Source organism: Quercus robur, chromosome 4, assembly GCF_932294415.1.
Source record: "Quercus robur chromosome 4, dhQueRobu3.1, whole genome shotgun sequence".
NCBI lineage: Eukaryota > Viridiplantae > Streptophyta > Magnoliopsida > Fagales > Fagaceae > Quercus > Quercus robur.
Window position 1 is genome coordinate 35,334,346 of NC_065537.1, and position 72,089 is coordinate 35,406,434.

General features: G+C 40.4%; 1 protein-coding gene across 1 annotated transcript; it reads right to left on the bottom strand.

Moving 5' to 3' along the window:
• Nucleotides 1-720: 720 nt before the first annotated feature.
• On the bottom strand, nt 721-13,413 carry LOC126721211 (uncharacterized). Its single transcript, XM_050424253.1, has 2 exons — nt 12,910-13,413; nt 721-1,448 (listed from the first exon to the last, which is right to left on the bottom strand). Exons 1-2 carry the CDS (start codon nt 13,233-13,235, stop codon nt 1,031-1,033), a joined length of 744 nt encoding a protein of 247 aa, XP_050280210.1. The 5' UTR covers nt 13,236-13,413; the 3' UTR covers nt 721-1,030.
• Between the last annotated feature and the right edge of the window lie 58,676 nt (nt 13,414-72,089).

The window sequence follows — 72,089 nt, forward strand, 5'->3', positions numbered from 1 at the left end:
AAAGGATGGTTTTGAAAATTACATAGTTACTAAGATTTTTGATGCACCTTCAAATGACAAAAAGGTACGGAAGAAAAAAAATATATACACAATCCAATATGCTATATTAATTCTTTTTGCTGCACTATTCCAAAATTAACAAAAATAAAAAATAAAAACATTTATAAAAAACTGTCACATTATTGAAATTTAACATAAATACAAATACTTACGGAAAAATCTTAGCGACAAAGTCCAAACTTTGTAAGATTCAATCAAGAATCTCCCAGTGCCAATTCATTAGTGATTAACACAAATGATGCAACAAAAGGAAAAAGTGATGAAAGCTCAAAAATTGAACAAATATGGACGGACTAAACTTCAAACGTTGAAAATGGAGAAATTGATGATGATAACAAGCATCACCATACCGCAATAACAAAGTATTGAAAGAACAAAAACAAGAAAGATTTCGTAATTTAGCTTTTTATTACATCACATAATAAAAATCAATAATATAGAATGAATTAAAATGCTTTTATCAGTTTTTTTTTGCTCATTATTTAAACAAAATAATTATAATAGATATATGTGTACAATTTATAATTATTACTTTTTATGATGAACTCATCACAAACAAAGTTTTAAGTTTTATAATAAATATGCTATAATATATGTATAATATTTTTCAAAAACAAATTTACATAAAACATTATAACATTATTTGTACTAGTTACTTGCTAGTTTAAAAATAAAGGAGCTTGCATTTAACCTATTCTATACTGAGTATACAACAGTTATACAATAGTTGACCAAGGCTGAAACCTCAAGTCTGAGTAATTACAACATGCATATACAATTCATATTAGCTGGTGCTAATAATTCGATCAACCAAGCACTACATAAGTCAACTGCCTGTCAACTTAAAGATCATTTTACAGACTAAACCAGGAAACCAGGTTATTACACATATACATTGGCGACATTTCGAAGCTCTAGCTCAATATTTACTTGATCATACCTCAACATAAACCAAAATTTTCAAAGCAGTTTAGTCATGATAAGTTCTCTTTGAGGATGAAGGAAAAGAAATTTCAAAATAAGTTGGTTTGGGGGTTGAGGGACAACCAAGAGTTTGGATCAATTCCTCCACAGCCAGCACACGAAACTTTGAAGGTGAATTGAAAGCGATGTTGTCAACACAGTGCTCGAATATCTTTCCTTTCTTATCAAATTTGTATACTGAGGTGGCATCAAATCGACCACAACTCTCCCACAGGACTCGTGGGATACCATGGACAGTCCATCGAACCATCATAATGTTCTCCTTAGGTTGCCACACACTAATGATGTCAACCCATAAAGCCTTAAAAAATATCCTTCCATGGAATCGTAGTGCCCAGAAGATTGATTTGTAGTTTTCAATGCCACTAAAAGTATTGAGAGGATCTTTAAATACGATGTCATCCCTGTCCAAAGTAGAAAGATAGCAATTAGCAATAATTCAACAAGCACACTTGCCACAGAATGGAAGGATTTCAACAAAATTCCATGTGAGGCGCAAAACCTTTTAAGAGACCTATTGAAAAGCCAAATTCATACAGCTCTCATCTAGGCTACAGGCATTGTCCTAAGGCAACCAAATAACAAACATTATAAAAACTCCAATATAATATAGCCTGAAATCTCCTTACATTCATTTGCATCTATGGGCTCAACACTACAAACTCATTTCTCAATAATCTGCAACAATTTTTTTTGTCATAATTTCACAAAATCAAAATACAACTAACTGCCCAACCCTTAAAATCTAATATTAAGACATAGAAATGATATTCCAATGTCTTCTTCGGTCATCCTAGGTCAAAAAACTAACAGCATTCACATATAAATATATTTTAAATGAAACCATATCTACAACAAGAAGAAAAAAGCCTCGATCCCAAAACTTGGGGTCAGTTGTGGATCTTCAAAAGATTAACCAAGGCCAGTTTTCTGTCTGTCTTATTGAGAGGGGTGGTGGATGATTTTGCTTGGGCTTGTACAGGTGTGTATGGCCCCAATGATGATGGAAAGAGGTCTGCTTTGTGGGAGGAGTTGTCAAAGGTACGTGCTAGGTAGCCATGGCATGGTGTTTGATAGGTGATTTCAACATTATCAGATACCCAAGTGAGAGGCTTGGCTGTGAGTCTTTTAGCCCAGCTATGTTTGCATTCTCAGATTTTGTAGAGAGCAATTATTTGATTGATTTACCATTAGAGGGGACTTCTTTTACCTTGTTTAGAGATTCTAGTATATCCTCTATGTCCAAAATTGATAGGGTTTTGGTATCTCTTGATTGGGAGGAACATTTTGGGAATGTATCCCAAGTCCCAACGGGCTTCCTCATGTTATTTCAGATCATTGTCTGCTTTTGTTTGAGGCTGGTGATGTTCGCAGAGGTCGATGTGCTTTTAAATTTGAAAATATGTGAGGTCTTTATTTATAGAGTTCAGCAATGGTGAAATGGGTACTGTTTTGTGGGCTCTCCAAGTTTTATTTCGGCACAAAAATTAAAGGTTCTGAAAACTGATTTAAAAAAGTGGAACAGGGAGGAGTTTGGTGATTTGACTTTTAGAAAGAAGAATTTGCTGACTGAATTAATGGGGTTAGATGCTAGAGAGGAGTTGCTGGGTCTATCGAATGACGATAAAAATCATCATATTCAGATCAAAGGTGACATAGAACATTTGGCTTCTCTCTACTTAACAAAAAAAAAAAAAAACATTCGGCCTTTATAAAGGAGATCTTCTGGAGACAAAAGTCTTGTGCCTTGTATGTGAAGGAGGGAGACAATAATACTCATTTCTTTCATAGGTTAGCAAACTCTCATAGAAGTGCAAATCAAATTAAAAGGATTGAGGTGGATGGTGTTCTTTACGAGGATGAGTCTAATGTGCATTCTTAGTTAGTTCATTTCTATCAAGGGTTGTATGAGGAAACTGAGGTGGGGCGCCCTACTATGGATTGGTTAGATTTTGCATGTATTGAGGAGGATGAGGGGTTGTCCTTAGAGAAGGGGTTTACAAAGGAGTAAGTTATCCAGGTCCTAAGGGAGATGGAGGGTGATAAAGCTCCTAGTCCTGACGGTTTCACCGTGGCTTTTCTTCACAAATGCTAGAGTGTTGTAGAAAAGGATGTCATGGATATTTTTGTTCACTTTCATCAGTACTCTTTGTTCGAACAATCTATGAATGCTTATTTTCTCACTTTAATTCCTAAGAAGTGTAATGTTGTTAATATTAAAAATTTTCGCCCTATCAATTTGGTGGGTAGTGTGTTCAAGCTGCTGTCCAAGGTGTTGGGCTAACAGATTAAGGGCAGTGTTGGATAATCTCATCTCTGAGTCTCAAAATTCCTTTGTTGGTGGAAGGCAAATTCTGGATTCAGTGCTCATTGCAAACAAATGCTTAGATAGTAGTTTGAAGAGTCGTTTACCGCGCATGGTTTGCAAGCTTGACATTAAAAAGCATACGACCATGTGAACTAGGATGCCTTCTTTCATTTGTTGGGTCGAAGGGGTTTTAGGGAGAAATGGAGGGGGTGGATTAAGGCTTGTGTCACTTTTGTCCGTTTTACAGACCTGTTAATAGATCTCCTGAAGGTATTTTTGGAAGCTCTCGTGGTTTGAGACAAGGCAACCAATTATCCCCTCTTTTGTTTCTTTTGATAATGGAGGTCTTGAGCAGAATTTTGAGGAAGACAAAGTAGAGTAATCTTATTCGGAGTTTTCCTGTGGGAGCAGTGAATTCTGTCGGTGTACATATTTCCCATTTGTTGTTTGCAGATGACGCTATCTTATTTTGTGATGCTTCTAGGGAACAATTGCTTTCCATAAGGTTGGCTTTATCTTGTTTTCAAGCTTTTACAGGGTTGAATGTCAATGTTGGGAAAAGTGAGATTGTCCCTGTTGGGGAGGTGAATAATCTAGACGTCTTGGCTAATATTCTTCGTCGTAGAGTGGTTGGGGATGCCATTGGGAACTTCGTTTAAGATAGCTTCTATTTGGAATCCTATTTTGGAAAAGATGGAAAAGATATTATTAGGGTGGAAGCGTCTCTATTTTTTTAAGGGTGGTAGGCTCACATCAATAAAGAGTACTCTTTCAAGCCTCGCAACATATGTTTTATCTCTTTTTACCATTCCTAAAGTTGTGGTTGCTAGATTGAAAAGTATTCAAAGGAATTTTCTATGGGGGTCTTCAGAGTGGTGTTTCAAATACCTGTTGATGGCTTGGGAAAGGTGTGTTTACCCATTGAATTGGGCGAATTGGTGATAAGAAATGTGGTGTTTTTTAATCAAGCTTTATTAGGAAAATTGCTGTGCAGGTATGGTCGTGAAGTTACCCATCTATGGCGGAGAGTTATTTCCACAAAATATGGTGAGGGTCAAGGGGGGTGGAGTACTAAAGTATGCAGGAGGGCTCATGGATGTGGTCTTTGGCAAAGTATCCATGAGGGGTGGGAGAACTTTTTTAAGCATTTGTCTTTCGTAGTGGGTGAAGGTACTCATATCCGTTTCTGGCATGATAGGTGGATTGGTGATAATACCCTTAAATTTTTCTATCTTGAGCTCTACGTGTGTTCAGCTGACAAGGAAGCTTGTATTTCAGAGGTTTTGTGGATTCTAAAGGGGGTACTGTTAGAGCTTGGGATTTAAGATTTTATAGAGAATTTCAAGACCAGGAGCTAGCAGCATCTTATCCTCTCCTTGAGTTTATCCAATCTCGTACTCCTCGAGGTGCAGGAAGTGATTCTCTCTATTGGCATCCCAAAGGAGATGGTAAATTTGACACCCAGTCTTTCTACCATGCGATTAAAATTCTCTATTCCCTTGGAAGGATGTTTGGAAACCGAAGGTTCCTAGCAAGTGGCTTTCTTTTTATGGACAGCTGCTCATCGTCGAATTCTTACTTTGGATAATCTCATGCTTAAGGGTCGCTCTTTGGCAAATCGGTGTTGTATGTGTCGAAGTGATGGGAGTCAGTGGACCACCTTCTCCTTCATTGTCTTGTTACACACGCCTTATGGATTTTTATGCCTCAGGCTTTATTCATTGGGTCATGCCAGGCTCGGTGGCAGGATTGTTATTTTGCTAGCGTCAATGGCTTGGGAATCATACTTCAAATATTTGGAACTTGATTCCAGGTTGTTTGATGTGGATTGTTTGGTTGGAATGAAATCACCGTTCCTTTGAGTCCATCCCCCCCACTCTTCCCCAAACTTTGAAGCTACCACCCTCTTCCACAACCGATTCTCTTCTTTCCCAAACTGCCACAGCCATTTCCCCAATAAGGCCTTATTGAAAGTAGTAAGTTTCCTCATACCCAAATCACTGTTGACTATAGGCTCACAAACTTTATCCCATCCTACCAGATGAGTCTTGCTCTCACGCCATAGAAAATCCCTTTGCAACTTTTCAATTCTATTAGCCACATAAGTAGGAATGGTGAATTGCGATAGAAAATAGGTAGGAAGACTAGACAACGTACTCTTGAGTAGCATCAATCTACCCCCCTTAGACAAACAACTTCTTCCACCCGGCCAACTTCCACTCAATTTTTTCCAAGATAGGATTCCAAATTGAAGGAGAGTTAAGCGAAACCCCCAACGGCATGCAAAGATAAGACATAGGCAAAGTTCCAACTCTACAGCCCAAAATTTCAGCCAAGACATGCACATCATCTACCTCCCCTATTGGAACCATTTCACTCTTCTACACATTGACCTTCAAACCTGTTTACTGCCTGAAAACTAAATAACAACAATCGAATATGAAGAATTTGCTCCACATCTGCATCACAAAATAGAATAATATCATCTGCAAACAATAGATGTGAAACACATTCCCCACCACCCCTCCTACCCTCAACTTTAAAACCACGGATTAAACTAGCTCCCTCCACTCTTCTCAACATCCTACTGAAAACCTCCATCATAATCAAATCCGGCATAGAAGATAGCGGATCCCCTTGTCTTAAACCCCTTGAGAGGGGTCTTTTTAGCTCGATTAATTATGGCTCTACCTCAGCAAGGCGTAGAGGTATTATTAGGGATAGGGCTCTACTTGTTTCTCAAATGAGTGTAAAGTTGTTGTCTTGGAATGTCAGAGGCTTAAATAGGTTGGAAACATAGCTTCAGATTCGTAATTTGCTTCGTACTTGGAAGGCTAATATTATGTGTTTGTAGGAGACTAAACTCGAGTGGATTACTAGAGGAATTGTTCAAAGCATTTGGAGTTGTCCTTATATTGATTGGCTGTACTTGGGTTCTAAAGGTGCTTCTAGAGGTGTTTTATTTATGTGGGATCAAAGGGAAGGTGGAAAAGGTGGAGGAAGCCGTGGGAATTTTTTCTGTTTCTTGCAAATTTAAAAATGTTGGTAATCATTTTGAGAGGGCTTTCTCAAGAGTCTATGGGCCAAATTCAAACAAAAAGCGTCATAAAATGTGGGAGGAATTGATCGGGCTGATTAGTTGGTAGGATTTGCCATGGTGTTTGGGAGGTGATTTTAATATAGTCCGTTTTCCATCAGAGAGATTAAGGGGTGTAAGTTATACCCAGGCTATGCATGGTTTTTCTGATTTCATCGCTCTTAATGGGCTGATGGATATACCTATGGAAAGGGGTCTTTACACTTGGTCTAATACATCCTCAGAATCAAGAACAGACCGGTTTCTCCTCTCCAATTCTGGCAAATCCGTACACTCTTTCCTCCTAAAAAAGGTTGTCTACAGTACTATCAAATCATTTTCCAAATTTATTGGAGGGGGAGAGTCAATGGAGAGGGAGAATTCCTTTTCGGTTTGAAAATATATGGCTAAAGGCAGAGGAGTTTGTGTATAAAGTGAAGGTTTGGTGGGCATCTTATATGTTCCAAGGTACTCCTAGCTATATATTGGCTAAGAAGTTGACAGCTTTGAAATTGGATCTAAAAATGTGGAATGAAACAGAGTTTGGCATTGTCACATTTTAAGAAGCAGCAACTTTGGAGTAAGTTCAATGTGTTGGATGCTAGAGGGGAGACGCACACTCTAACAATTGAGAAGAAGCTAGAACAAATTAATTAATCTCCACACAAAGATTGAGGAGTTCACGTTATTAGAAGAGATTAGTTGGAGACAAAAGTCTAGGGTTCTCCACTTGAGGGAAGGGGATTCCAATACAAATTTTTTTTCATAAGATGACGAATTCTAACAAAAGAAATATGGTATTGAGAGTCTGTTGGTTAATGGCAGTTTGTCCTTCGATCAAGGTATGATTGAGAATTGTATAGCACAATTTTTCATGAATTTATACTCTGAACAGCAGGTGATTTGAACTTTTCCAAATGTGCTGGAATTTCCAATGATATCTGAAGATAATGCGGTTTGGTTAGAGAGACCTTTTGAGGAGGCAAAGGTTTTTGAAGTCATTTAGAATTTCAATGGTGATAAATCTCCAAGGCCAGATGGGTTTCCAATGGCATTTTTTCAAGCATGCTAGGAGATTCTCAATCTGATCTTATGGTTGTCTTTCATCATTTTTATGCAAGAGGTCAGTTTGAGAAAAGTCTGAATGCAACCTTCATTACTCTCATTCCAAAAAAATCTGCTGCTATTGATGTCAAGGATTTTAGTCCGATCAGTCTTGTTGGGGGGGTTTGCAAAATTATTGCTAAAGTCTTGGCTACTTGACTACGCACAGTCATGACAGATATAATCTCATCTTCACAGAATGCTTTTGTGAAGAATAAGCAAATTCTTGACCCTGTCCTTATTGCTAATGAATGCTTGGACAGTAGATTGAAGACTGGTCTACCAGGCTTACTCTGCAAACTAGATGATGAGAAGGCTTTTGATCATGTAAATTGGGGTTTTCTTATGAAGTTGTTAGAACGCAATGGGTTCCCTAATAAGTGGAGGCGGTGGATTTTCATTTTCTTTTGTCTATCTACTGTTCATTTCTCAATTTTGATTAATGGTTCTCCATGTGGGTTTTTCGAGAGTTCTAGAGGGTTGAGACAAGGTGATCTTTTGTCTCCTTTGCTGTTTGTCTTAGTCATGGAAGCCCTTCGAAGAATGTTAGACAAAGCTGTCCATGAAGGTCGCCTTTTAGGCTTTCGTGTGGGTAATATAGAGGGAAAATCTTTAGTGGTGTATCATCTCCTCTTTGCTGATGACACTCTAATTTTCTGTGATGCCGATTTTGATCAGCTTCTGATTCTCCGTATGGTGCTTATTTGGTTTGAGGCAGGCACTAGTCTAAAAATAAACCTGAGCAAGTCAAAATTGGTTCCTGTTGGAGTGGTGCATAATATAGAGTTACTGCTGTCTGCTCTTGGCTGCAAGCAAGGTAGTCTTCCTATAAAATATTTCGGCCTTCCTTTGGGTGCTAAATTCAAGGATAAGACAATATAAAACCCAATTCTAGAGAAGATGGAAAGGAAATCAGCGAGATGGAAACATTTGTATTTATCCAAGGGATGTACAGTTACTTTAATTAAAAAGCACTCTATCAAACTTACCTACTTATTTTCTATCTTTGTTTCCTATCCCTATTGTTGTGGCTAATCGAATTGAAAAATTTCAGTGGAATTTCTTATGGGATGGGATAGGGGACGAACCCAAATTTCACCTAGTTAAATGGGTTGCTATTTGTACTCCTTTATCTTTAGGTGGCTTGGGGATAAGGAAAGTGAGATTTTTTAATGAAGCTTTGCTTAGGAAGTGGCTTTGGAGATTTGGGCTTGAAAAGTATGCCCTGTGGAGGCAAGTGATAAAGGTGAAATATAGTTGTAGATGGGGTGGTTGGTGTTCTAGTTCTATTTCTAGTCCTTATGGTTTTGTTTTATGGAAAAATATTAGTCGGGGATGGCCTTCCTTTTCTTGTTCCATTCTGTATGATATTGGTGATGGGTCAAGGGTAAAATTTTGGCTCAACCATTGGTGTGGGAAGACACCACTTGCTCTCAGTTATCCAGAATTGTTTCGATTTTGTAGAAATAAGGAGGCAAGTGTGGCTGAGCTTATAAAGTTCACTAATGGGGTCCTTTATTGGGATGTAAGCTTCTTCAGGGGTTTTCATGTTTGGGATTTGGATGTTGTGTCAAGCTTCATTGTTACCATATATGGCTCATCAATAAGGGGGTTTGGCCATTTGGGGAGGATAAGATGTATTGGAAAACAGTTAGAAGTAAGGGGTTTATGGTTAAAGATTATTATAGTCTTCTAGCGGGTTCTATTGATTTTTGTTTTCCATGGAAAAACATTTGGTAGCAAAAGATTTCTGCTCGAGTAGCTTTCTTTGTCTGGACTACTGCTTTGCAAAAATGCTTGACAATCGACAATTTGAGAAAAAGTAAGATTTGGATATTGGATTGGTGTTATATGTGCAAGTATAATGGTGAATCGGTTGACCATCTTTTTCTCCATTGTCCGATTGCTATGGATTTGTGGTCTATGGTTTTTGGTTTATTTGGAGTAAGTTGGGTTATGCCACAATCAGTTGTCGGGCTTCTAACTTGCTGGCTAGGCCGGTTTGGTCGTCATTGAAATGGGAATATATGGAGAACCATTCCCCATTGCTTAATGTGGTGTCTTTGGAAGGAAAGAAATAGTAGATATTTTGAAGATATTGAGAGATCCATACCCGACCTTAAACTTTTTTTTCTTTAGAACTTTATTGGATTGGTTGTCTGTCTTGCGAAACCAATCATTCTCTTCTATTTTTGTTTTTCTTGATTCTTGTAATTTTTATTCTTGATTGTTGACCCCTGTACACTCCCTATGTACTAAGGGTGTCCTTTTTTTATATCAATAAAGCGTATTACTTATCAAAAAAAAAAAAATCAGTTGAAGACCCATTAATCAAAACAGAGAACTGAACCATGGGTATACAAGTGCGAATCCACTTACATATTAAACAAACGGGCTTGAATTTGAACACTGGAATCCTATTCCAAGACTGTTACTTAGAAGTACTATTTCCATGATAAACAGTATGAATTTTTTTTAATGGAAGGTCTGCTGTTAATTTATTATGATATTATTGTTGACAGGTAACACTAATAATCTACTTAAATATGACTGAAAAATACAGGCCTAAGAAGAGAATGAACATACACCTTTTCCCCACTTTCTGTGCATGAACATCACAAAGTTTATTTTCATTTAAACTTCCATGTAGAGATGACTAAGGAAAAAAAATCTGCCTAAAAAGTGTAATAATCATAGTTTAAAAAATCATAGGAGAAAAATGTGTATTTAGTTTATAAAGTCATAGCCTAGCTTCAGTACTAGTGTATCATAAGCTTTTTGGTTTGGCCATGCCCAGATCCCTCTCAGAGGAGATCCTAGATTGATTTTTTTTTTTTTTTTTTTTTTTTTAAATGAACAGATGCAAATAGCCTCAGCAGTCAGCACAATTTTTTTGAGGTATCAAGGACTATAAATTTAACTTCTGTAATGCTTATGATTATGTGTAACTTACCCATAAATGATTAATAGATTGTACTTGTACCATAAAATTAACCCACCATGTGATTTTTAATTTAAACAACATAAAGAGAAAAAAGAAAAAGCACACCCTCAATATAACCACAAATCAAATTCCGTTACATAATTTACTCACAAATATTAAAAAATAAATAAAAATAAAAACAGTTACGTACACAATTTATTCATTGGTTGCTTTGAGGTAACCAGGGCCTCCAAGTTTAATAAAATGGACGACTTCAAGGGGGACAAACCTCCACAACATGAGTTTTCACATAATAAAAGTGCATAAAACTTTATTAATTAGTGTGTGCTACTTATGTATGCTTGACCAACATTAAAAGCTAGAAATTAGGTATCACTATATAGCACTGCAACGCTTAAGCCCTAACAAATAGGAACAGATATTGAACAAACAACCAACTATTGCCTAAAGACTAGGACTACCAGATAATCTTTCATATATCCAAAACAATTTTGACACCATCACCAAGCACATGTTTCCAACTAACTTGAACTAACTAACAGACAATCACTGACATTTTATTCAATATACATATAATGCACATTTCATTACTCCCCTTTTAAAGTCAACCCTTGTCCTCAAAGGCAAAGTTGGAAACTTGTCATTAAATATGCACCAATCTTCCCAAGTTGCTTCTCACAAACTGGACCACTTCTTGGGATTAAAAAGATCTTGCAACCATGCATCTGCAATGGTAAGTTTTTTGGTTCTGCAAAAATGTCTTCAACCCAATCTGAAAGTTGTATGTTCAGGTTGTGTAAGCTTAAATGATAGGGGGTGTTTGGTAGAGTAGTTTGAGATGAGATTTTTGTAGTTTTTTGAAATACGTGTGGGTGAAAAAGTGTGTGGAAATTTGTGTAAGTGTGTTTGAAATGTGAAAATTGTTGCTCAAACATGGATACCAAACAGGCCCCATTTTTGTAATGCTCACATGGCCTTCCTATCTTCTGGCTCACATTGCTCACCACCCTCCTTTGTTGGCTTCTCTTTTACTTAGCCATGATTAGCCAAACACAAGGATTGCATTTAACTTGCACTCCCTTGATCATTTTCATTTGATCAAATACCAATTAGCATATCTTTCTCAACTTCTCCAAGCATCCTAACCATTGTCCCTCTATGCCTGAGTTTGATATCAATTGTTACTAACAAAGTTTTTCATTGGTTGCTTTAAGGGAACCAAGGTCTCTAAGTTTGATGAAATATACAATTTTGAGGGAGTCCAAATCTTTACAACACAAGTGTTTTCAGATAATTATAAAAACTTATCGATTAGCACTTGCTTCTTGTATATGCTTGACCAAGATTCAAAGCTAGAAATTAGGTACTTTTTTTTTTATAAGTTATAAAATTATATAAATTATAAAAAACAAGTCACCCAAGTATACAGGAAGTATAGAAATTAGGTACTGTTATAGCATTACAACCTGAAGTCCTAAGAAAACAAAAACAACTAATGGAACAAACAACCAACTATTGTCTAAAAACTATGACTACCCGATTATCTTAATATTCCCAAAACAATTCTGACACTGTCACCAAGCACATGTTTCCTACAAACTCGAACTAACTAAACACCCAACCACTTCTTGGGATTGAAAAGATATTATGACCATGGATCCACAGAGGTGTTAAGTTATTAAGCTATGCAAAAATGTAAATTAGGTATCATTATAGCACAACACCATTTACGTCACAACCTAAAGAAGGTTTAACCATATCTGCAATTGCAACAAGCTCAAAATGACAAGTCAAGTTACAATTAGGGCTCCTCCTAATTACTTATATAGGCCAATTCAACCTAATAAATGCCCAATCTAGGACTAAGCACAAGCCCACACAACACACTCTAAATCCAACCACATAATCTGGGCTATCACAACTTAAGTCCTAAGAAATAGGAACATTATATACAAAAAACAACCAACTAATGCCTAAAGATTAGGGCTACCTGAGAAGCTTAATAATTTTTTTGATAAATTTGATAGTTACAATGGGGGAGGGGGGATTTGGACTCTAAACATGTCCATTAGAAACATCAAAAGGTGCCAATTTGAGCTACAAGGCTCTTACCCCAGATGCTTAATATTTCCCAAACAATTTTGACACTATCACCAAGCTTGCAATTCCTACAAACTCAAACTAAGTAATCAATAATCTTTGACTTATTTTTTTCAAAAACATAATGCACGTAACAAATTCAGAATTTTAATTTCCAATCACATCAATAAAATAAGCACAATTAACTTTTTTGGTAAATTGATTTGAAGTTTTAATTTTAGTATAAACAAAACGATTACGCAACAACAAACTCATGAATTTTCTTTCTCTTTCGTCTTTCCCTATATTTTCTCAGCAACCAAACAAATAGATTATAAAAAATCAGATTCAAACCTGTAGATATCAAAACTGAGCTCCTTATAAAAGATCCCGGGAAACTCCTCTCTGAGAGTCCGAATCGCATAGCCCATATTAACGTAGTAATTCTGCTTATCTTCCTCTTCTTTGCTGGGCTTCGAACCTCGCTTCACCGGAGCTGAGAATTGTCCGGACAAATTCAGACCCTGGTCCAGCTCCGAAACCCTAACCCTAACCCTATCCCTAGACCCAACCATCCTATTGTTCCTCAATGTAACGAAGCTTATGGGATTCCTTGGGTTAGGGTTACAGAAGAACTTCGGCAAAGTGGAAATTTCAGGCGAATGGACGAGAAGAGCCATCGGAAGATCAAAATATAGGAAGGGAGAAAGTTTAGGTGTTAGGAAAAAGTGAGATTAGAGAAAGTTCAACCGAAAAAACAAAGCCATTTTTTTCCGGGAAAGTGTTTTTTTTCAAATTGGACTTGTTTGGCTGAAGAGAAAATGAGAAATCTGTTTGGATAATTAGAATTATCGAGTAATTAAATTTAAAAGTTAGAAGAAAAATGTGATTGGCGGCTGAAATTCGTTGGTAACAAATAAAAATAATTGACATTAGTGAACTTACTCTGATCTGGGCCGTACGTTCGAGTAAAGGTGAATCAACGGTAAAGATATATTGTCACATACACTTTAAGGGACCGATTGATTGGAAGAATGGAAAAGTGGGAAAATAAAAAATGATGGGAAGATGAAAAAGTGGAAGGATAGAAAAGATTTTAATTTCTCTTCTTTTTGTTTAGTTGGGAGTGGAAAAGTGGAAAGATGAAAATGTAAGTTTGTATAAATTTATTTATATACCCTTATTAAAAAATGATATCCAATTAAAATAAAATAAAAAAGTGATAAACAACCCAAAAAAAAATCAATCACCTAAATTTATTAAAAAATAAAAATCATGTCTAAAAAAAATCACATCTAAACAAAACAAAACAAAACAAAAAAAAAAAAAAAAAAAAAAAAAGGGCATGTCCAGGAGGAGAGAAAAAGAAAAAAAAAATGAAGAAAAGAAACGTGAAGTCGTGGACAAGCCCATGTACAGTTGCACATGGGCATTTTTGTCCAAAAATAATGTTCAATTTTTCCCTTCAGTTTTCTCTCCATTTTGGGAAGAAAACTTTTTGGTGGGACTAGGAAGAAAATACTTGGGTCCTACTATTTATTTTCCTTCCTCCCTACCCAACCAAACACACTCCAAAAAGTTTTCCTTCCCATTTTCTCTCCAAAGTTTTTCATCTACTCTATTTTACCTCCAAACAAACACACCTTATCCCATCACACCTTTTTTTTTTTTTTCAAATGAAGTTTCAAGTTTAGTTTAGAAACAGCCTTGCCAGAAGCAATAAGTCTATTAGTTTGGAACGGGCTTGGAAACCTACGTACAAAATATCAGCTTGCAGAATTAGTATGGGTAAAAGATCCTTCAATTGTGTTTATAGCCAAAACATGGACAAATAAAGATAAGCTAGTTCAAGTTCAAAGACAAATAGATTTCAAAAATATGCTCTAACTTCCACGAAGAAATAAAGCGGGGATTAGTAATTTTTTGGAAGGAAGATTTTGACCTATCAATTGAAACTTTCTCTCCGAGCCATATTGATTCCACGATCAATAAGAATAAAGAGAATGAATGGAGATTTACAAATTTCTATGGGGAACTAGACACATGGTTTAGGCGTGAATCATGGACAAAGCTTCGTAACCTAAAAAATCATAATAACTCTCCCTGGATTTGTGCAAGTGATTTTAATGAAATTACACGCCAATCCAAGAAAACAGGCAAACAAGTTAGACCACATAATCAAATGCAATCCTTTAGAGATGTTCTCAATGAATGTGGATTCATGGATATGGGATTTGTAGGCTCACCTTTTACATGGCACAAATATTATGCGGATTATACAGTATGGGAGAGACTTGATAGAGCCGTAGCTACTAATGATTGGATTTCAATATTCTCGAGGACAAAAATTCAACACTTGGATGTCACTACATCGGACCATAAAGCTTTGTGGATTGTACTAGAGGGTATGGAGTGTAGTTTTCAAAAACCCTTTCGGTTTGAACAAATGTGGATGACTGATAAAGGTTGCACTGATACAATAGAAACTATTTCGAGGAAAAATGTGGATGAATCATAGGATACTAAAATTATTACCAAGATTGATCACTGTGGTAAAGCACTTACACAATGGAATAGGTAGGCTTTTGGTAATGTGAAGCGTGAGACTGAGAGGAAAAGAAAACAATTGACCAAGCCAGAAAAGATAGCTATCGGTGGAGGTGACTCAAGGCTTATGAAAGTGTTGAAAGAGGAAATAAACTTGCTGCTAGATAAGGAAGCCATTATGTGGCGGCAAAGATCCAAGATTATGTAGTTAAAAGATGGGGATAAAAATTCAAAGTCTTTTCATAGTAAAGCTTTTCAAAGACGACGAAGAAACTACATCACTAGACTCTATGATGCTGCCGGAAATTGGTGTACCCATCAATAGCAAATAAATGACACTATTGTGGATTTCTATACGGACTTGTTCACTACAAGTAGACCCGAGCACTTGGAAGAGGTAGTTGACGTTATTCCTAAGGTGGTCACAGCCGAGATGAATGCAGATCTAACTGGAGATTTTACTGCCATGGAGGTGGAGGTAGCTTTGAAACAAATGGTCCCTTTAAAGGCCCCCGGAACTGATGGTATGTCTCCCTTATTCTATCAAAATTATTGGACTTTACTTGGTAATGATGTTACACAATTTGTTTTGCACTATTTAAATTTGGGTTCTTTACCTACTGCCCTTGGTCACTTTTTTTGTTACTTTAATCCCTAAAGTGAAGAACCCAGAGTTTGTGTTGCAATTTAGACCAATCAGTCTGAGTTATGTACTATACAGGGTTTTTTCTAAAGTCTTGGCAAATAGATTGAAGAAAATAATACCTCAACTTATCTTAGAACGCTAAAGTGCATTCCTTTCTGATCGTTTGATCTCAGATAATATCATGGTAGCATTTGAAACTTTACACTACATGAGAAACTATTGTGCAGGTAAGACAGGGTACATGGCTCTAAAACTTGACATGAGTAAGGCCTACGATAGGGTTGAATGGGAATTTATGGAGAAAGTGATGAGGAAGATGGGTTTTGATAATCATTGGGTGAATCTTATGATGTAGTGTATTACTACTACCTACTATACCATTCTAATTAATGGAGAGCCTCATGGAGATATCAAGCTAAGCATGGGCCTGCGACAAGGCGATCCACTCTCCCCATACTTGTTCCTCATGTGTATAGTGGGACTTAACGGTCTCATAAAAAAGGCAACAAGCAATGGGGATATTAAGGGAGTCTCTATATGATGGAATGGGCCCAAACTAACACATCTGCTCTTTGCAAACGATAGTTTAATTTTTTGCAGGGCTAAGGAAGATGAATGCTTAAAGTTGCTAGATGTTTTGGCAAACTAAGAGAGAGCCTCAAGACAGCAAATTAATAGAGCAAAAACAACACTCTTTTTCAGCAAATCAACCACATCAGATATGCAAGAAGTGATCAAAGGGGCTTTTGGGGTGCAGGTGGTTCAACAGTATGAAAAGTATTTAGGTCTGCCTTCCCTTGTGGGTAAAAATAAAAAAGAAAATTTTGCTCATCTAAAGCAAAGGATTTGGAAGAAATAGCAGGGGTGGGAAGTTAAGCTCTTATCATAGGCAAGGCGAGAAATTTTGATCAAAGCTGTAGTACAAGCACTCCCTACCTATACGATGTCTTGTTTTAAGTTACCAATCACTCTTTGTCATGAGATTGAAGCATTGATCCGGAAATTTTTTTGGGGACAGCATGGGGATGCTTGGAAGATAAATTAGGTGAAGTGGCAGGATCTGTGTAAGCCAAAGTTACATGGTGGTATGGGATTTAAGGACCTCTCCCGGTTCAATGACGCTCTCTTGGCCAAACACATTTGGAGACACCTTCATGATCATCAATCATTATTTTATCTGGTCTTCAAATCAAAAATTTTCCCAGATTGTAGTGTTATGGAAGCAAGGGAACCAAGAAACATTTCGTATGCATGGAGGAGTATCCTACGAGGTCGTGATGTAATTAAAAGAAGGGCTGCTTGGAGGATTGGGAGTGGAAATTTAGTTCATATATGGAGCAATAAGTGGCTACCAGGGAAGTTCAATGATAAAATCATCTTACCTCCTATTGCTAGGGAGAACACTACAATGGTTAGTTCCATAATTGACCAGACAAACTGGGTGTGGAAGGATGAGCTTATTGATTCGTATTTCTTTGATTGGGAAGCTGAAATTATCAAGAACATACCTCTTTACTGATCTATACAGGATGATGTTTTAATTTGGCCTTTTAGCCCAGATGGAGAATACATAGTTCAAACCAGGTATAAATTTCTGCAAAATCTGTGCCAGGCTAGTGAACCTAGTTCCTCTGATGCCACCATCTTGCAGCCAATGTGAAAGAAGATTTGGAGCCTAAAAGTTCCTGGAAAAGTAAAAAATCTAGTCTGGCGTGTGTGGACACAAGGGGGGAGTCACCACCTAGTTTTTGAAATAGTCTAGGAACCATATATATAGTGTCCTTTCCAAAAAAGGACCTTTGATCTTACTACCAGAGTATGGGTTCAGAGTTTAGGTATGCTCTTGGGAATGTGTTAGGCACCCAAAATCACCCAACCCTAAGGTTGGCCTCTTATCATTGTGTCTTAATCTTAACCTTATTAAAAAAACGACTTCAACACTTGCATTCTAAACTCACACACAGACACTAACATGCATCTAACATACAACATGACACCTTTTATCCCAAAACAACACATAAGAAAGCCAAACACACATAAGAGAGCCAAACATTCATCTAACATATGAAAACCCTATCATACATCTAAACAAGGCAGCAGCCCCAAACATGATAGCAAGCATATCATCAATCACAAGATCATGTAAATCATATAATTGGTATTGAAAGACACAAAGCAAGACATTCAATAATACACACCATCAAATGCATGTTCATACCTATGCATGGCTTACCTTCACTTACCTTTTAGCAACACAGCACCTAAGGCATCATGAATGGGCATGTGAATGCATGTTCATGACATCAAACGTAAAACCCTAGTCTAAGCATGTTAAAGGCAAAAAAGAATACGAGGCAAAAACTTAGATACGTGTGGACATAAGAAAAGGATTTAAAAAGAGGTAAAACATGTGAAACAAACAAACCAAACAACATGAGAAATCTGGATTAAGGTTACTGGGCAAGTACCTGCGTACACAAGATTTAACCTACGTACGCATGCTCATGACATGCGTGCATGGGACTTATTCAATAACCCCAACCCAGAAACACAAAGCAGAAAACAGAGCATGAACAAAAAACCTAATTCTAACAACCAAACATTCTCAAAACATAAAAAGAACTATAAAACTAACCTAAGAAAACATGTTTGAACATAAACAAAGCAAGAAACAAGATTAAAACTAAAAGAAAGATAGAAAAGAAACATGAAGCAAGAATGAATACCTTAAAGCAAAAAGCTCCTAGGCTTGATTTTTTACCGTTCCCCTCAGTCAAATCTATAATAGTCAATAAACACGTAATTAGTAATCTTAAACTCAAAGGATTGGGGCCAGAAAAAGTCCCAATCAAATAAAAATGACTTCAGGGTGTTTTGTGAAAAACTCCATTTTAATTCACTATTTTCTATTGAATCTTAGGTTTTTCTCGTGGGATATCTGTGTGTTTTGAAAAGGTAGCATGTAAGGCTTTTTATAGTGGAAAAAATGGGGTTTGGAGTGGCTCCTAGACGATATGAGATTCATTCCAAATCTCAGTTATTATTGTAGAAAACTTCCATTTTCTATGTTTTTGAAACCCTAGCTACGTATGCAGGATTGTTCTTGCGTACGCATGCTTTGGTCCACATACGTGAGCTGAGGGCCACTTTGGTCATTTATTTCCAAAATATATTTTTGTGCTTTAAAAAATGATATTTTTCCATTTTAACACTTCTCAAGTCAATTTAATATCTGATTGGGCTCTAAACTACCTTTGAGCCTTACATTTCGAGCATCATAGGGGAATGAGGGCCTAAGTCATAAGGGGTACAAAATGCGGTGTCTATAGATTCCCCGTTTTGATTCATGAGCTTCACTAACGGAATCAAAAGAATTAGAGACAAAACATTTTGTTTCGACGTACAACTCAGGCCCAACCTACGCACACGACACACATCACACATACACGGGGCTGGGTACAACTTCGAAGAGTTGCGTGGGATTCATATGTTCAAAGTCCCACCTTTGTTGTTCAAGAAACAACCAATGACAGGTTCACTATCCCATAACTTGTTTTGTCACTTGCAAGCAAATGGTGAGTGACTCACTGTCCTAGATTCACTAAAAAAAAAAAAAAAAACAAACAAACAAGGGTGCTCTTACGAGCTAACCCAACAAACAATAAAAGGATATAGTCTCTGTGGTGTCCATCCGGGGCTATGGGCACAACGAAAAGTGTTGGAGTTGCCACCTAGTTATATGGTCTAAGAACCATGAATATAGTATTCTTTCAAGGAATGACCTTTGATCTTACTACCAGAGTTTTGGTTTAGAATTTAGGTACGCTCTTAGGAAGGTGTTAGGCACCTAAGATTGCCCAACCCTAAGGTTGACCTCCCATCGTTGTGTCCTATGTCTTAACTTTATTAACAATTATCCAAACACTTGTATTCTAGACTCACACACACACTAACATGCATCTAACAAACAACATGGCATCTTTCATCCCAAACAAAACATACTTATATGTCTATCCAAACAAAAGAGAGCCAAATACGCAAAAGAAACCCTTGCGTCCATCTAACACAAAACCCTAGCATGCATCTAAACAAGGCAACAACCCAAAACATGGCAGCAAGCATATCATCATACAAAACATATCAAAATGTGAGAGACCGCACCCCTAGCCCCATTTTTTAGGATGTTGGGCCAAACTCACATGAACGGGTGGAGTCGTATTATTGCCTCTCAAAATGAAAATTCGACTAATTATATTTTCCCCTTTAGATTAAAGTTTTTACAATGGAGTCTCCACTTATTTAATTATTGGAATAAATAAGAAAACTAAAATTAAAAAATTCCTTATTTTATTGATTTGCAATTAAATTTACATTGATCATAAGAAATTACATGACTTTGGTTCTAGATACAATTTAAGATAAAATACATGGCTTTATTTCCTAGTTACAATCTAAAAATTGAAAAATACAAAGATAAGCATTGGTCTATCAACCCTTGATCTAAACTCGGAGGCTATGTTACAAGTTGGGAAGGTATTAGGCACCCACCTTGCCCAGTGAAACCCATCTTCTAGACTATGGTGGCCAACATTTATATCATATCATCCAATATGTCAATCAATTTGCATGTTGAATTTAATGTGTGTGCATGTGATAAACCCTTATTCGATTTATTAAGCATTTTGTTTGCATTGAAAAATAAATTCTAATGAATGTGTGTAGATGATGATATCCTAGATTCAAGAATTTAAAAGAATTATTAAACAAACATTTTTTTTCATATTTTTTATGTGGATTTAAGATCAAAACTAGTGTTATGCATGAACATGTGATGAACAACCAAGAATATGTGAAGAACACATAAGAACATTTAAAAACATTCAAACATACTCAAGAGAATTTAAATAATTACTATCATGCTTTAATCCTAAATTCTTATCATGGCAATACAAAAAAACAAGTTAGGGAAAGGGATTATACCTTCATGTAAGATCTATATGGTGGAGGAGGAGACTCTTGGTAAAGGTCTTAAGGGTGGAGGAAAAGAAAAGTTGGGCGAGGAAGAGTGAGTCTCACTCAATACCTTAAGTCTCAGGAAGACCAAGATATGACAAGACTATCCAACTTCACTAGAACTCAAGAGAGGAGAAGAGAGGGGGTTTTTTGTGTCTCTTGGAATGTAGGAGAATGAGGTTTATATAGTAGTAGCGGAGAAAATATAAATGGAATGTCATTTAATGAGAGTTGACAAAAAATCATGAACCTAGACCTTATTTTAGTTTTTGGGGAAATCGGGTACATTAAATGTAGAAATTGGTGGGAGTGAGGAGCAAGCAAAATTTAGTTTTCTCGCAGCTACTGTAATAGCCTATAGAGCCAACTTCAAAAAATCATATCTTACGAAAAAAAAAAAAAAAAAAAACGTTTACATATTAGAAACCCTAATCGAACATCTAAGAAGGCTCAACACAAATGCATGATCATTGTTAATGCATGACTTACCATTCACTCACCTCTCAACAACACAACACCTATGGCGTCAATGCATAAGCATGTGAATGAATGGCACATCATCAAAATAAGGACAAAAAAACTAAACGAACCCTAATTCTAACATGTGATAACAAAAAAAACATGTTAACAAGGTGAGCAAATACTCTATGAGGCTTAAAACATGTGGAAAGGAGGCTATGCAGGCAAACATATAAAGACAGAAACAAAGCAAACAAAAATTAGGGTTTTCTAGGTAACGACATCACGCACGCTAGAACAAGTCTGCATACGCATGAGTTCAGCCTGCATATGCAGGCTAGATCACGCGTACACCGATCCTTACCCAAAAAGCCTTATCAACACAAAAACAGAGCAACAACCAAAAACATAAAATCTAACAACCTAGCATGCTTAAAAACATAAGGAAAACCTAAAACTAACCTAAACAAACATATATAAACGCAAACTAAACAAAAGAAATAGATTAAAACAAGAATTAAAGACAGAAAAGAAAAAAAAAGTTTAAAAAAGTACCTTAAAGCAAAAGATTCTAAGCTTGATTTTTTACCATTCCTCTTAGTCAAATGTATCACAATTCAATGAAAAAGTGATTAATAATCTTAAACTCAAAAGATTGGGGCCATAAAAGGTCTCAATCAAATAAAAATGACTTGAAGGTGTTTTGTAAAAAAACTTCCTTTTGATTCACTATTTTCTAGTGAATCTTTGGTTTTTCCCGTGGGATTTCTTTGTTATTTTGAAAATGTACCATGTAAGGCTTTTTATAGTTGAAAAGATAGGGTTTGGAGCGGCTCGTAGATGATGTGGGATTCATTCCAAACCTCAGCCATTATTGCAGAAAACTTGCCTTTCTTAACTTCTAAAACCCTAGCTGTGTGCGCAGGATTGTGCCTGCGTACGCATGTAATGGCTCACGTACGCAGGCCACGACCCATATACGCAGGGCAAGGGTTACTTTGGTCAATTTATTTCCAAAAATATATCTTTGCACATTAAAAAGGTTATATTTTCCATTTTAACACTCCTCAAGTCAATTTAATATTTGATTGGGCTCTAAACTGGCTTTGGGCCTTAGATTTCAAGCATCATTGGGGAACGGGGCCCTGAGTCGTAAGGGGTATAAAATGCAGTGTCTACAGATGCCCTTCTTTTGATTCATGAGCTTCCCTAACGGAATCAAAAGAAAAAGAGATAAAACATTTTGTTTTGATGTACAGCTTGAGCTTAACCTATGCACACGACACACATCACGCATACAGGACCAACTCTTCTCATCTATCAAAGCCAATTTTTCATATTTTGCCTTAGCCCAATCCTCTTCTAGAACCTTAGTCTCTACCAACACCCTCAAAGATTGTATTTCCACTTCAATAGGAAGCACCGCCTCACTACCATAGACCAAAGAGTAAGGTGTTGCCCCAGTCGATACTCGGATAGAAGTTATATAACCCCATAGGGCAAATGGAAGCTTTTCAGCCCAATTTTGGTATGTCACTACCATCTTGGCTAAGATATTCTTCACATTCTTATTGGCTGCCTCTACGACCCCATTAGCTTGTGGTCGATATGGTGAAGACTTATGGTGCTCGATGCCATATTCTTCCATGACCCTTCGGATTTCGCCTTCAAAGTGGGAACCATTATCAGAAATGATCTCTTAGGGCACTCCAAACCGACATATGATGTTGTTTACTAAAAACCAAGCCACATGCTTAGCTTTCAACACGGAATAGGAGGCTGCTTCCACCCACTTAGTGAAGTAGTCAATTGCCGTTAAAATGTACTCATGCCCATTTAAAGCCTTAGGAGCTATCCTTCCAATTACATCTACGCCCCAAATCGAGAATGGCCATAGAGAGGTCATGCTATACAACTCACTAGGCAGAACATGATTCAAGTTGGCATGTGTTTGACAATCATCACTACTTTTCACATAGTCCACACAATCAGTCTCCATCGTATTCTAGTAGTAACCTATCCTTAGAATCTTCTTGACTAACACTCTTCCATTCATATGAAGGCCACAAATTCCTTGATGAACTTCTTCCATTACCCTTTCGGCTTCTTCTCTTTTCAAGCAATGAAGGTGTACACCATCATAGGACCTTCTATAGAGTTGTCCTCCACATAGGATGTATTGGGTTGCCATCATCCTAATGGAATGACGTTCTCTCTTATTGGCACCATCTGGATATGCCCCTAGTTCCAAGAATTTCATGATGTCATAGTACCACGAGACTTGCTCTTCTTCTATGGCCATTATTGAAGCTTCAGTCTTCCTCTTGTGCACTTCCTCACAACTTTGCTTAATCTCTAAGGGTCATGTCCATACTCCCTTGGGTATCTCAACCATGGAGGCTAAAGTAGCTAAGGAATCTGCAAATTGATTTTAAGCTCTAGGGATGATTGTGTATTCAATTCTGTCAAAGGTCTTGGTCAAATCCTCTAGGTATTGCTGATAAGGCTTCAAGTGTTCTTCCTTCACTTTCCACAACTTTTACGTTTGCTCTATAACCAAAGTTAAATCCCCAAATAATTCGGCTTCTTTTACCCTCAATACACTTCATATTCCGTCAAAGTACATCTAACTCAACATAAAAAATGTTCTCGTCTGGGAAGTCTTCTTTGCCATCCCCCTCTGTAGGATTCTTAGCACAAAAATCTAACATAATGCTTCCCTTGATAGTTTTCCTAGCCCCATACTTCAAATCGAATTCTACTAATAAAATCAACCATCTTGACAACCTCCCACTCAAAGCGGGCTTCTTGAAGAGGTACTTCAATGGATCCATTCTTGCGACTACCTATATTTGGAAAGGTAAAACGATATGTCTCAATTTTTGTACGACCCAAACAAATGCAAAGCATGACTTTTCTATAGGACTGTATCTAGTCTCGTAATCATGGAATCTCTTACTTAAGTAGTATATGGCTCTTTCATTTTTCTCATCATCTTCTTGTGCAACCATACTTCTAACCGCATCCCTTATGATGGAGAGGTATAGGAGTAAGGGTTTTCCATGTTGTGGAGGCATTAGGATAGGTGGGTGGAGGAGATATTCCTTGATAAGTTCAAAGGCTTTTGACATTTATCATTTCATGTGTGTGGTTCATTCTTCCTTAGGAGTTTAAAGATGGGCTCGTAAGTGGAGGTGAGCTTGGCAATGAATCGAGTAATGTATTGTAGGCATTTCCAATATGGCTTTGATCTTGGATAGGTCAACTTCTATCCCTCTATCACTCACTAGGAATCCTAACAATTTTCTAGTGGTTACTCCAAAGGTGCACTTTTGTGGGTTCAACCTCAATTTATACTCTTTGATCCTTTCTAAGAACTTTCTCAAGTTTGGGATGTGGCTTTCTCTATCCTTAGACTTCACTATCATATCATCAACATACACCTCTACCTCGTTATGCATCATATCATGTAGCAAGGCCATAGCCATCATTTGATAAGTTGCCCCAGCATTTTTGAGGCCAAACGGCATTACCGTGTAGCAATAGATTCCCCATTCGGTAGTGAAAGTGGTTTTGGTCATATCTTTAGGAGCCATCTTGATTTGGTTGTATCCAGAAAAACCATCCAAGAAGGACATCAAGGCACTTCCCGCCGTGTTATCCACTAAGACATCAATATAGGGGAGGGGAAAGTCATCCTTAGGGCACACCTTATTCAAGTCTCTAAAATCCACACACATCCTCACATTTTCATCCTTCTTAGGTATGGGTACGACATTGGCTATCTATTCGGCTTGGCTTACAGGTTTGATGAATCCTACCTTTAGTTGCTTAGTGACTTCTTCTTTGATCTTTAAAAGCCGTTCGGTCCTCATTCTTCTCAATTTTTGCTTGACGGGCACTATGTGGTTATGGGTATCAATGTGGTGAGCTATTTCGAGGTCAATTCCAGGCATATCTTTGTAGGACCATGCAAACACCTCTTGAAATTCCACGATGAGTTCTTGAATATCTTTCTTTTCTTTTCATTTAGAGTTGTGCCAATTTTAATTAAGCGTGGACTTTCATCATTGCTCAAATTAATAGTTTCAAGAGTTGGTTCCATAGGTTCAATGAATTCATCTTATTGAAAATGTTAAAAAGTACATTGGAACTTGCATTACAAAACTTTTTCCCCATGTTCTCAGAAAACCTAACCCAAGTCCAATTATTAATGGGCCCTATAATAGGCATGATGAATTCTTAAGGCTCGCCATTCCTCCTCTTGTTCCTCTTCATCCCGTCTTTTGTCTAATAGCTTCCGTCATGTCATACAGATCCTTACCCTCATGGGGGGAAGTTTCTTCTTCCTTCATCAAGGAACCAGTCACCATTATCCCCACTCCAGCAGCTAATAATCTCATCATCTCTTTCCTCTTCTTTGTTCCTTATGAGGTATTCATCGTCGTCGGAAAAAGGGCCCATGTTGTGCTCAAGTATGAAATAAGCTGGGGCGACTTGGGTTGTCCCTACCTTTGAGGTCCATTTTGGCCAATTGTGATCCTCCCATTATCCCGCATCTCCTGATTTAGAAAAGTCATTGACATGACCCCTCTTGAAAGTTCATTGTCTCGAAGCATTCTTTAGTTACGGCTTGAAGTTGGGTAGAGGTAGGTGGACTTTCCCTTCTACCATCACGCGATCGATGCCTTCTTGAGTTGGCCCACTTAGTTCATGCTCAGCCTTGCGTTTCTCAGCTTCCTCTTTCTCAATTTTAGAAAGGTAACCTATTATCTTCTTGAGGAACTCAGCTTATGCCTCTACACATTCGAGCATCTTTTGCATGAAGACCTTCTCACTTGTAGCATCCATTCTTCCTTCTCGATAAGCATTCAACTTGGATGTCTGACCCTCTATTAGACTTGGATTGGAGCGATGTCTGAAAAGAAGCACCATTTTCATTAAGTTCAAGTCCCAATTAAAAGGTTTCTTTTAAACTTTAGATGTTCTTGGAAAATTCTTAAGTTCATTTTAATGAAGGACTCCCTTTCCTCTCATGGATCCTTGCCCCTTGTCTTATTGGGCTTTGGTCCATTTACAATAAAGCTATCATCTTCGGGATTTTCATTCTTGATTCATTATTTCCTCACTTTGAAATAGCCCTCTAGCTAGAATATTTTGTGGCCTTTCTTTCAAAGTCTATGAAATTCTCATCGTTTTGGGCCTAGGCATGCAACAAAGAGACCCAAGATTAGGGAGTTTCATTTTGGACTTTAAAGGATATTGGATGTTAAGTCCATAGCATACTTGTTACCTTAGGCCCAAAGTCCTCTTTTCCAAAAGAGCTTTCTTCACTTGGGCCTATGATAGCAATTAGGCTATGGTCTTATGAAACTTTCAAGTTAAGATATACCTTTGGATTTAGGGATAAGCCTCTTATATGTGAGAACTTCTTTTCTTTTATCCCACGACATCTTAAGGTGTACCATAACTTTAGGGCCATCCCTTCCATTTTTATATCTTTTAGTTGTCCTTTAGAATAAGGTGAGCACATGATATATGGTTGAACAAACAAGAGATATATAAAGGGTACCCTTCATGGTAGGATCTAGGATCTCTCTAGTATGGGTAGGTTTTCTAAGGCTAAAGGGATAGATAAGTAGGTCACTCATAACTACGTGGGCTATGATTCCAACCAAGGGCCTAAGTGGACCCCATAGTGGATTGGTAGCAAACCTTTAACGTACTCAAGGCACATTATAGGTAATGGCACCAATTGTGAGTTGGTGGGATGAACTTTGAAAAATTTGGGCTCGAATGGAGCCTTCCATCTTCCCACTCATCACCAACCAAGGAATGCATGAGCATGTGAATGAATGGCATGTCATCAAAATAAGGAAAAGAAAACTAAACAAACCTTAATTCTAACATGTGATAACAAACAAGCATGTTAACAAGGTGAGCAAATACTTCATGAGGCTTAAAACATGTGAAAAGGAGGTTATGCAAACAAACATATGAAGACAGAAACAAGGCAAACAAAAATTAGGGTTTTTTGGGGTAATGGCATCACACACGCTAGAACAGGCTCGATCATGCATACGTAGATTCTTACCTAGAAACCCTAATCAACATAGAAACAAAGCAACAACCAAAAACGTAAAATCTAACAACCTAGCATGCTTAAAAACATAAGGAAAACCTAAAACTAACCTAAACAAACATATATAAAAGTAAATTAAACAAAAGAAACAGATGAAAACAAGAACTAAAGACAGAAAAGAAAAAAAAAGTTTAAAAGAGTACCTTAAAGCAAAAGCTCCTAGGCTTGATTTTTGACCGTTTCCCCCAGTCAAATGTATCACAATTTAATGAAAAAGTGATTAATAATCTTAAATTCAAAAGATTGGGGCCAGAAAAGGTCTCAATCAAAAAGAAATGACTTGAAGATGTTTTGTGAAAAACTCCCTTTTGATTCACTATTTTCTAGTGAATCTTTTGTTTCTCCCGTGGGATTTCTCTATTGTTTTGAAAATGTACCATGTAAGGCTTTTTATAGTTGAAAAGATAGGGTTTAGATCGGCTCCTAAACGATGTGAGATTTGTTCCAAACCTTAGCCATTATTGCAGAAAACGTGCCTTTTTTATGCTTCTGAAACCCTAGCCGCGTGCGCAGGATCATGCCTGCGTACGCATGTAATGGCACTTTGGTCAATTTATTTCCAAAAATAGATTTTTACTCATTGAAAATGTTATATTTTCCATTTTAACACTCCTCAAGTCTATTTAATATCTGATTGGGCTCTAAACTGGCCTTGGGCCTTAGAGTTTGAGCATCATTGGGGAAGGGGGCCCCAAGTCGTAAAGGGTACAAAATACAGTATCTACAAGGGCTCTTACCTTAAACTTCTCTAGGTGACTTATTCCTCTTGTCTTCTTCACTTCATTCTCTACTGTTTCTGGTGAGACTCTTGCATCAAGTTAACCTTGGTCTCTTTCTCTATCATTATCTCTACCCTTTTCTACTATGCCTACATGTTCAACTCCTAGAGGATATGTGCACGAGTAGTCTTGATTGTTGGATCCACTTAGGATGGTGAAAACTCGCTAAGTAGATGTGCATGGGGAGGAATCTTTTGCCTCTCATGACTAAATTTATGATGAGAAACTCGCTAAGGAGTAGTAGGAATAGGCTCGTTGAGAAGTAGTGTAGATGTGTGATCCACTGGGAAAGAATCTTCTGCTTCCTTCATGGTTTACTGATGACTTTGAGGAAGAATCTTTTGCTTCCTTGCTGGGGATTTTTTTTTTTTTTTTTTTGGTGTATTGGACTCACCGAGGAAGAATCTTCTGCTTCCTCACAGGGGATACTTTACGTGTACTTGATTTACTAGGGATACTTTGGGGAAGAATCTTATGCTTCCTTATTGGGAATAGTTTAAATGTGCTTCGATCCATCAAGCTTCTGCCTCCTCCATGGGGATGATATTCACTAGGGAAGAATCTTCTACTTCCTTACGAGGATGATACTTGATGTGCTTGAACCATTGAGGGAGAATCTTTTGCTTCCTCCATGGGGATAGTGTTCTTAATTTGCTTGATTAATTGGGGAAGAATTTTCTGCTTCCTTACTGGGGATGATGCTTGATGTGCTTGAACCATTGAAGAAGAATCTTTTGCTTCCTTGGGGATAGGTTGATGTGCTTGAACCATTGAGGAAGAATAATCTACTTTCTTACTGAGGATAGTGTCCTTTAGTTGCTTGATTCATTGAGGAAGAATATTTTGCTTCCTTACTGAGGATAGTGTCCTTGATTTTGTGTGATCTGCTGGAAATGGTTTTGGGATGTACATGCTTCATTGGGGGAAGAGTCTTCTACTTACATTATTGTTCACTGAGGAGTCCTTTGATGATTTCGTACATAATTTTACAATCTTAAGATGTTCCTCCTTTTTTTGAAAGAAGGAATTTTCTTTTTTTTAACCATTCATGACTAAACTACACGTAGTTTAGTGGTGAGGCCTAAACTACACATGGTTTAGCCATCTCATTTTTCTCCAATGGTTACCAACCGTTTCTTTTTCTTCTTCATTCTCTTCATCTCCCTCATCTCTTCATATTCCCCATAACCTTTTTTTTTCCTCTAAAAACCTCCCTCTCCTCTTTCTTTCTCTCTCTTTCTGACTCTATCATTCTCTCAAACTCTCTTCTTCTCCCATTTCTCTCATTTTCTTTCTTCATCTTCCTCAATGGCACCCAACGCCAAGAAGTCCTCCTACTTACTCTCTTCTGATGCCTTCCATCTAACCCGCTGGAGTGGGACAACGAGGTTGATAGGGGTCTCCACCATTGACATACTGGTTAGAGAATCACATCCCTATGGCTGAATTTGTAAGTTTTTAAACTTTTTCTCGTTTTCAAACTTTTTCTAATTTTCAAGTTTCTCTCTGATCTTCTGCTTTAATGTGTTTTTAGCCATGTAAATGCTTGGGTTTTGTTGTAGGATGAGTTTAGATGAAAACCCGATATCTTAGGAGGGGTAAAAACATGTTTAGGATTGATTTTGGGTGATATATGCTTGAAAATATCGAATAACTGATCTTGTCTGTGTTTTTGTGTGCGTAGGCTCGAGCTTGCGTACGTGTCTTGGATTCATGCGTACGCAGCTCTGTTCTTGCGTACGTAGCTCTATTCTTAAGGTTCTGCGTACGTGGGACCTACTGTCGGTGAGCCCATTGGTCCTCCACATCTCCCTTGGACGATCTATGCTTATGGCCCTGATGGCTTTGCTCAGAAGCGTGCCATGCCCCGTAATCCTAATGTCATGGGCTATCCTTTCCCTTCCAACACTCGAGCGGTGAGTTCTTTCTCCTTTTGTCCTTCTCTTTGTGTTATTCCACTCTTTTTGTTTCAGTCACTAACTCTTCTTTCTTTGAATTTCAAACCACCATCCAAGAGCATGAGGAGTTGGTATGGCTGGCTGGGAATCTTAAGTTAGAGGTGACCAACTATTCAAGGCACCTGTATGGTCCTAGAGGGAGCGGCCCACTTGGGCGGTGGTGATGATGATGATGGAGGTGATGGGGAGGATACATAGGCGACTCCTAGCTACCAACCAAGGAAGAGGCAGCACCATTAAATACCTGCAGTCGAGACGAATATAGGCATACAACACGATTTTTTCTTTTTCTGCTTTTATGGGTTTTTTTTTTTTTTTTTATCTTTTATTTCCCTTAGCAAACATTTGGATTTAGTCTGAGACAAAGGATTGTATTTAAGAACATCTTTTACATTCATGCTTTTCATTGGGGACTTAGCACTTAAATTACAAGATATATGACTAATTGTATGCTTCCATAAAACTTTGCCTGTTAGAAATCTTGTGCTTGGAATATGTCTTGGATGATCCCTTAGGTTGTAGGAACCCTAGGAATGCCTTGAAGTGAAAACTATGCTCAAAACAGGGGAGAATGGGCTTCTACCAAGAGCCATGCGTACGTGGGATGGGCCTACATATGCAGCTTTGACTTTGCATACACAGGGTTGACCTTCTATACATAGGCCGTGAATAAGAAAAACCCTAACCGACTCACTTTAGTATAAAAGTAACCATTTGAGTCTAAAACCCTCACCAACGTATTTTCAACCCAGAGAGCCTTTTTTTAAGGTCCCCTAATGGCAGAAAACTTTCCACTTGATGTCTCAGCTTGGATTAGGAGGCTTAGCCCCAGTTTCAAGGATCCTATCGCCCCCTATGGTTTTTCTTGTGTCTTTTCATACCATCAAATTAGGGTGGATGAGCCTCTTCTTTGAGCTGCTGTCAATTATTGGGTTCCTTCTTGGCATGTTTTCCACTTCAACGGAATAGAACTATGTCCCACTATTGAAAATTTTGGTGCCATCATGAGTGAACTGGAAGTTGATGATTTCATCTTCCCTACCATGGGCAGAGATCTCCCCTCCTTGCTGTAAGTTGTGTTAGGCGTCCCTTCCACCATGGCAAATAGGTGGTGTGTCTTTAGCAAGCTCAACCTTAGGTTGGTTTTCGAGTACTTTTCTATTTCAGCCCTTCCTGTGGGTGAGAGGCACGTTCATACTTTCTTCGTGCCATTTGCTTGTGTGCTCTTGCAAGGTATTTCTTGGTCGAAAATTCATATTATGTTGACCTTCAGATGTGCATGGTAGCTTATGAGCTAAAGAGAGGTAACCCGGTGGGCTTAATCTTGACGGAAACCCTCAATGGTTTGGATGCCTTTCATAGGAAGGAAGCAAGCTTCTTTGCTGGAAGTCCTCTTCTTCTTTAGGTATAATCCCTAACTTTTGCCTAAATTCTCAACCTAGCGGGATTCCTCAAATTTTTGCATGGGTTGCCTTTCAGTTTTCAACCCATCGAGGCACCTTATATCGTCTTTCATTTATCATTTTTTTTTCACTAATGCTCTCTTTTCTTTTTACTCTCTCCTCTCTCTCTCTCTTCTTTTACGCCTTCCTCTCTCTCTTCTTTTTCTTCTTCTTCTTTTCAGATATGGCTACAAGAGAGGCTTCGATTGCTTCAACCTCCCACCATACCTCTCAACACCTACCTTAAGGACTACCGGCTTCATCAGAAGACATAAGCTTTGAGGCGTACATGAAGCTTATGGGTCACCTCAATTAGACTGACATTTAGTGGGTCATGGAGTGGTGGCACATCTTAAGCATGGTTCATAGTTGTTGCAAGGACTTTTGTATGACTTTAGTTGGACTTCATTACTGCTCATACTACTCCGCCTGTCGTATCTTAAGGCAATTTGGAGAGCATCAAAGAGCTCTTCATGATGAAGACGCCTTCCACACTACGGTGTTTACCAATAGGATCTTGGGCAGGATTAGTGAGGCTTAGACACGCCGTAGGGTGACAATAGGCATTGTTCCACCTCGATACATCTATCCCACTACGGGGTACAAGCAATGGTTGGAGGATGACATGAAATGGATTCTGAAGGATGAGAAAGCTTACATGAAGACTAGCAAGAAAGTAAGGAGGACTGAGTGATCACCTTGATATGCCTCATGTTTTCCTTTTCTGCACTTCTATGATTCTAATGTTTTTGTTTTTGAATTTTATAAAAGATTGGAATGTTCCAAATCCCCTATGAAAACAATCTTATTATCTTTTAATTTAAGCAATCTTATCATCTTTTAATTTAAGCAAAAGAATCACTATTTATTTATCTTTGCTTATTGTCATCTCATTTTTTTTTCTTTTCTTTTTCCTTTGCTGTGTAATTTTTGCCCATGACGTCCCTTTGAGAATTTTTGCCATGCTCATGGTCTTTTCTCCTAATTTTTGCCTAGACCACCCTTTTGGATTTTCAATTTAGCGGGGTTCTTTTGCCTTAATTTTTGCCTAAGATGCCCTTTCGAGTTTTCAACCTAGCAAGCTTTTCCTTTTTTTTTTTTTTTTTAAATGTTGTATTTCTAGATTCTATCCATGTTAATTGGGCGAAACATCTCTTCCCCATCCAAATCTATGATCCTTGTAGCACCTCCAGACATGATCTTCTTAATGACAAAAGGCCCAAACCACCTTGGCTTCATATCTCCTCTTGGGTCAAAAGTCTCATCTCTAAGCACCTTTAGGACCTAGTCCCCTTCTCTAAGGTTTCTTATTTTCACTTTCTTGTTGAATGCTCTAGCAATCCTTCTTTGGTACCCTTATGCATGATATTGTGCCCTAGCCCTCTTCTCATCTATCAAAGCCAATTGTTTATATCTCACCTTAGCCCAATCCTCTTCTAGGACTTTGGTTTCCACCAATACCCTCAAAAATTGTATCTCTACCTCAATAGGAAGCACCGCCTCATTATCATAAACCAAGAATAAGGTGTTGCCCTAGTCAACGCACGAATAGAAGTTCTATAACCCCATAAGGCAAGTGGAAGCTTCTCAGTCCAATCTTTGTATGTCACTACCATCTTGGCTAGGATATTCTTCACATTCTTATTAGTTGCTTCTACAGCATCATTAGCTTATGGTTGATACGGTGAAGACTTGTGATGCTCAATGTTGTACAACTCCATAATCCTTCAAACCTTTCCCTCAAAGTGGGAACCATTATTAGAAATTATCTCTTAGGACACGCCAAATTGGCATATGATGTTGTTCTCTAAGAATTGAGCCACATGCTTAGCCTTCAACACGGAGTTGGAGGTTGCCTTCACCTACTTGGTGAAATAGTTAATTGCGACCAAAATGTATTCATGCCCTTTTGAAGCGTTATGTGCTATCCTTCCAATCATATATATGCCCCAAACCAAGAATAGCCATGAAGAAATCATGCTATACAACTCATTAGGCGGTACATAGTTCAAGTTGGCATGTGTTTGACAATCATGGCAACTCTTCACATACTCCACACAATCAGTTTCCATTGTATTCCAAAACTACCCCATCCTTAGGATTTTCTTGGCTAACATTATTCCATTCATATGAGGGCCACAAATCCCTTGATGAACTTCTTCCATTACTCTCTCGGCTTCTTCCTTCTTCAAGCAACGAAGGTGTATGCCATCATAGGATCTTCTATAGAGTTGTCCTTCACATGTGTTGCCATCATCCTAATGGAACGATGTTCTTTCTTATTGGCATCGTCTAGATATGCCCCTAGTTCCAAGAACTTCATGATGTCATAGTACCATAGAACTTCCTCTTCCTTTATGGTCATTACTGAAGCTTCAGTCTTTATTTTGTGTATTTCTTCATGAATTTGCTCAATCTCCAAGGGTCGCGTCCACACACCCTCGAGTATCTGAACCATGGAGGCTAAGGTAGCTAAGGCATCTGCAAATTGATTTTGAGCTCTAGGGATGATTGTGTACTTAATCTTGTCAAAGGTCTTGGTCAAGTCCTCTAAGTATTGTTGATAAGGCTTCAAGTATTCCTTCTTTACCCTCCACAACTTTTGTGCTTGGGCTATAACCAAAGTTGAATGTCCAAAGACTTCGGCCTCTTTTACCCTTAACTTTCAAAAAGCTTCCATTTTGGCAATACAAGTCTCATATTCAGCCATGTTATTAGTTGCTTCAAAGTTTAACTTGATTCCCAAAGGTATGTGAGATCCCTCGAGAGTGATCAAGAGAACTCCTATCCCATTCCCATATTGGTTTACTGCTTCGTCGAATTACATCTTCCACAACCCTAACTCAATGTCCAAAATGTCCTCGTTTAGAAAATCTTCTTTACCATCTTCTCCCTTAATAGGATTCTCAGCATAGAAATCTGACACGACACTTCCCTTGATAGTTTTCCTAGCTACAAACTTCAAATCGAATTCTACCAATAAGATCAACCATCTTAACAATCTTCCACTCAAAGCAGGTTTCTCAAAGAGATACTTCAATGGGTCCATTCTTGCTACCACCTATATTTGGAAAGGTAAGATGATATGTCTCAATTTCTGTACGGCCCAAATAAGTGTGAAGTATGACTTTTCTATGGGAGTGTACCTAGTCTCGTAATCATGGAACCTCTTGCTTAAATAGTATATGGCCCACTCATTCTTGTCATCAACTTCTTGTGCAAGCATACTTCCAACCGCATCCCCTATGATGGAAAGGTCTAGGAGTAAGGGTTTCCCATGTTATGGAGGCACTAAGATAGGTGGGTGGAGGAGATATCCCTTGATAAGCTCAAAGGCTTTTTGGCACTCATCGTTCCATGTATGTGGTTCATTCTTCCTTAGGAGTTTGAAGATGGGCTTACAAGTAGAGGTGAGCTTAGCAATGAATTGACTAATGTATTATAATCAACCCAAGAAGCCCCTTATCTCTTTCTCACTTTTGGGCTGCAGCATCTCTAATATGGCTTTGATCTTGGATGGGTCAACTTCTATCCCTCTATCACTCACCAAGAAGCCTAGCAATTTTCCTGCAGTTACTCCGAAGGTACACTTTTATGGGTTCAATCTGAGCCTAAACTTTTTAATCCTCTCGAAGAACTTTCTCAAGTTTATGGTGTGGCTTACTCTATCCTTGGATTTCACTATCATATCATTGACATACACCTATACTTCATTATGCATCATATCATATAGCAAGGCCGTAACCATCCTTTGGTAGGTTGCCCTAGCATTCTTGAGGCCAAACAGCATCACCAAGATACACCAATGCTATCCACCTCTTTAAAGGGGCGGCTAGTAATAGTGAATCCTGATACACTAATGCTAGCCCTCTATCCTTCACATTCTCCTATAAATACCCCCTCCATTTTTGGAAAAATCATGTAGAAAAAAAATGTAGAAAATTTTATGAGAAAAATAGGGAAAAATCCTCTCTCTCTCTCTCTCTCTCTCTCTCTCTCTCTCTCTCTCTCTCTCTCTCTCTCTCTCTCTCTCTCTCTCTCTCTCTCTCTCGGAAACCCTACACAAAAAGCCACATCATTTTTGTTGTACTCTTTGTAGTTGTGGGCGCAACGCATAGTTGGGGAATACGCCTGCATCCCAATGCCAAATGTCATTTTAAAACACCAAAACCCACTTTATCTATTTTACTACAACACTTTACAATACACCCTACATCACATCTTCTGTTTTAAAATTCCATCACATTAAAATAATATAAATCATCCTTTTAAAAGCTTATTTTACTGTATCTCTCTCTTCTCTCTAGAACCCACAGCCCTTAAGCCTAATAAGAAAAAAATTTCACAACCCCAATCCATCGTAACCACAACCCAAATCCACCAAATTTGCAACAAAATCGTCAAAAAAGATTTCAAAGCCCAACTAAATTCACAAAAAAAAAAAAAAAAAAAAAAACCCAAATAATTGAAAGAGAAAGATTATACCACCGAACCACAACCCAACCCAACCCAATCAACTCAAAAGCAAAACCTAACAGCCCAACAATCAAAACCCATAAAACCCATTAAGCAAAAACCATAAAACCCAAGCTCATCCAAATGGATGACCTTGGTAGAGATGGTGGCTGCAAATTGGCGTTGGTGCCAGAATGAGAGGTTTAGGACTTTGGGAGAGATTAGTGGCTTAGGGAGACTAGCAACTAGCAAGAGGCAGCTTGGAGAGAAAGATAGAAATGTGTGAGGGAGGAGAGAGAAAAGTAGAATAAAATAAAGGAAAAAGAAATTTAGCATTCCTACCATACCGTTCTATTAATGGAACGATATTGTAGATCAATGCCAAATTTTTTAGCATTTGAAACATGTGATGTAGATGGTTTTTTGGTGTTTAGTGTGCCAAATGCTAAAAATTTAGTATTTGAAATACCTAATGCTAATGCTCTTATAAAATAATGTGCAGTAAATTTTCAAATGTACCCTTGAGTGGCTTTCCTTTCCTTCCTATATCCAAACACACTCAGTTAAGAAAAATAATTTTCATTCCCCTTGTTAGAGCATTAGCATCCAAAATTGGATAAGTAGTTTTATTTTACCATAAAAAAGCTACTTTATCTATTATACAATACAATTTTACGATTCACCCAACATCCCAACTTTTATTTTAACATACAACACATTAAAATAATATATATTATACGAAAAATAATATAAAATAATCTATCACTCCTTTCTCTAATTTTTGCCACTCTGTCACTCTCTCAACCACACCACCACCAACAATCTCTCTTAACCACACCTCTACGTAGCAATCACCATGACCCCAAACCCACCACAAACCTAGTAAATACCTAGCCACAAACCATTAATAAAACAACCAAACAACCTAGTCACCACCACACAGTAACCACTGTGACCCCAAACCCAGCAAATATGCAGCCACAAACCAACCACAAACCCATTTAAAAAATAACCAAACAACCCAGTCACCACCACGCCACCACTACCTACAAAAATCCCATCGGAATCAAAAACCCAAATTAAAAAATAAAAATAAACCCAGCAAATACCCACTAAAAATCAACCAAAACCTCAGCCACAAACCCAGAAAACCCATTAAAAAAACAACCAAACAATCCAGTCACCACCACACCATCACCATGCCCTCCACTACCCTACTACCCATCACCCACCAAAATCCCACCAGAACCAAAAACCCAAATTTAAAAAAAATAAAATAAAATAAAAAAAACAACCCACCGTTACCACTATTACCCAGCATCAAAACCCAACACCAACACCACTACCAGCATTACCCAACCACAACCACAACCACGGCTCCACGATCTCTACGCCTCCACCACAAAAGCTGATCTCCACACACCTCCACCACAGCCGTTGTCTCCATGCCTATCTTAGAGAGAGAGGAAGGAAGTGTCTGAGATGGGTTTTAGGTTTGAAGAGGAGAGAGCATAATGAAAGAGTGAAAAGGAAGAGAGAGAAAGAGAAATGAAATAATGAGACATAGAGAGAAAGGAGAGAGAAGAAGAATCAAACATAAAAAAATAATTTTTTATTATGCAATCCTGCTATTGTACCATCTCAGAGCATTAGTATCCGGGCTTCTAAAACTCATAATATGCTATATTTTAGCATCAAAGCACAAAATGAGTGCATTACCTAAGAGGCCAATTGTAAAAAATTTTACAATCTTGTTATAGTTACTTTATTGTTTTGGCATTTATTCTCTCCTTTGCTTCTCACACTCTTTGTATCTCTTCATCTCCCACTCTCCCTCTGATCTCACTTCTCTCTCTCTCTCTCTCTCTCTCTCTCTCTCTCTCTCTCTCTCGGTGATGGTATTTTTTTTATGTGGGTCGTGGGTCTGGCGTGTAGGTGGTTGCTTGAGATCAGCTGAGGTTGTTGAGATTGGCTGGGTTCGGTGTCGTGAGGCGAGGCATAGCAAGGTGAGATTGGCATTTTTTTTTTCTAGCTTTCTATTTCATCTCCACCACCGTACCATCTTCATCCTTTTCCTAGAAACCAAAAAAAAAAAATAATAATAAAATAGATGGGTAGATGGTATATGGGTGAAGTGGTGGTTTGATTGGCAATGGTGGGTTTTTGGGATGTGTGTGTGTGTGTGTGTGTGTGTGTGTGTTTTGCTTGGTGGTTTGATTGGCAATGGTGGGTTTCTAGGATGTGGGTTTGTTGTGTGTGTGTGTGTGTTTTGCTTGGTGGGTTTGGTCGTTGCAGTGGTTGTGGTTGTTGGTTGCTTAAGAGGAAGAGGGAGATAGAGAGGAAAAGGAAGAGAAAGGAGAAATAGTAAAGGGTAACTTACGTATTTGGTCCCTATCTTATACACTATATTTCAATTTGATATCTAACTTTTCAATTGTGTCAATTTGGTCCCTAACCTTTTAGTACTGTGTCAATTTAGTCCCTGCTATTATCTTTTAGATGAAAATTGATGATGTGTCTAATGGCCAAAATAAAAAATTAGCTTTCGTTGATGTGACAATAAACTTAGTTTTATTTTGACCGTTTGCTATATCAGTAATTTTCATCTAATATATAACAGTATGGACTAAATTGACACATCATTGAAAGGTTATGGACCAAATTGATAGAATTGAAAAGTTAGAGACTAAATCGAAATATGATGTAATTAGAGACCAAATATGTAGTTTACCTAATAGTAAAAAAAGAATAAAAAAGAATATTTATATAAAGTGGTAAAAAAAATAGAGTTTTGAATATTTAAATAAAGAAGAAAAACATATGTTTGTATCTACAAAGCATGTTTATTAATTATGCACAAAAATCGTTAGTGAGTTGATCGTCCACACATATGACAATGGGTGTACTTGAAGAACAAAAGAGAAGAACCAATCAAAGGGCACCGGTGGGGTATCGGCCAAAGACCCTCCAAAGGTTAAGTCAGTGATAGAAGAATCTCCAAGAACTTAAGAGTGCAAGAGCTAGGGAGAATCCACGTACCTCAAGAAGGGTAAGGTTTGTGGTTTATATAGTGGTAGAAAGCTGACTCGAATCCCTTGATGCGAGGGAGTTTCCTTGTAGAGAGAAAGGTCTTAAGATACTCGGGACCACTTTTCTATATATAAGAGATCTGATTGCGTAGTAAGGCCTTTGATCATAATGTGCAAGTAATTTCCATGTAAAGATGCTGGGTGGGCCCCACGCAGGCCCCATGGAATCCTTAGGGGATGGGTCGTCAAGATTGGGGATTGCCTGATTTGTCGACCCGTGGATTGATCATCCCTTTCAAGGGGTAATCTTCCCTTTCAGGGGTTAATCATCCCTTTTGAAGGTGGTCTTCCCTTTTGGGGTTGATCTTCCCTTTCAGGGGTTGATCATCCATTTTTAGGGTGGTCTTCCCTTATGGGGTGGATCTTCCCTTTTGGGGTTAGTCATCCCTTTCAAGGGTTAGTCATCCCTTTTAAGGGTTAGTCGAAAAATTATCCTTATCAGCTACCTCCTACTCCGTGAGTCGTCGAGATGGCCAGCAAGTCGCAGAGTTGTCATAAATGTCTTTCCTTAATGTCATGCGTCATAAATACGGGTAATTATGTCCTTTTGACATGGCTAGAGACACATGTCACTCTTTGGCTTGTGGAGCTAAACATCGCGACGCTTCGTTTTTTGTGTCAGACTATCCTATAAATAGTTCAATGCCGTTATTGTCTTCATTCCTTGAAAATTTTCCATTCCAATCCCAAAGCTCAATCATCGGCTCCTTTGCTTCGTCGGTTTACCGTTCGTCTGTTTCTTAGGTATGCTTCGTCTATTTCTCTTTTTCTTTCCCCACTTCCTTTTTGTTTATTAGTTGTACACTTAGGAGGTGGAGTAGAATCTTAGCTTTCATTCGTCACTTATAGGTGAGAGATGTCTGGAGATAGTAAAGCGACGAGTGATCATACTTCGTCGGTCTGCATAGGTTCCGACAACGACTTGTCTAGTCATTCTAGGCTTAGGTATTCGTCAAACGAATCATTGGTTTCTGATAGGGAGTCAGCGTCAGATCCCTTTTCAGAGGAAGCTAGTCCTTTGAGGTGACGACCAAGGGAGGTTATCCTTCCCGAAGACTGGTCCATCCATGATTTCCCAATTGATATGAGCGACGAGGTCTTTGCCCAGCTGAGGCCCCATTTCCAAATACCAGCCAATGTGCCCATTAGGAAAGCTAACCTAGGGGAGAAGTGTTATGATGGGAGGTCATCTAACGTAGGTTTTTACAAGGTTTCTTTCATAGCATGGCTTCGTTTGACCTTCTCTTTCTTGCATCGTTAGTTGGTTTCCTTCATGGGTGTGTCTGTCAGCCAGATAGCCCTTAATGCTTGGAGGATCTTTATTGGGGCTGAAGTGTTGTAGGGTCAACTCAGTGGCGGCCATCGCTCCTTAACTTTAGAGGAGTTCTTTCAGGTGATCTTTCGATCCAAGGGTTTTTACAACTTTGTGTGTCGTCAGTCCACCCTGAGGTTGATATTTGATATGCTTGATTCCAATCATCAGTGGAAAGCTAGGTTCTTTTTCGTGCAAGGGGTCAATTAGGTGTGTTGTTCCGCTGAGTGGAATAGCATAAGGTCCTTTTATGATCACTTTTGAGGGCTTCTGAACAAGTCTAGTGAGTCGTCGAGACTGTCTAGGTCGTCAGTTTACATCTTTCACTTAACTAATATATGCCCTTTATTTCTTTCAGCTGTAGTGTGCCTAACGATCCTTCCTAAGCAAGAAGCATTCTTGGAAAGGGTCTTCGAGATACCTCTTGAGGAGAGACCTTGGAAAAGGCTTGTTAATTTAGATACACTTCACGCCTTCTATGGTAGACCCGTCCCTTCTGAGGAAGCCTGAAGATTAGACTGCATTTCGAGAGTTCGTAAGTACTTTTGCTCGTCGCTTTCATTTTGATCTAGTTTAGACTTACACACTCTCTAACCCGTTCGCCGGTTTTAGAGATGGAATCCAAGAAGAACAAATAGGCAGTGAAGAACAGGCAAGAAGAGATCAAGATGGCCGCCACTTTGAGGGCCCAAGGTGGGGGTTCGTCGGCCTTGCCCCCTCATGTCTCCAAGAAGAGGAAATACACTTCTAACGTTTAATCGTCAGGTAAGGGCGCTAATGGCTCTTCCACTTGTCCAGAAGCACATGATATTGTTGTTAATGCTCTTCGTCATGGGGTTAGGAAAGGCCTTATGACCTCCCAAGGTTCCATCATCCCTTCTCCTCTCCTTTTGCTGGTGAAGGATAAGGAGTATGTCGTTGATACTGCTCGCTCCATTGTCTGGGACGCTGATTTGGACGAGTGCTCAGAGCACGAGACCAACCCATTGGGTGACTCCGGCCTTCACAACATGATGGGGGTATGCTTTTCATTCGTCCCTTTATATAGATTTGTCCCTATGCACTGACTTGTCCCTTTACGTAGGCCCGTCCCTTTATATAAACTTGCCCATTTATTTTATTTTTCTTTTTAACACCAATCCATCCCTTTTTTATTAGGGCTTGGAGAGGATGTGAGCTTTGCAAGTTTGTTGTGCATCTCGTGAGGCATCAATCAAACGCTTGAAGGAACGTCTGGGCCTTAAAGCAGACGCTTTGAAGAAATTCAAAGAGTCTTCTTGGACTCTTGGTCAGGAGGTGGTTGACCTAAAGGTCAAACTTGATGGGATGGCTCAATAGACCAACGATCTAACGAAGGAGAATGCTAATCTGAAATTTGAGGTGGCAACGCTACATGAGCATATGGAGAAGGTGAATGAGGAGGCCATTGAGGAGTTTCAAGGGTCCTAACCCTATTTCAATGAAATGGGGGTTATTACAGGGACGGCTTTAAGGAATTCCGTAAGAAAGTTGTCCTTTTGTTCCCAGACTTGGATTTCTCCTCGATCCAAATCAAACTCAGTGCCCCAACGACTCCTGTTGCCAAGCCCATTCCCGATGACAAGGAGACTGAGGAGGAGGTTCTGATGAACGACAGGCTTGGTGGTGTGGCTGACGACCCCGTGAACCCTCAAGAATAGACTGACAACCCTCCTATTGATCCTTAGAGATTTTCTTTCTTTTTCTTTTTGTTCGTCAGACTTTTATTTGTAATTTAAAGACAATGATGGCCCATTGTTTTAGGTTTTAACTTTATCTTTACCCCTTGTTTTGGGTTGACATTTTATACCTAAAAGCTTCACTTTATAACGTATTTTGCACAAGTGTTGATGCTCGCCAGTTTGCATCAATCATTATTGAATCATCGGTTTGACGAGTTTTATCTCATTGTTGGGTACTAAGGGTGATAACTCGTCAGTTACTTCGCCTCAACCCCTCTTTTCTTGAATCGGCAGTTTACCCTTTTTTGGGTTTTGACAAGGATTAGGTGTACTCACGTCCACCCCTTAGGTAGGACTTAGGATTTGATCAGGTGCACGAGGGCATCCTTGATCGTTTGTCCACTCCTTAGGTAGGACTTAGGATATGATCAAGTGCACGAGGGCAACCTTGATTGTCTGTCCAGCCCTTAGGTAGGACATAGGATTTGATCAGGTGCACGAGGGCATCCTTGATCATTGGTCTACCCCTTAGGTAGGACTTAGGATCTGATCAGGTGCATGAGGGCATCCTTGATTGTCTATCCACCCTTTAGGTAGGACTTAGGATTTAATCAAGTGCATAAAGGCATCCTTGATAGTCTGTCTGCCCCTTAGGTAGGACTTAGGATCTGATCAGGTGATTGAAGGCATCCTTGATAGTTTGTCCGCCCTTTAGGTAGGACTTAGGGTTCGATCAGGTACATGAGGGCATCCTTGATCATCTGTCCACCTCTTAGATAGGACTTAGGGTTCAATCAGGTGCACGAAAGCATCAGTATCGTCTGTCCACCCCTTAGGTAGGACTTAGGATTTGATTAGGTGCATGAGAGCATCCTTGATCATCTATCCATCCCTTAGGTAGGACTTCGATTTTATAAACCTTCCTTTATTGTAGATAATAATAATTCCATTTGAAAATAAACTAAATAAAATGTCAATAACTTGCTGTTTGATCAATTGAAAAACCAGTTTGTCAACTACTTAAACAAAAACTTAAAGGAAAGCGATAACATAAGCGATATCACAAGCTGCTACTGATGCACTACTGATAGTATCTTCTGAGGTGCTCAGCATTCCAAGGATGGTGCAGCCTTTGCCCGTCGAGCATTTCCAAGTAATAGGTGCCCTTCCTATTGCAATCAATGATTATGTATAGACCTTCCCAGTTGGGTCCTAATTTCCGTTGCGTGGGATCTTTGGTGGTCGTGGTCACTTTCCTCAAGACAAGGTCCTCGATGCTGAAGTGTCGAGGCTTCACCTTAGCGTTATAGTGTTTGGCCATAAAGTCTTGGTATCAGATCATTCATTGCTCAGAGGCCACCCTTACCTCATCTAGCAAATCCAAGTGCAAATGGATCCCCTCTTGATTCTTCCCTTTGTCATGGTGGGCTATCCTGTAACTTGCTATTCCCAATTCTACGAGGATGACAACCTCACTCTCGAATGCTAGACAAAATAGTGTTTCTCCTATAGGTGTCCGAGCGGTTGTCCTATATGCCCATAAGACGATTGGTAGCTCGTTCGGCCATATCCCCTTTGCCCTCTCTAGCCGAGTTTTGATTAGTTTGAGCAAGGATCAGTTTGTAACCTCAACTTGCCCATTAGCTTGTGGGTGGGTAGGTGAAGAGTAATGGTTTTTGATTCCCAATTGATTACAAAAGTCTCTGAACGCATCGTTGTCAAACTGTCTGCCATTGTTAGAGACGAGGACCCTAAGGATCCCAAATTGGCAAATGATGCTCTTCCAAACGAAGCTACGGACATTCTTCATCGTGATGGTTGCTAGTGGTTCTGCTTCTACCCATTTGGTGAAGTAGTCGATCCCCACAACTAGGAATTTGAGTTGTTGCATTGCCATTAGAAAGGGTCTCATGATGTCTAGTCCCTATTGAGCGAAAGGCCATAGGGCGTTCATCAGGGTGAGTGATTCAGACGGTTGCCTTATGACATTGCTAAAGCGTTGGCACTTGTCACATGCCTTCACATAGGATCGGGCATCCTTCTGCATTGTAGGCCAATAGTACCCTGCTCGTATAAGCTTGTGGACCAATGATCGCACCCTTGAATGGTTTCCACACACCCCTTCATGGACTTCCCTCATGACGTAGTCCGCTTCGTTGGGGATCAAACACCTTAGGTATGGTTGGTAGAAACCTCTCTTGTATAGCACATCTGCTATCAGCATGAAGCGTGCTACCCAAACTTTCAATCGCCGGGATTCATCGCAATCTTCGGGAAGTGTCCCATTCTTAAGGTAAGAGATGATTAGAGTTGTCCAATCAGTGCCCTTTGGGATCATCTGTATCTCCAATTCCTCAATGGTGGGGGACTACTGAACGAATGATAGGACCTGTCAATTAACTGTAATGTGTTTCGTAGATGCAGCTTTGGCCAATCGATCAGCGTGTTCATTTTCTTCTCTTGAGACTTATAAGAATTTTTCCACAAAGGTTTGATTCGTTTGTCTTCTAATAAGGTCGAGATACTTTTTCATTTGTTCGCCCTTGGCTTCGTAATTCCCATTGATATTCCCAATGACAACCTGGGAGTTACTATGAAGGACGACTAATGAGGCCCCAGCTGTTTTGGCCAAATCGAGCCCTGTAAGAATGGCTTCGTATTCGGCCTCATTGTTAGTCGTCAAGAATTGGAGTCAGACGGCACATTCAATGATGTCCCTTTCGGGGGATTGAAGGACCCATTTGTTTGAACCTTCCAAGGGGTTGCCCTTCAGTCGTCGGTTTTGCCCATCGTGAATTTTGCGATGAAGTTAGCTAAGGCCTGGGCTTTGATCACGATCCTTGAGCAATACCGTATGTCAAATTTGCCCAACTTTATTGCCCATAAGACCAACCATCTGGCGGCCTCTTGATTATTCATTGTTTTCCAAAGGGACTTATTCGTTTGAACCACTATGGTATGTGCTTGGAAGTATGGTCTGAGCTTGTGGGTTGCTGTAATCAAAACGAAGGCTAATTTTTCCATAGGGGGATATCTCTCTTTTACCCCCTTAATGCTCGGTTGGTGTAGTACACGGGCAATTGTACACGATCTTCTTCTCGGATCAAGGCTAAACTAACGACTGTGGGGGATACAGCCAGGTATAGAAAGAGTTCTTCATCGAGTTTGGATGGACTTAGGAGCGGTGGGGATGCCAGGTATGCCTTTAACTCCTCGAATGCGTTTTGACATTTGTCGGTCCATTCAAAAGCTTTCTTCAGAATTCAAAAAAATGGCAAGCATTTATCCGTTGCCCGTGAGACGAATTTGTTGAGCGTTGCGACTCTTCCGTTTAGGCTTTGTACCTCTTTGACGTTCTTCGGGGGGCTCATCTCTAGGATTGCTTGGATCTTATCGGGGTTGGCTTCGACACCTTGTTGGGACACCATGAAACCAAGAAACTTTCCCGATGATACCCCAAACACACATTTGCTGGGATTGAGCTTCATTCTATAAAGGCAAAGTGTTTCGAACGTCTCCCTAAGATCATTCAAGTGATGGTCCTCTTCTTTGCTCTTCACTAACATGCCATCTACGTATACCTCGACGTTCCGTTCGATCTGTCGGATGAACATCTTGTTTACGAGCCTTTGGTACGTTGCCCCCGCATTCTTCAATCTGAATGGCATGATCTTGTAGCGAAAAAGGTCTTGGCTTGTGACAAATGATGTCTTCTCTTAGTCAGACTCCTCAAGCTTGATCTGGTTGTAACCAGAGAAAGCATCTATGAAGCTTAACAACTGGTGTCCAACCGTCAAGTCTACAAGGAGGTCGATTTATGGGAAAGGGTAGCTATCCTTTGAACAGGCTTTGTTTAGGTCGGTGAAATCCACACACATCCTCCACTTCCCATTTTCCTTCTTAACCATTACTACGTTGGCCAACCATTCAGGGTAATAGACTTCTCTAATGAAGCATGCATCCAACAACTTAGAAATTTCTTTAGCTATGGCCTTGTCCCTTTCTTATGCGAAGACCCTCTTTCTTTGTCGAACAAGTGGAAAGGATGGGGAGAGGTTGAGCTGATGACCATGATATTTGGATCAATCCCGGGTATGTCCTCATGGTTCTAGGCAAAGATGTCCAGGTTGTCCCTTAGGAAAAGGATTAGCCTATTTCGGACCGAAGGACTGGCTTGCGTGCCAATGCAAGTGATCCGATCTACATGTTCGTCGTCTAAGGAGATGGTCTCTAATCCCTCCATCGGTTTTACATTCACTCGTCGCTCCTCAATTTTCATGGTGGTCATTTGTTCTTCCATCTCCAGTATGGCTACATTGCACTCCTAGGCCACCATCTGATCCCCGTGGACCTCTCCTATCCCACAATCCGTAGGGAACTTCAGTAGTAAGTGATATGTGGATGTGGCTGCCCTTCATGCGTTGAGCGTTGGTCGCCCAATGATGGCGTTGTAGGTTGACAAGCAATCCACTACCAAGAAGGTGACATCCTTGGTGATTTGTTGAGGATAGGTGCTGATGGAGACTGGTAGCGTGACAGATTTGATGGGCATGACCTTCGTTTTGCCGAAGCCTACTAGAGCGATGTCTGATGGCATGAGTCATTCCCTACCAATCCTCATCTGTTGGAAGGCTGGATAATAAAGGATGTTGGCTGAGCTTCCGTTGTCCACCAGGACCCGTCGAGTATTGAAGTCTGCAATGGTTAGATTGATCACCAAGGCATCATCATGGGGGTGGTGGACTCGTCGGGCATCCTCCTCAATGAAGCTGATCACCGGGTCATCCATTTGAGTAAGCTTAGGCAGACGACCAATGAATTGGACATTTTGCACCATTCGTAGGTAGGTCTTCCTTGCCTTCATCGAGGATTTGATCATTATGCTCCCCCCGACGATCACTCTTATCTCTCTAAATAGGGCTTTAGATCGTTCCTCGACTCATTGGTTCGGCTCTTGGTCCCTCGATAGGTTTTCTCCTACTCTTTCTCACCCTACGAACCATTGGAATTTTCCTTGTCTAATGAAGGTTTCTGTAAGGTTGAATTTAATTAACCATCTTGTTAGCTTTATTCCGTGCCAAATTTGCTTGTATTTCAGCATTTAATAACCCTGTATTTAGGTGGGTTTTGTTGTAAGGGTAGTGAGTAAAATAGAGTGATTGAATGCTCAAGTGTGTGCAAGAAAACAGAGTCTTACGGCTTGATCTCGCGGGTGACTCGCGGCTGCAAGCTGCCAAAAGCAACACACGTGCCAAGGATGCCAGAAGTTGAAGCGTCATGCTAGCTAGAGCACTACGGGACAAAATAGGACAACTGGTCGTTCTATTATCGCGCGGCTGGAACTCGCGACTTAGTCAAGCCGCGAGTCCAAGCCGTGAGCCACCCCTGTTTTGAAAAACCTAACGTTTCATATTCTTTTCTCACCCCAGTATAAATACCCTTCATACCCACAAATGAAAGAGAGTTTCCAAAGAGAATTTTGAGAGAGAAACCCTAGAGAAAAATAAGATTGATTCATATACAATCTTTACATAAGAGTCTCTTCATATTCCTCAACTTTCTTCCTATCCATTGTCAAATCCTTGAGAGGTATTTTTACCAAAACCTTTTTCTCACCATTTCCATTACTGTGAAAGGGCTGTTTGGTGTTCTGGGAAGCAGTTAGGAAGGAACCAATTTACATTGGTTGATGCTATGGTCAAGTAGCGGAATCCGGGAAGCTAGAAAAGAAATAGGTTCGGCGCAACCTCATTGGAGCAAGAAGCTTGGAGGGCTTAAGTGCACTGGGTAGATTAGGCTTGGAGGGTCTATTGCTGTCCATGTATCCCAACTACATTTTCTAGTGGATTGTTTACCGCTTGGAGGGCGGCAGAGAGGTTTTACGCCGAGGGTTTCGGTTTCCTCTTCGATAACACATCGCGTATTGTCCTTGTGTTTGCATCTTCCTTCCCTTTTATCTTTGCCTTTTATTATCTGCTGTGGGTTGTGATTTTAATTTGGCTTAGATTATTTACCAATTCTGTTTTATAGCATTTGTTCATTTTCCGCACACTAGTTGTTTGACATAAAGCTTGAATTGATTAATTTGTAAATTGGGAGTCTAAACGTTCAAGGGTGTTTTTACACTATTTGAACTTTCAATTGGTATCAGAGCGGGTACACTTCTAGTGATTTCATTACCATTGTGTGATCCTTGACTCCCTATTGAGATGGATCGGTCTCAATCCCTAAATGCACCTTCATATTTTGATGGTAGTAATTATGCTTTTTGGAAGGTTCGCATGAGAGCATTTCTGTGTTCCATTGATGAATCTGTTTGGGATGCTATTGAGATAGGTTGGACCAGACCTGAGGCAGCCAAACCCACATGGGATAAAGCAGCACTTGCTGCATCTAATGCTAACAGTAAAGCACTCAATGCTATTTTCTGTGGTGTGTCTCCAAATGAATTTCACAGGATCTCTCACATTACCGTTGCCAAAGAAGCATGGGAGATATTGGAGACCACTTACGAAGGCACGAAGGAAGTAAAAGACACCAAGCTGTAGATGCTAACCACTCGGTTTGAGGAGTTAAAAATGAGTGAGGATGAGTCCTTTGACTCTTTCTATAGCAAGCTGAATGAGGTGATTGTAAGTAAGTTCAATTTGTGAGAGAAAATGGAGGATTCTAAAATTGTAAGGAAGATCCTTCGATCATTGCCGGAAAGTTTTCGTGCCAAAGTGACAGCGATTGAAGAGAGCAAGGACCTTGATGACATCAAAGTCCAGGAGCTGATTGATTCTCTTCAGACTTATGAAATGTCACTGCCCAATCAACGGAAGAGTAAGTCTCTTGCTCTTAAGACCATTAATGAGAAGGTGGAAGACCATAACTCATCGGGAGAAGATGTGGTTGACAAAGATGTTGCATACCTTGTAAAAAATTTTCGAAAATTCTTGAAATTCAAGAATAATGGCAAATTTGGTGATAAAGGAAAATTCCAAAGTTCAGGAAGGGAGAAAAGGGAATTCAAAAAGAAAGATGGAAGAGAATCCCAATCTACACAATGTGTCACTTGTTTCGAATGTAACGGGCATGGACACTTTAAGAAAGAATGTCCGAATTATTTAAAATCGAAAGGCAAAGTGTATGCCACGACATTAAGTGACTCAGATTCATTCGACTCAGATTCTAAGAAAAGCTGTGACGGAGAAGGGAATTATTCAGCTTTTATGACTATTGCCCATATTGAGTCTTCAGACGAGTTGAATCTGCTTGTACAAGAGCTTGGAGTACATAGTGATGAAGAATCATTTGGAGCTGTTGAGGAATCTGATGCAAAAGAAGATGAAAACACAACCAATCTTCAAAACAATTATAACTCACTCCTGGAGAGGTCGGGTGAGTACACAAGGGTGGCAAAGGCAGCTGTGAGAAAGATGAAGAAGGCAGATGAGGACTATAAAAGTCTCCTAATTTGGTATAAGGAGGTCAAGTGTGAGATAGAAACACTGAATGGCGAGTTGTCAGAAACCTACACAAAAGTGAGATTTCTTGAGCAAGAGGTTGTGCAAATGAATGCCAAGATAGAGAGGGTCTCCACCAAGAAGCTAGATGATGTTATTTCATCTCAAAAGAGCTTTTCAGACAAATCCGGATTGTGATATACTGGAGGAAGTAGCTCATTGGGAAATGTCACTAAAGAAGTGAAGTTTATAAAGGCCAAAGAATCAGCTGATGTTGGCCCTACTGCTGAGAAGCCCAAGATAGAGGAGAAGAGGAATGTGGGGAACGAATGGTTGATGAATTCACGTAATCAATCTGTGGGCAGGTCTGAATCCCGAGCCAAGTCTCGTCCACGACCACAAAGAGGTCCTAGATCAAATTATGTGTGTCATCATTGTGGACTTCAAAGGCATACTCGACCAAATTGTCAAAAGTTGAGAGCAATGAATAGTGCAACTCCTCAAAGGTCACGAGGACCTAGAAATGATAGGAGAAATTGGGTTGGTGAACCATTAAGAGATCAAAACGGTGATCCCGAAATGATGAACGTGATGAAGATGATTGGTGCATTCACCAACTGCTTGGAAAGCTTCACACGAAGGTTTGAAAGCCCTAACTCCCGTACCCAATCCTATAAGGAAATCACCCCAAACGCAAGTGACGTGTAGGTAAAAAAGGGTACTCATGCATAAGCATTACAACATGTCCATGCATTAATTCTTCCTATGCTTTGTGACAGTGTTTGATTGTTTGCTTATTGATTATGTTGATGGTTGTTTGTTTGTCTATTTGTGCATACTTTTGGTCATTTTTGTTTTTGATCAATCTTTTTCTTCTTATGTGTCAAAAATCCAAAAATTCACATAAAAAATAGAAAATCAAAAAGTTTGATTGACATTGTTGAGTTTTGTCTCAAAACTTGTTTTGCCTTGTACCTTTGTGCTAATGGCTTTGTGCATTTTCGAGCGTAGCTTGTTTCTTTGCACTCTTATCACTATGGGAGAAATCATGAAATCTATGTGATTGTTGTAAATAGATCTTCAAACTTGTCATGAATGATTAGTGAATGGTTTTGTTGATCTTGAGACATGCATAGACTTGTGTCTATATATCTTCCCACTCTTTATTTTTGTTTTTGCTAAAAAGAGCTCACCAAATGTAAATCTCCAAATGAAAAGAGATATTGAGCTGCAAAAGCCTGTCGCACATACTAGTATTCGACTAAGAAAAAGGGAAAGCGACCAAAAATTAAAGTAAATATTTATTCAAAAAGCCAAAAGCTCTCTCATCAAAGTGAAATATCAAATATCAAATATCACTCTCACAATTAGAGGTGATTGTCTCAAAATGATCAAAAAGATCAAATGTTATGATTGAAAATGGAGTCAAATGTAAAGCTCCAAGTTATGATTATCAAGTTTTGTGGGAAGTCATATATGCATACTTCTATAATTGAGATGGGTCACATGATCTAGTGCTAATTGTGTATGCCTTGGTTGAATTGATCATTGAAGCTTCACATTAGACTAAGGACTATCTCATTGTTGATATCCACACATAACACACAAGTTTATGTTCAATAAATGCCATATTCATTTGTGTAATTGTACTTGATGAAATGTGTTTTCACATGCTCAATCTTTGTTGATTCAAGCACAAAAAGATTTTTGAGTGTTTTAGGTGTTTTTGGAAAGTATTTTGTTCTTAAAAAATGAAAATTTCAAAAATCATTTTTGCCCTGTTTTGGCGACTTAGTCGCGGGTAAGTCAAGTTGCATGCCACAGCCGTGAGCTCGCGAGTCAATTTTGGCGACTTGTTCGCGAGTGGAAGGTCGAGTCGCGAGGGGTACACAGAGATTTTCGCGACTCAGCTCGCGGCTCTCTCGCGAGTAAGACTTCCAGTCGCGAAAAACACTTAGAAAGTTTTTCAAAACTTTTGTCTTGAAGTGTTTTGACGGGTGGATCTAGCGACTATCTGGCGACTTACCTCAGCCGCGAAAAACGCGTGTTTTGCACAGTAAAGGCAGTTTTTAAAATCTTTTTCAGTTTTCCCTCGAACTTTTTGTGACTGTTTATCTTCTCTCTCAACTGTCTCCTTCCCAAACGCTCCGTGTAACCCATTTCAAACTCCATTGTTGCTTCCTTTCAACTCAAAATCTTCAAGTAACAGGTATGGGTTTTCTTTCTCGAACTCTGTTTTACTTGATTTTGTGTTTTTCCCTCTTGAATATTCGCATTTGTGTCTGTTTTGAGATGGGTTTTTGTTTCAGCTGTTGCTCTTTGTCCATGCTTAGCTAGTGGAGGCTATTGATTTAGTTTGAACTTGGTTAAGTTGTTGGTTTTGGTCTTCATCATGTGCTTAGCTAGGGTTTGTTATTTGTTGGTTACTCATCTTGTCTGATCTTATGTTGATGTGTTGATTCAAAATGTTCCTGTTTTGTTTGTGGGGTTTACTGTGCTGACTATATGCCTGTTCATCTAGTGTGTGCATCTGTCTTATGTTCTCTGGGTCATTTCATACTCATCAAAATGTATGTCTCATTGACATATATTTGTCTTTTGGGTGTTTTCAATCTCTGCTGCTTTAATACTCTCCTGCATTATGCTAGTTGTTCTTGTGTATCCACCTTTAGGTTCGTTCATCTGTGTGGTTGATTTAAGTTATGAGGATTGTCCTTTTATTTTTGTCTTTGTTACTAACAAAGTACTGATTTGTTCTACACATGTATTGTACTATGTTGTTGTGGCCTCTTTTGATTGTTCACAAATGGCTCCTTCATCCCCAAAGAAGAAAACTCCTGCGAAGAAAGCAGATAAGAGAATGAAAATGGACCCTAACCTGTTCAGGTCTGTTTCCCATTTTGAGAGATACAAGGATTTCTTCTTAAAGGCAGGAATTATTCAAGAAAGGTTTGTGGATTTGGAGGATTTGAGAGACACTTTTATCCCCAGCTGTTTTGAAGGCAGAGGATGGGAAAAGCTTCTGTGTGATCTCCCGGTTGTGTGTGAACCCCTGATTAGGGAGTTTTATTCCAATGCTGTGATAAGGGAGGATGAACTAAGCTACTGGGTTAGAGATAAAGAGTTCACTTTAGATGCACATGACATTGATGATGTGCTAGGTCTTGAGGGGTTAGAAGATCAAGAGTTTGTCAACTACAAAGATAGGATTCTATCTATTGAAACTGTACAACAGAGGATAGGTGGACAGAGAGAAGGGAAGTGTCTGAATACCACAGTTTTTCCAGTGGATATGAGGTGTCTCATTATAATCATGATGTTTAACCTATATCCCATAAGGAAGATGACTACAATCAACAGCGCAAGAGCAATTTTTCTGATGGACCTCAAGGAAAATACATTCATTGACATCAGTTCCCACATATTTGACACTATTGTGGATGAAACTAGAACCACTTCTAGGCCTAAATTGATCTTCCCTAGTCTGCTCATGAGGATCTTTAGAAAGAAGGGTGTTCCAATCCCTCGAGACATCAGTCCCATGTCTACACCTTCTGCAATTAACAAGCTAACCTTCAAAAGGATAAGTGTTCGGCTTCCAGGTGAAGAAGATGAAGGTGATGAAGGAGAGGGTGTCCCAATGGAGACTGAGGCAGAGGCAGCAAGCCAGGCATCAACCTCAACACCCAAGAGGAGTGGCAAGAGGACTAGAGCATCACCTTCTTCAGATACACCTCCAGATGCATTTAAGATCATTCTGGAACGACTTGATGGAATTAGAGGAGTCCAAACCGAGCACTCTGAGAGGATAGCAGCCATGTAGGACAAGATTGATATTTTGTCAGCAAAACTTGACAGCTTCACCACCCAGCATGGACAGTGACCCTTTGGCCATTCCAGTCAAAAAGGGGGAGATATATAAAGTTTTTGTTGAGAAGCAGCTCTTAAGGGGGAGTAATATGTTGAGGGGGAGCAGTCAAAAACAGACAGTGTCCATCTTGTTATATTGTTATCTTTGTTTATGTTTTTGGATATTTATTGTTACTATGAGTTTGATACACTGTGGTTTTGGTGTATTTTTGTTTCTAACTCTTAACTCATAAACTTGGATTACTCTTTATATATATATTGTTGATGTTATTCAATATATATTGTGTTTTGTACCCATGTTGCTTATGTAAGCTTTTAGGGTTATGTTTTATGCATATCTGTAGGTTTTATGGTCTGTACCATGCTTTATGGTCTGTACCATGCTTTATGCAGCCTTTTATGCTTTGTTTAAATCAGTACTTCTATCTAAATGTCTTGCATTTTCTTTTAAGTATTGTCACTCTTGTGCCCTTGTAGGATTGTTCTTAGATACATATACTTAGTGTATTATGCATTGGTTGAGTGTTGGGCATACAAGTAACTTGCATTGTTCTTGTTAGCTTGTATGTTCAACTGTTCATTCCAAGTGTGAATGAGCACTATGATCACTACCTTGTAAGTAATTACTTGTTTGATCAAGCCATGATTTGGTTTTTAACTTCATCTTTGCTTGATCACTTTATGCTTGTTTCATATGCATTTCATGCTTTTCTGCATACAATGATCATGGTGTATTGTTGTGTTTCAGGAGTTTCATGTTCATATGATTCAAGTGCTTCACAGCTTCTAGAGTTAGGTGTGAGTGAGTTTTGCTTAACTGTTCCCAACTCACATGTTAAGTCTAGAGTTTGTTTTAGGGTTTTGTCACGGAATAGCCAAAGGGGGAGATTGTAAGGTTAAATTTAATCAACCATCTTGTTGGCTTTATTCCGTGCCAAATTTGCTTGTATTTCAGCATTTAGTAACCCTGTATTTAGGTGGGTTTTGTTGTAAGAGTAGTGAGTAAGATAGAGTGATTGAATGCTTAAGTGTGTGTAAGAAAACAGAGTCTCGCGTCTTGATCTCACAGGTGATTCGCGGCTGCAAGCTGCCAGAAGCAGCACACATGCCAAGCATGCCAGAAGTTGAAGCGTCATGCTAGCTGGAGCACTACAGGACAAAATAGGACAACTGGCCATTTTGTTATCGCGCGGCTGGAACTCGCGACTCAATCAAGCTGCGAGCCACCCTTGTTTTGAAAAACCTGACGTTTCACATTCTTTTCTCACCCCAGTATAAATACCCCTCATACCCACAAATGAAAGAGAGCTTCCAGAGAGAATTTTGAGAGAGAAACCCTAGAGAAAAACAAGATTGATTCATACACAATCTTTACATAAGAGTCTCTTCATATTCCTCAACTCTCTTCCTCTCCATTGTCAAATCCTTGAGAGGCATTTTTACCAAAACCTTTTTCTCACCATTTCCATTACTGTGAGAGGGCTGTTTGGTGTTTTGGGAAGCAGTTAGGAAGGAACCAATTTACATTGGTTGATGTTATAGTCAAGTAGCGGGATCCGGGAAGTTAGAAAAGAAATAGGTTCGGCGCAACCTTGTTGGAGCAAGAAGCTTGGAGGGCTTAAGTGCACTGAGTAGATTAGGCTTGGAGGGTCTATTGCTGTCCATGTATTTCAACTACATTTTCTAGTGGATTGTTTATCACTTGGAGGGCGGCGGAGAGGTTTTACGCCAAGGGTTTCGGTTTCCTCTTCAATAACACATCGCGTGTTGTCCTTGTGTTTGCATCTTCCTTTCCTTTTATCTTTGTCTTTTATTATCTGCTGTGGGTTATGATTTTAATTTGGCTTAGATTATTTACCAATTCTGTTTTATAGCTTTTGTTCATTTTTTGCACACTAGTTGTTTGACATAAAGTTTGAATTGGTTAATTTGTAAATTGGGGGTCTAAACATTCAAGGGTGTTTTTACACTATTTGAACTTTCAGCTTCTATCTATTGCTTTAAGTCATAGCAATTTGAGGTGTCGTGCCCATAGTTGCGATAGAAGCGATAGTACTTATTCCTCGGCCTTTTATTTGGGTTGCCCTTTAGCTTACCGGGCCACGCTAAGGCAAGGTCGTCCCTAATCTGCATCAGGACCTGATTGAGTGGGGTGTTGAGTGGAGTGAAATTGGTCATTCGTCCTAGCGGGGGTCTTGACCTTCATTCGTCCCTTCTATTACCCGTTGTTGAGGTCTTAAAAAAAGAGATCATAGTAAAATAAGCCCAAGAAAGAATAAGCTAAGCCCAAAAAGAATGAGTTAAGCCCAGAAGGAAAAACCAAGCCAAGTCCAAAGGGATTATACGAAAGGTCTAGAGAATCCCGAAGCCCAGAAAAGAAAAGCATCCAAAAAAGATCACGGCAAAATATAAGAAGCAAGGATCCTCAGGCACCATCAATAGACGCGGATCCTTTCAAGCACAAAGAAGAAGGAAGATCGGGACAGCTCGATAGAAAGAAGACAGAGAAAAGAAAAAAAAGAAAAACAAGAAAAACAAAAAACGCGAGCGACTTCTCACGGCACAGACAGAAGAGTACTCGGGGAACCAAGACAGGAAAGAAGGATGACAACAAACGATCTTTAAAAAAAGGCAGGATGGGATTCCGCCCAAATAGGAAAGAAAAGGAAAAGCTGAAGGCGCCAGAAGTGGGGATGCCGAGAAGGGCATACCTCAGCACTCCCAAAGAAGATAGCCAACAAGAAGATTTCAAAAGAATCAGAACTGAGAGAAGGAAAGAATAAGAAGAAGCGGAAAAGGGACTTACCAAGACAACAGGGACAAGACGTGCTCTGTTCGCAGGAAAGCAAAACAGGGGAACCAATGGTTCCCCGGGACGCCCAGAAAACTCCATTATAAAAGGAGGGGATGGGTTGTGAAGAAAGCAGCGAGAAAAAAAAGATAGAAACATAAGAAAGAAGAGATTCTCTAGGAAAAACTATCAGAAAATTTGTGCAGAAAGAAAATACTAAGGGAAAAACAAATACTGCTTCCCGATATCCTGTAAAAGCAACTATGGTACATACTCGGATTCAACGAGAATCAAACTTCGCAAGTTTTGAAGGCTGAAATAGCCATTCAAGGCTGCAATTTTTGAGCTCGATTGGACCTTGTATCACGTCCTAGTGAGCTTTCTGTAATCAAACAGATAATGCCTTAATGAAATACTGTTTCATAATTCCCAGGATCCCCACAGTACTTTTTTTTTATCGTCTTGCTAATCCTGCTTTTCTTTCTTTCTGAACTTACGTTGTTAATTTTTGGCACTCCTCGATATCCTTGTTTGTCATTTTTTTTTGTATGTTGTCAGGAGTATTCTCTGCATTCACTTGATTCTTAAATAGCCATTTAGCTGCGGTGAGTCAAGGCCCAGTCCACCAAATCCTTTCTTTTTCATTCAGGCTCGGGATCCTTGGGCCTGAGTATCCCGAAAAAGACACTCTCACATTTTGGCGACTCCGCTGGGGATTGGGCAAAGAAGAAGGAAGAAACAATCCCTTCACAGAGAATGCCTCCAAGACAAAGAAACAGCAAAGGAACTAATGTGCCACCTACGGCCTCTGAGCCTGTAGGAGAAAACGAGGAAGTCTCCAGGCAAGGAGGTGGGATACCCTTGGTGGAACAGGAGGTTGTGTCGGAACAAAGATACGCAAGACAGGAACCAGACCTAATGGCCAAGATGACAGCAATGTTAAAGGATCTGGAGCAAGAAGTTCGTCTTCTCAAAGAAGGCAGGACACAGGAAGTTAGAGACAACATTCCCCCTACTGGCCACCAAGATGGGACACAGCCAGAAGGAGGGTCAGCAGTGGGAGGAAGAGCCAACCCTCAGTATTTGACACTGGCAGACGTCAATGCCCTCCTAGAGCAAGAAAGGGAAAAACTCTCAGGGATCCCCAAGCAATTCTCTCGGGATCCCCCGTTCCCTCCAGAACTTCTTGGCAAACCATATCCTAAGGGATACGAACCCCCAAAGTTCCATCCTTTCGATGGGAGGAATGGAAGTGCCGTGGAACATGTGAGCAGGTTTGTCCACACTATGGGCCCCTATGCAGGAGACAAAGAATTATGTCTAAGGGAATTTGCCAAATCTTTGGTGGATAGGGCATACACCTGGTACACCACGTTGAGACCCGAGTCCATCAAGACCTGGGATGAGATGATGGAAAAATTCTGCGCCAAATATTACCCTGGTGAAGACAAAATCACTTTCCAGAACCTGCAGATGGTGAGGCAGAGACCTGGAGAAGATCCTGTTCAGTTTATTAAAAGATTCGAAGATGTGTCTCTAGACTGCTATGGAGACCATGAAGAAAAGGAGCTCGTGGAAACCTGTATAGCCAACATGCTTTTTGATTACAGGCTCAACCTTGAAAATTTATGTATCACACAGTTTGCTGACCTGCTACAGAGAACCAGAAGGACAGCGCAAACCATGAGAACAAAAAGGCTGCCCGCGTCCCAAGCTATGACAGCATCAGCAGGAGAGAAAAGGAAGAGACCAGATGGGAAGGTGTTTGAGGAACCACCAGTGATCCCATGCACAGCTGAGGAGTTAAGCCATGTCCTAGAAAAATGGATTGGAGATGGGGTTGTCAGGCCATTCACTGTGTCCAGGCCACCAACTGAGGAAGAAAGGAAGAATCCTTTATTTTGCAGAATCCATAATTATGTGAAGTACTCCACTAAGGACTGCTGGACCCTTCGCAGGCTCTTCCACAAAAAGTTGAGGGAAGGAACCTTGGAACTCACTCAGAAGGAGCCAGAAGTGCAGAGGAACCCCTTGCCTAACCACAAAGGGAAAAGGGTGGTAGCAGTAGTAATACACGGGAACCCGGCAGAAGCAGGAGAATCTGAAGGATCCTTCCACCCGAGCACAGTCAGAACCCTCCAGAAGAATCCTAAGTTCAGGTCACTATTCAATCAATTAGGATTCGGACCAGAAGCAAGAAGGGTGGCCACAGAGTCTCTCATGAGCATAGCAGCAGATTCAGGGATGGAATGTTTTACAGCTGAGTCACATGCTAGTCGAGCTTTCCTGGAAACAACCAATGCAATAACCTTCACTGATGAAGACATGGAAATTGAGCACCCAGACCACCGTAGACCCCTTTATCTCATGGCCACCATAAACGGTGTTCAAGTCAGAAGAGCACTGGTGGATACGGGGGCATCACTCAACCTCATTGCCTTAAGTACCCTGGAAGCTGTTGGCTTAGTTGACAGAAGGATCCTGGGGACCCTCATGGAGATAACAGGATTTGGAGGATCGGTGGAATCGACAGAAGGATACGTGCAGCTAGCCTTAAGGGTAGGGCCAATAGTAGCTTTGACAAGGTTTCATGTGATTAATGCAGAAGTTTCTTATCACGTGCTGCTGGGACGCCCGTGGCTTCATAAACATCGCCTTATTCCATCAACGTTCCATCAATGCATTAAAGGGAGACTGAATGGGAGGCCCATAAGGATCCCTGCCAATCATAATCCTTTCAGCCAGGGAGAAGTGAACTTTGCAGAAACGATGTTTTATGATGAGTTGGAGCCAGATGATGAGAACCCCACCCCGGGGACCCCGGGGGCACCTATCCTAGAAGAAGAAGAAGGAGGAAGGGGCACCCGTGACCTGAAAAACCTCTTAGAAAGAAAAAGACAAAAGAAGGAGCCCAGCTCTTCAGGATCCCGAGAATGTGTGGTGGTGCGGGAACCTGGGGGAAGGTTAATTTATCGTTTGTGAAGGTGCGCGGGACCCGAATGCATTGTGCAGGAAGGTCCCGGACCACCAAGCTGCATGATGGCCCAAGGAGAAATCCCAGAAGAACCAGTTAAGGAGGCCCAGATTCAGCCTGAGGAAGAACTAAAGGAAGTAGACCTGGGAACAGAATCAGGATCCCGAAGACCTGTTTTCATTAGCAGTCAATTGGTGGCTCAAGAAAGAGAACAACTGGTAACCTTACTTCAAAAATACAGAGATGTGTTTGCATGGACCTATGATGAGATGCCTGGTCTAGACCCAGAGTTGGTAGTCCATTCTCTTAATGTGGAACCAGGGGTGAGGCCAGTAGTCCAACCAGCCAGGGTCTTCCACACCGAGGTAGAAGCTCAAATAGTCCAAGAGGTCAAGAAATTACTAACGGCTGGTTTTATCAAACCCATCCAACACCCAAAATGGCTTTCCAACATTGTACCTGTGAAGAAGAAAAATGGTTAAATCCGCTGCTGTGTAGACTTTCGCAACTTGAACAAGGCATGTCCTAAAGATGAGTTCCCCTTGCCCAATATCGACCTCCTTGTAGATTCAGCTGCAGGAAACTCAATGTTCTCGTTTATGGATGGGTACAGTGGATACAATCAAATTCGCATGGCAGCCAAAGATGCAGAGAAGACGGCATTCAGAACTCCGATTGGGAACTTTTACTACACTGTAATGCCCTTTGGCCTCAAAAATGCGAGGGCTACGTATCAACGGACCATGACAGCCATTTTCCATGACATGATGCATGAGGAGATGGAAGATTATGTAGACGATATTGTGGTCAAGTCAAAAACCAGAACAGGACATTTCCAAGTACTTGAGCAAGTCTTTGAAAGATGCAAGAAATACAAGTTACGTATGAACCCCATGAAGTGCGCCTTTGGAGTGTCTGCTGGAAAGTTCCTTGGGTTCCTGGTACATCACAAAGGCATAAGCGTGGACCCAGCCAAGGCCACAGCTATTGCCACGATGAGAAGACCAACTACTGTTAGGGAACTCAAAAGCTTCCTGGGAAGGGTCTCCTATATCAGGAGGTTTGTGCCTGGTTTAGCCTCAGCTACAGCAGGCCTATCCAAACTATTGAAAAAGGGAAATGAATTTACCTGGGGAACAGAGCAGCAGGAAGCTTTTCAAAGAATTCAGGGCATTATGAACCATCTGCCCACCCTCCAGGCACCAGTACGTGGGCGACTTCTGTTGCTATACTTAGCATCGAACTCTCAGGCAATACGAGCTCTGCTGGCACAAGAAGATGACCAAGGAAATGAGCAGCCCATATATTATGTAAGCAGAACACTCAAGGATACCGAGACCAGATACCCCAGGATAGAGAAAGCCTGCCTAGTAATCGTTTATGCATCCCAAAGGTTGAAGAGGTACTTCTCAGCTCACCAAATCCTCTTGGTAACCAAGTCCCACCCCATAAAAGCACTCCTGCACCAGCCCCTTCTCACGGGAAGAATAGCACAATGGCTAGTGTTGCTCTCACAATATGATATAGGTATAAGAACTCCCAAGGCTGTCAAGAGCCAGGCCATAGCAGATTTGCTAGCTCAATTCCCAGGAAAGGAAGAAGGCCCACTGAGCGAAGAAATCCCTGGTGAGGTAGCAGTGATGGAGATCCCAGGGAAGAAATGGACCATGAGGTTTGACGGGTCAGCTACAGCAACTTCAAATGGGGTAGGAATTGTACTGAGCTGCGAAAATGGGGATATCATGCCCCTGTCTTTCAAGCTTGGTTTCTCATGCTCTAATAATGCAGCTGAGTATGAGGCATACTTAACTGGGTTGGCTATAGCACTCAGCATAGGAGTGAAACATATGAGAGTGCTAGGAGATTCTAATCTTGTAGTCTCCCAAGTGAAAGGTGACTTTGCATTACGGGAGCAAAGTTTAGCAGCCTACAGGACTTGGGCACAAAGGCTGAAGATGGAATTTCAAACCTTCAGCATAGAATACACTCAAAGAAGTGAAAACAGGTTTGCAGATGCTCTCGCCACCCTGGGATCCCAAATACCATTTAATGAGAGGGATACGCTGATAAAAATAGGAAGGCAGGAACATTCTATTGTAAGGATCCTCCAAGGGATGTACCCCGGGAAATCCAAACAGTGGGACTGGAGGGACGAAGTCAAAGAAAGGATGAAAGAGGCGAGCCCTAAAGGGAACATCAAAGAACTAATGGATTACACTCAGATAGAAGGAGAATTGTATAGAAGACTGCCAGGTGGAATACTGTCCCGGTGTATCACCGAGAAGGAAGGAAAGTTGAAACTGGAAGAATTACACACCCAAGCATGTGGAGTTGCAGAAAAAGTCAGCCTATACAGAAGGATGCAATGCATGGGGTATTACTGGCCAGATATGGACAAGGAAGCAGCAATCATACAGGGGAAATGCAAGGAATGTCGTTTGGCAATTGATAAAGAAGAAAGCTACGCGGTGTTTATTGCAGAAGATTGGCGGGCTCCTTTCATAGGATACCTGGCTCAGGGGATCCTGCCAACCGACAAGGAACTGGCCCACAAGCTCAAAAAACTAGCATGCAGGTATTTCTTGCAGAATGACATTTTGTTCAAAAAAGGATACCATGGGGATCCCCTCAGGTGCCTGGGACCAAAGGAAGCTAGAGAAGTAGTCAGAGAGGTGCATTCTGGAGATTGCGGAAGTCACCCAAGGAAGAGAAGGCTGTACAAGCAGTTACTGTTGTTGGGGTATTACTGGCCAACGATGAAAAGAGACTCTGAGGAGCTGGTCAAAACATGTCATGCTTGCCAAGTCCTAGGAGATGCAATTCACACTCACCCAAATGTCCTACAGGATATGACGACGCCATGGCCTTTTCATACTTGGGGGCTCGATCTCATAGGGCCCATAAATCCTCCATCCAATGGTTATATATGGATCCTGGCAGCCACGGAGTACTTTACAAAATGGGTAGAGGCCATCCCTTTGAAAAAAGCTACTGGAGCAGCTGTAGCAAATTTCATTCGAGACCACATCATTACAAGATTCGGGATCCCCAGAAGATTGATCAGCGACAATGGAACCCCATTCATAAACAAAGATGTGAAGGGATTAATTGAAGCATACCACATCAAGCATGGAAGATCTACCCCATACTACCCACAAGGAAACGGCCAAGCTGAAGCTACTAATAGGGTAATATTAAAAATCCTTAAGAAAATGAAGCATGAGTATGGAGGAAAATGGAGTGACCATCTAGCAGATGTGCTTTGGGCATGTAGGAGCTCTGTAAAGACAGCCACAGGATTCTCCCCATTCTCCCTGGTTTATGGAACAGAGGCCATCAGCCCTGTGGAGTTAATCATTCCTACACCAAGGGTAGTTCTCGAGGAAAATCAGGGAGAAAGTGAAGACGCAAGCAATGAAAAGAGATTAGTAGATCTGGAAGGAGTAGAAGAAGAAAGAGAACTGGCTAAGAAAAGGAGCCAAAGATACCAGCAAAGAATGACCAGAGCATATGCACAAGTAGTACGCCCAAGAGTGTTCACCAAAGGGCAATTAGTGCTAAGGATGGCGGAGCATGTGAGGAGGAACCTGCCAGGGCCTTCCAAGTTCACCCCAAAATGGGAAGGACCCTACATCATCAATGCAGCTCATGAAAGTGGATATTATTACCTTGCCAAAGAAGATGGAACAGTCCTGACAGAACCCATAAACGGGAAATGGTTGAAGCAATATTATGCATAAGGACAAGGGGATCCCCAGTACCTCAGGGTCCTTTCACCAGCTTCACTATCTGCTAAGTTCCTTTTTATTTTTGTCTTTTTATTTTTCAGCCTTTATCAAGAATTCTGGTCTAAGATAATTTTGTTCAGGAACATGTGATAGATTGACACTTTGTGGTCAATGCTGCACCAAAAGACTTTTTCTTTGTTCATAAAAAAAAAATGATCATGTTTTAATGGAATTCCTGTTTCTTCAACATTTAAGTTTTTCTTTACTGCAAAGACCAAATGTGGATAAATTTAAGGAAGGATACCTGAGTAAAAAAAAAAGGGAGAATATGTAATACCCTTTTACATATGGCCCAGGATCCACCTCACAAATAATTTCAGATATCCCACAAACAGTCCCAAGTGCATAGGTCTAGGATCACAGAATAAAAGAAAAATATCTAGGATACCTAGCCTAGCACTTGGCAAAAGGGGAACCTGTCAAAGTTCATGAACTGGGACCGTATCTCAAAAAAAAAAAAAAAACATACATAGAGAAGGATACTAGTGTACCCAGTTCAGTACTTGCACAATAAATCACCAGGTACCTGGACCAGAACTTACAGTGAAGCCTGTGGGAACCATGGTCCAAGACTCAGGAAAGAAAAGAGTCACGAGAAAGTAAAGACAATATATATATCCAAGGAAAAAGGCAGATTCACATACTAAGAAATAAGAAGCAGTTTTGAAACACAAAAGAGAAAGTAAAGAGCAGAGCAATGTTCAAAAAAAAAAACTTATACAACCCCAAATTGTTCATGTAAATGAAAAAAAAAACTAAGGAATGAGGCCGGCCAACAGAGAGGCATCTGGAGAAATAGCAGGAACAGCCAAAGTAGAAAGGATCCTCTGCCGCTTGACTTTCAAATCTTGTAAAACTTTGTGAGCATGAGCCAAAGCTTCCTCAGCAACAGCTATCTCAGTGTCTATACTCTTGAATGATTGCCTTTGAAATAGCATATGAGCCAGCAGACGCAAGTGATCCAGCAGAAAAGACAAATTAAACCTGGCCTCTAGAAGGTCCTGCACCACCCCTCTCCACTCCAGAAGTTTTTCTTCAGACAACGAATCTACAGAGGAATTCCTTAGGGAAATCAACACAGCACACAGCAACTCCATCAAAATATTGCCTAGAAAAACGCCTCCCCTGAAGCCGCTGGTAAAATCCCCGTGACTCTTGAGCAGGCTCTCCAGCAGCGGCAAGCCTTCCACAGGAACAGAGAAGCGCAGGAAGCTGCCATAAGAAGACCCAAAAACATGAAGTGGCTGGCAGGAAGACTGTTGAATTCCAAAAGATCAAAGCGAGCCAGGAAAGAGGAAAGCTTTGAATCAAGATCTGAGGCAGCCATCTTCGAGGCATCCCCCATCGCCGTGTCACCACTTGCAGAGACCGGAGGACTTGCAGCCTTTTGCTCTGGATGAAGGTCAGCAACTTCAACAGGTCTCACAATTCCTTCAGGGATAACAGGCTCAGAACCTGCAAAGCCTGTATCAGTATTCAAAAAAAAAAGGAAGAAAGAAGAAAAAGAAAAGGAAGAACAGATTTAGAAGAACAAACCGGTTCCAGTTTCTTGAGGCAGAACCTCTTCTTCCTGATCTCCTGACTTCCCCGAAGATTCTGGGAAGGAACATAAAGCAAGTTGAAGAAAAGGTGAAGGACCAATGGCAAAGTGGCTAAAGGAAGGGATAGATGCAGGGGGCTTCGCCATATAAAAAAAAAGAAGGGGGGGAAAGAAAAAGGAAACACGATGGGAGCAGCTTGCACTCACCTTCTGAGCTCTCTGATTCTAAAGAAGAGGCAACACTGGGAGCAGATTTCTCACTGGTTTGACCTAAAAAAAAAAAAAGGAATTCAAGAAAAACTGGAAAAGAAAGTAAAAAATATAAGGCTATTTCAAGGAAACAAGGTTTACCTGTTTGTTTGGATAGAGGAGTGTCTCCCAAAGCACCTTTATCTGACAAGGATTGAGGAAACACAGTCCTGATAGGACTAGGAGTGCGTTCAAGATGGGGACTTTGAGATGATGGGATCCTAGAAGCTTTGGGATCCTGAGAATCCTGGGAACCTTGCATCGGTTGCCCGGTTTCCTCAGCGGGATCATCAGTAGGGGGCTCCTCCCCCATAACAGGAAAAACGACAGAAAGAGCTGTGACAGTTTCCTCCCCCAGAACCTTGCCAGTCATAGGAGGGGATACCTCCACCTAAAGGAAGAAGAAGCGGAGAAGGCAATACTAAGTAAAAAAAGAAAAAGAAAAAAAACACAACAGCAGGGAATGCTAACAACACAATGTCAGAACAAAAGGGAAAGAACAGAAGAAGGGGGAACACACGTACCACGTCGTCTCCAGAAGATTGGCTCTTACCCTTCTTGTAATCAGACTTGCGCTTGGACTGCAAAGGAAATCACCACTCGTCAGCAAAATAGAAAGTGAGTGCAACAAAAAAAAAAAAAGAGAAGAAGGAAAGAAGTCTTGCCCTTCTCTCGCTCTCTACAGATTCTCTGGAAGTCTTTTGCTTACTACGAGTACGCCCAGAGGGTCCTAAAGGAGGCTGGGATACCAAACCAGAGGATCCTAAAGAACCATGGACTGAAGTAGTCACAGGAACCTGGGGAAAAGAAGACTCTACCTTGGTCTTCTTCCGGGTCCTTGAAACTAAGGGTTCCCTGACATCCTTGCCTTCCTGTGATGCCAAGTGTGCTTGAGATTTCCCCGTTTTCCTTCTTTTCGCCTCAGAGCCTATCTCCACACCCCCTGTACTTTCACCAACATCAGCAGCTTTCATTTTCTTCGACTTGACATCCTTACCTTTAGCAGTAGCAGCACTAATTGTCTCTGTTGCACCCTTTTTGATGGGCACCCCAGAGGAAGCACCAATGATGAGACTATCACCCAGCCAGGCCTCAGGAAAATCCTGTCCATAAGCCACCCAACCTCCCCTGGAGGCATGCCACTCTGCAAACCCAGTCTTACTGCTTGCAGCAGCAGAAAAAATCCCAGCAGTAGGAAGGGATAAACGTCTATTGGCTGTCGGAGCAGAAACAATGCTAGAATTCGGGATTTCCCGAACTGTACCAGTGCCAACATAGTCAACAAAAGATTTTTGTACTCTTCTCCAATAACTAGTATAGCCACTGGAAGCAAAGACTCCTCTCTGGGAGTTAGGCACTACAAACTGGGGGCTCCTCCGTGACCAATAAGAAAAGGCCTGCAGCCTCAAGAAAGGATCCAAGGAAGGAAGGGATGGCACCACATCCTTAAAAACTGGCGGAATGTCCTGATCAAAACCAAACTGTCGGAGCACCCGGTGTGCTGAATAATGAGTATATTTTGGGCCACTTGAAGAAGGCACAGGAAGCCAAGAGGGGCTAATGCAGGCAAGATAAGCCAGACTGCCCTCATCACCGCGGCGCAAGTCAAAGGTGTTACCTGTTGAAGATAAAAAAGAAGACAACACAGAATCACACGCAAAGCCAGGACCAAACTCACGAGGGGATCTCCAATATAAGCTCCCTGCTTGGTCAAACAACTCCACAAGATTGAGGCCACCACCTTTCAAGCTAATCCAACGAAAAATAATGGGAAAGGCATCAGTAGAATTGCCACAAAGACCCTTCACTATGTCGGGGGATCCTTGGAACTTGTCCTTTACAAACTTCAAATTTCTACACTTAGCCAAAGTAGCTGCAGAACGGTCCCACATGAAAATCTGAAGAATGGCACAGTGAAGAGATGAAGTGATCACATAACAAGAGTCACCCTCAGCCTCATCTCCATGAAGCTGGTCCAGTTGAGAATAAACATGACCCAAAAACAGAGGGGCCAAAGGATATTGGGTACCTCGAGCCAACTTGATTGCCAACGGAAAAAACGAAGACTTAACTCCGTACCCAGGGAACTCACTAAACAAAAATTTACTAAGCCAAAAGGCCAGGGAACCGGCCCACCTCACTTCCTTATCCTTTTCACGAGAGAGGGTCATCACCCATCTCCCCATCCTAGCCGGCTTACCACCAGGAGAGGCGGAGCGACCACCAAAATGACCAAATAATTTCTCTTCTACCACGAGATCCTCACCAGAAAGATCAATATCAAAGGGATTTTCTTCATCAAACACCGGGAGGAGGAAGTTATTAACCACATCCTCCAAGGTGATCGTCAATTCACCAGTAGAAAAGAAAAAAGTATGAAGGGAAGGACACCAACGACGTACCAGATGCCTGAGCCCTTTGGCGTCTCTGAAACCCTCAAGGTTTCTGGAAATAGCCACTGCCTTTAGGATGCCAACGCGCTCCAAACGACCCACAAACTCAGCATCAGACAGTTCCTTGTCTACCCATATAGGCCAACCCTGAATCTTTCCCAGAACAAAATCAAAGAAAATAGGAACCGCCTCTCGGATTCCTTGTCTGATCTAGAGATCGAAAATCTCTCTAGGGTCAGGAACCTAGGCGGAACCAGCGAAACCCGTTTGGCCAGAAAATAGCCAAACGTGAGGGGATGGAGGAGCCTTACCATGAGATATATGAGGAAAAAATAAACTGAGAGAATACCAAGGATCCCGTAAAGGGAAGGCCGGACGTTCAGCAACCTCGTGAGAATCGCTCGGAGCAGAACCAGAAGAACCTTCACCCTCAGAAGGACTGGGAGTACGCTCTCTCCTCTTTCGAGAAGAAGAAGAAGCCATGGAAACAACACACACTATGAGAAGAAAAGAGATTGAAGGTGCGAAAGGGAGGAAGACCAGAGTAACAGAGAAGAAGAGAAAAAGAAAGAGAAACACAAAGAGTGAAAAACTCAGAGAAGCAAAGTGATAAGATGAAACGGCTACAATAAAGGCGTAAATAGTAGTTGGGGAAAACAGTTTATGGAAAGACGCGCCAGTTGCCAAAGAATTTAATTTGAAGTAGGGATTACAACAGTTATTAATGAGAAATAACGGGAAACGAGAAAAGTGGGTAAAGGAGTTTTACCTCAAATACCCAACTGCCACGTCCCGTATAAAGAGGAAGCTGCAAAAGAATAAGGGAATACAACACGCAAAAAAGAAGGTGGCTAAAAGCAGCAGAAAAGAGCCGGGATCCCAAGTAAATAGGAAGGGAACCCAGTAGAAGTTGAAAAAAAAGGGGGATACCACAAAAATCTTGGGAAACCTAAATCACTCACGCGTGGGCTTCAGGCAACCCACGAGCTCGGGGGGCTAAATGTTGAGGTCTAAAAAAAAGAGATCATAGTAAAATAAGCCCAAGAAAGAATAAGCTAAGCCCAAAAAGAATGAGTTAAGCCCAGAAGGAAAAACCAAGCCAAGTCCAAAGGGATTATACGAAAGGTCTAGAGGATCCCGAAGCCCAGAAAAGAAAAGCATCCAAAAAAGATCACGGCAAAATATAAGAAGCAAGGATCCTCAGGCACCATCAATAGACGCGGATCCTTTCAGGCACAAAGAAGAAGGAAGATCGGGACAGCTCGATAGAAAGAAGACAGAGAAAAGAAAAAAAAGAAAAACAAGAAAAACAAAAAACGCGAGCGACTTCTCACGGCACAGACAGAAGAGTCCTCGGGGAACCAAGACAGGAAAGAAGGATGACAACAAACGATCTTTAAAAAAAGGCAGGATGGGATTCCGCCCAAATAGGAAAGAAAAGGAAAAGCTGAAGGCGCCAGAAGTGGGGATGCCGAGAAGGGCATACCTCAGCACTCCCAAAGAAGATAGCCAACAAGAAGATTTCAAAAGAATCAGAACTGAGAGAAGGAAAGAATAAGAAGAAGCGGAAAAGGGACTTACCAAGACAACAGGGACAAGACGTGCTCTGTTCGCAGGAAAGCAAAACAGGGGAACCAATGGTTCCCCGGGACGCCCAGAAAACTCCATTATAAAAGGAAGGGATGGGTTGTGAAGAAAGCAGTGAGAAAAAAAAGAAAGAAACATAAGAAAGAAGAGATTCTCTAGGAAAAACTATCAGAAAATTTGTGCAGAAAGAAAATACTAAGGGAAAAACAAATACTGCTTCCCGATATCCTGTAAAAGCAACTATGGTACATACTCGGATTCAACGAGAATCAAACTTCGCAAGTTTTGAAGGCTGAAATAGCCATTCAAGGCTGCAATTTTTGAGCTCGATTGGACCTTGTATCACGTCCTAGTGAGTTTTCTGTAATCAAACAGATAATGCCTTAATGAAATACTGTTTCATAACTCCTAGGATCCCCACAGTACTTTTTTTTTATCGTCTTGCTAATCCTGCTTTTCTTTCTTTCTGAACTTACGTTGTTAATTTTTGGCACTCCTCGATATCCTTGTTTGTCATTTTTTTTGTATGTTGTCAGGAGTATTCTCTGCATTCACTTGATTCTTAAACAGCCATTTAGCTGCGGTGAGTCAAGGCCCAGTCCACCAAATCCTTTCTTTTTCATTCAGGCTCGGGATCCTTGGGCCTGAGTATCTCGAAAAAGACACTCTCACACCCGTTTAGGCTACCCTTGTTCGAATGGGGATCGTCATGCTTCTCTTGCTTCTTCGGTCAGCCCCCTCTAGCGATCACGGCATCCTTGGCATTCATATACTTTGTGGCTCAGTATAACATGTCAGCCATGGTCTTTGGATCATTCTTGTAAACAGAGAATAAGAACTTTTCGAATCAGAGTCTATTGGTAAAGGCTATGACTAGGACTTTATTGTCGGCTTCGTCGATCAGTAGTGCCTATTTATTAAACCGAGTAACATACGACCTCAACTCTCGTCATCCCGCTGTTTGACATTCAGGAGGCTTACCGAGGACCTCTTATGTCGCTGACCCCCATTGAAATGTGTGACGAAGAGCCCACTTAATTCCTTGAAGGTTGAGACGAAATTGGGGCCTATCTTGCTGAACCATACTAGGGCTGGCCCTTTGAGTGTGGTGGGGAAGGCTCTACACTTGATCTCGTTCGAGACCCCTTGCAAGTGCATGAGGGTTTTGAACGACTCCAGGTGGTCGAGGGGGTCCTTCGACCCATCGTATGCCTTTACTTGTGGCATTCTAAACTTGGCTGGTAGAGGGAAGGATGTGACCGATGTATTGAAGGGAGAATTGGTACGATGGACTAGTTCGTCCAAGCCAGTAGACACCCGACCCTTCAGGGCATTCATCATCATATCTATCTTCTCTTTCATCATCTGCATCTCTTGCGTCATGCGTAATGCGCAACGTGCCGACTTCCAGCTCAAAGGGACGACTGGTATCCTACTGGTCCCATCTACTGACGACATTGCTTTTCTCTTAGTCATCCTTCTCTTGGTGATTATTCGTCAGGGGATGGTTGTTGTCACGTTCATCCCTTTCCCGTCCGTCATTTTGATCATTCGACTCCCGATCATTCCGCTGCTCCAACCGTCGTTCCAACTCATTTTTTCGTTGAGTGAGTTGTTCAACCGCTGCGGCGAGGGTTTACACCTGCCTCTCCAACGTGTTGGGTGGGTTTTCGGTCTCTTGGTTAGTGGTGGCCATTGATCGTGTCATACCATACAACTCTTTGTCTTTGAAACAGCAATATGGCTTATCACTCGTCCCCATAGACGGCGCCAAATGATGATGCACAAAAATTGTCAATGAGTTGATCAACCACACACATGTCAATGGGTGTACCTGAAGAACAAAAGAGAAGAATCAATCAAAAGGCATCGGTGGGGTATCGGCTAAAGACCCTTCGAAGGTTAAGTCAGTGATAGAAGAATCTCCAAGAACTCGAGAGTGCAAGAGCTAGGGAGAATTAATGTACCTCAAGAAGGGTAAGGTTTGTGATTTATATAGTAGTAGAGAGCTGACTCGAATCTCTTGATACGAGAGAGTTTCTTTGTAGAGAGAGAGGTCCCAAGATACTTGGGATCACTTTTCCATATATAAGAGATCTGATTGCGCGGTAAGGCCTTTGGTCGTGATGTGCAAATAATTTCCATGTAAAGATGCGTGGGTGGGCCCCACGCAAGCCCCATGGAATCCCTAGGGGATGGGTCGTTGGGATTGGGGATTGCTTGATCCGTCAGCCCATGGATTGATCGTCCCTTTCAGGGGGTGATCTTCCCTTTTAGGGGTTGATCATCCTTTTTGAGGGTGGTCTTCCCTTTTAGGGTTGATCTTCCCTTTCAAGGGTTGATCATCCCTTTTGAGGGTGGTCTTCCCTTATGGGGTTGATCTTCCCTTTTAGGGTTAGTCATCCCTTTTGAGGGTTGGTCGAAAAATTATCCTCGCCATTTATCAATATGGGTTTGATTTTGTTTTGTTTTTCTCATGAACTTTATGTCTGGTGTATGTAATGGTTGTGCTAGATTTTTTAATATGTTTACATATTTGGAGTTTTTTTTTTTAAAAAATACTTTTAAATAAGCAACGGAACTTTATTTTTAAAAAATTTGAGAACTTTTGGTGATAGAAATTTTTAATAAAAGTATTATTATTAATTTTTTAAAGTTGTATGATGTAGAACATTTACGTTGAAGCACATAATGCTAGCGTTGGTGTGACCCAATTATATTATGATAAATAATTTAGTTAAAAAAATTTTGAAAACAAATTTTTTATTGGGGTAGTATTTGAAATTTTAATGATAGATTTACCAAGAACAAACTATCTTTAATCTTTAATCATTTTAGTATACTATAGTAAGTCACATGTGGAAGCAGGCTAGACGACAGTCTACCACACGGGGGTGTGGCTTGATGGTAGGAGTCTTTATTCTACACCTAGAGAGGAACAATTCGAGCGATAACCCCAGTAAAGTCCGTGTGGTACACAAGATATTACCCATTGCCTTCATGTGGCGTGGGGTCGATAAGCCCATACCGAAAATCTCCTTTTTTTTTTTTTTTTTTTATTCAGCAAAAAATTAAAAGCCTAGACGACAGTCTTAATGTGTAACACATAAACTCATAAAAGGGATGTAAGAGTTGTCCATATCCACGTGGTATAAGGATGGGAATCTGTAAAATAAAGGGATAAGGAAGGGCATATTCACTGTTCACATGGTATAAGGAGCGGCATCCTAGTGTGTAGTGTATAACTTTTTCTGTATGGTTTATGACTTGTGATATATATCTTCATTCTTCAGTTTCTGCTCTGCTTTCTTCCTGATTTTCTCTACCAGTCATATTTAAAGAGTAATTTAAA

Bases quoted from the DNA above. Each gene is read 5' to 3' on its own strand.
- LOC126721211 (XM_050424253.1), bottom strand. From the start codon at position 13,235: ATGGCTCTTCTCGTCCATTCGCCTGAAATTTCCACTTTGCCGAAGTTC. The intron at 1,449-12,909 runs GTTTGAATCTGA...TACTTTGGACAG, and splicing joins CTCAGTTTTGATATCTACAG to GGATGACATCGTATTTAAAG.